The 68,866-nt window shown below is 38.9% G+C and overlaps 1 pseudogene across 1 annotated transcript; it reads right to left on the minus strand.

Annotated features, from left to right (window-relative positions):
- Window positions 1-12,082: 12,082 nt before the first annotated feature.
- LOC309819912 (centrosomal protein of 78 kDa-like) lies at window positions 12,083-37,551 on the minus strand (annotated as a pseudogene). The gene is made up of 10 exons: window positions 37,200-37,551; window positions 33,908-34,080; window positions 33,734-33,805; window positions 32,337-32,474; window positions 30,200-30,330; window positions 16,197-16,274; window positions 14,559-14,726; window positions 13,537-13,707; window positions 13,183-13,230; window positions 12,083-12,645 (listed from the first exon to the last, which is right to left on the minus strand). The product of its transcript is annotated as a centrosomal protein of 78 kDa-like (transcript).
- Between the last annotated feature and the right edge of the window lie 31,315 nt (window positions 37,552-68,866).

A 68,866-nucleotide genomic window follows, 5' to 3' on the forward strand; every position in this document is an offset into this window, starting at 1 on the left:
TTAGGTCTTTTCTCAAATATCACCATCTCCATTATGAGACCTTGCTTGGATTCCCTGTAATAACCTGCAGCCCCACTAATACACCCTACCTCCTTAGAAGCCTCCCTTCTGCTGTAGAATCTGTTGAATGAATGAATGGAGTGAGCTATGTCTAATTTCCAAAAAAATAAACATCAACTGTAAATAATTGTTGAGAGACAGGTTCAGGGTATAAAGAATAAAAGAAGTGTAAATTCAGGCCTTACCACTCACCATCCATTCCCTCAGGGTTCTGCTATGGTGTATCTTTGAATAAAAAGCACAATTTGATAAGACTAATTAATAGCTTAAATTCATTAGAATCCCAAACATTTTATAGTAGAAATGTGATAAAAAGTGTGTCAGAGATTCTCAACAAAATGTTAGCAAATTGAAGCCAAAAAAGTATAAAAACAATTATATACCATGACCAAACGGGATTTGTGTCAGGTATGTAAGGCTGGTTCAACATTTGAAAATTAATTAATATAATCCAACCAAGACAAAAAAAGGAAAAAAACGTATAAATACATGCAGAATAAGCATTTGACAAAATCCAGCATGCACTCATGAGAAAATCTCTCAGTAAACTAGGAATAGAGAGGGACTTTCTTAACTTGATAAATACAATCTACAAAAAAACCAATAGCTAACATCATACTTACTGGAGAGAAACTCAATGCTTTCCCACTAAGATTAAGCACAAGGCAAGAATGTCCTCTTTTATTATAACTTTTCAATATTGTGCTGCAAGTCCTTGCTAATGCAATAAGGCAAGGAAAGGTAATAAAAGGTGTACAGATTGAGAACGAAGACATAAACCTGTCTTTGTCCACAGGTGACATGATCATCTATGTAGAAAATCTTAAAGAGTTGACCCAAAACTCCTGTAACTAATAAGTGATTATAGCAAGGTTGCAGGATCCAAGGTTAATATACAAAAGGAAATTGCTTTCCTATATACCAAAAATGAACAAGTGGAATAGGTTTAAAAAAAAACCGACACTATTTACATTAGCATTGCCCAAAATGTAATACTTCTGTATAGCTCTAATAAAATGTGTACAACCTCTATAGGAGGAAAACTACAAAACCATGATGAATGGAGTCAAAGAATAACTAAATAAATGGAGGGATATCGCATGTTCATGAATAGGAAGACTCGGTATTATCAAAATGTCAGTTCTTTCCATCTTAATCTATAGAAATTCAGTGCAATCCCAATCAAAATCCCAGCAAGTTATTTTATGGATATTGGCAAACTGATTCTAAAGTCCATATGAAGAGGCAAGAGACCCAGAATAGCTATCACCTCATTGAAGGACAAAGTTGAAGGAATGACACTACCCAGCTTGAAGACTTATTATGAAGGTGCAGTAATCAAGACAGGGTGATACTGGTGAAAGAACAACTAGATCAATGGAACAGAATAAAGAGCCCCAAAATAGACCCACATAAGTACAATCAACTGATCTTTGGCAGAAGAACAAAGACAATACAATGGAGGAAAGATAGTCTTTTCATCAAATACTGCTGAAACAACTGGATGTCCCCAGTAAAAAAAAAAAAAAAATCGAGACACACACTTTATATCCTTCATAAAAATTAACTCAAAATGAACCACAAACCTAAATGTAAAACACAAAACTGTAAAACTCCCAGAAGATAACATAGGAGAAAACCTAGATGACCTTGGGTATGGCAATGACTTTTAAAATACAACACCAAGGGCACGCTCCATGAAAGAAAGAATTGATAAGCTAGACTTCATTAAAATAGAAAATGTCTGCTCTGTGAAAATCACTATCAATATAATGAAAAGACAAGCCACAGAGTGGGAGAAAACATTTGTAAAAGACGCATCTTGCTAGGGTAAAGTGGCAACTTGCAAGCTTCTTACATGTGCAACTGGTGTAATTTATTTTGGTATGTAGTGTGAGGTACAGACTTTAGTTTTAAATGGGTGTGTAGTTTTCTAGGCATCAATTTTAAAGATTATACCTTGACTTTGTCACAATCAAACTTCCCAGACATACTTAGAACTATTTGTGGATATTCTTTTCTGTTTAATTTGTATATGTGCTCATTCATGTAGTAATGCTACAATGTTTGAATTGTAGTGGCTTTACAGTTAAGTTATATAGCTGCCTGCTAATTAACAGATACTCAACTTCTAATAAAGTTTATTACTTGTACCTGAATGCCTCCAGATTATGTTCTTCATTCAGACTCTTTACTATTCACTCAATATAAATTCAGAGCTGATATACATTACAACCTGAACTGAAGTGGCTAACATTTTTTAGTTTTCATCTGTATTCCTAGATTCAAAATATGAGAAAGTAATACAATGCAACATTTTTTTTTTTTTTTTTTTTTTGCAGTATACGGGCCTCTCACTGTTGTGGCCTCTCCCGTTGCGGAACACAGGCTCCAGACGCGCAGGCTCAGCGGCCATGGCTCATGGGCCCAGCCACTACGCGGCACCTGGGATCTTCCCAGACCGGGGCACGAACCCGCGTCCCTTGCATCGGCAGGCGGACTCTCAACCACTGCGCCACCAGGGAAGCCCACAATACCACATTTTTTAAAACCTCTAATGACTCACATTTTCTATCTCTAATTAAAACAGAACACCCTGTGGAATATCTTTGCATCATTTACCCGGTTGCATTAATTCTGGTTGCTGCAGTTAATTTAAATTCACTCTGGTAAAATGAGAGCTCAGTATAAGCTTTTATCATACTCAGTGAGACTTACAAATAGTCATCTGCTAGGTGGTAAACAGTAAACAGTCTTGTTTATTGCAAATAATCTTAGGCAATAAATGTTATTTATGCTCCATTTAAGAATAAAGATGTTAATCTGAGATCACAGAACGATCTTTTTGTTAAAGCTAAAAGCAATGCTGCTTTGATTAGTTGCAAGTGCAAATATTACCCAACTTCTTTCTCCTTCTTTGATAGTTGTATAGAAATAAAACTAAATATAAGAATGTAAGCCAAACCCACTACAAATGAAACTGCACTACAGACCCACTATCTTCAGTGATTTCTACATGATTTCTATGCTCAAGCCTTCATTCTATCCTCTCTTCCTAAACAGAATTGTTTTGTTTTGTTTTTTTGGTTTTCAGTAACTTTTATTACACAAGAGATTCATATTCTTTATAGAGAAATCATGTAATCAAATAATCCAAAAATAGATAAAAAAGCAGCCATAATTCCACCTCTCAGATATATTATCACTGTATCTGTTTTATAATATAGCTTTCATATATATTGTTTTAACATCTTTATTGGAGTATAATTGCATTACAATGTTGTGTTAGTCTCTGCTGTATAACAGTGCATCAGCTATACGTATGTATATATCCCCATATCCCCTCCTTTTTGTGTCTCCTTCCCACCCTCCCTATCCCAGCCCTCTAGGTGGTCACAAAGCCCCGAGCTGATCTCCCTGTGCTATTTGACTGCTTCCCACTAGCTAGCTATTTTACATTTGGTAGTGTATATATGTCCATGCCACTCTCTCACTTCGTCCCAGCTTACCCTTCCCCCTCCCCATGTCCCTAAACAGAATTTTAAGTAGTTCGCCAAGATAAAATGAGAAACTGATTTAGACTTAGGTCCCAAATTTACAGGTTCAATGATTTAGGAAAATCCCTTGACAGCTATACTGAGCCTCAGTTTTCACATTTGTAAAAGGGTGAGGATTAAAAAAACTGACACTTCTGGAAATGCCTGTCATTCTGATTGGATATTTTTAAAATGTTAACTGAAATTTAAATGTATAAATTATAAAAAGAAGATGACAGAAAGGCCTATTATCATTTTATTACCCAGATAAACCCTGGTGGCCCACTGATAGGAGAAGGGTCTTCTCTAAGCAGTTTTCTTCATCCTGATTTCTGGACACTCCCTTCTTTAATCTGCTTCTGGAGGCAGCAGATGACATTTTGGCAAGTTGTATTCAATTTCTTTATGCCTTGATTTTAGGAAAGAAGGATAGTAGCTGTGCTGAGCTCTGCCAGGTCAGATAGAATTTTGGAGTATTCTCTTTCTCTCTCTTGTAGACAGCCACTGTCATTTGGTAAGCCATAAGCCTTCCTTTGCTTTGACTGTGGTGAGTGTGTTTGCTGGATTTCTAAAATATATTTTTAGTGTTTACCTATTTAAATTGAAAAGATTGGGCTATATTTTTAAAAGTTTATCCCTCCATTTTGGAAGGCCTTTTAAGTTGTGATATTACATGCAAGAGAGCTAACGGAATTCTGGACTCCATATTTTCGTTTTTACTTTTTTTTTTTTTTTTCTCAGACTTTGAACAAACAATGGCTAAGAATGAAAGGAACTCAGACCCGAATATTTTTTCCCTTGTCAAGCACAGAGAATATGGGAAAAAATGAAATTGGGAAATTGTTTTGCTCGTCTTCCTTTCCTCCTTTTTGGTCAGTTACCTTAGTCGTCCACCTCACTTTGTATTTCTAGCCTGGCTTCAGAAAGACCTGAATTTGATTAACTACACACTGTTGGAGTAGTAGATTGCTAGAAGGAACCAAGATCCAGATGACCTTAAATGGCAGCTTCATGGAATTATATTCAAGAAGGATGGTCCAGCCAATTTCCTCACTTCCATTGTGAAAGGAGTTCCCCATTCCTAAGAAAATGGACCTATGTCCGACTGACACAGAAGATGGAGATTTATCCCAGTGCATTTGTATATGTAGAGATATTAAAATTATGTACATCTATATGTTTATATATACATAATGCCTAATGGAAATATCTCAGATGTTCTATTTTGTGTTTTTTCTTTAATTTTACTTATAAAAATTGTGACCATTTTTTAACTCAAAAGAGGAGAACCTTAAAAATTAATTAAAAACACATTCTCAGTAGTCTAAGGTTCAGAGTGACTTGGCAGAGAAAATTGCTGAATGAAAAAAAAAATTGCTGAATGGTTAGATAACAGTGCTGGTAGGCTTGGCTATTGTAACACTTTACATTTTTACATTTGAGTTTCTCTTCCTTGAAATTACAAGAACTATATGACTCAAGAGAAAGATTGATAATTAGGAATATTCTGCTTGCTTTTTATATAGCCCATTGCAGAACATTTTGATTAATTATTTGGAGGTCATAGGAAGGAACCTTCATGATCTAACTTTTGAACAAGTAGTGTTGCAACACAAAGCTATGACTTAAAAAGGAAATTTGAAATGACCTATTTCTTTTGGCATCTCAAGCCAGATACCTGTCAGTAAAATGAGTCACTTTTCAGTCAAATGGGTGGTCAGCAATATAAATTTTATTGGGAAGCTGAAAGACACCATTGCCAAACAGAGCATCTGCAGTGTTCACATCTATATTTGAGCATCTTTCGTTTTCCCAAGTGGTGCAGATGAGAAGAAGGAAGGCAGAGAGAGACATGCACCATACAGCTTTTCAAGACGGATAGAACAGAGAGCATTCCCAGAGGCAGGTCAAGTTCAACCCAAGAACAACTCTCTCAGTGCTTTCACAACTAGTTAAAATACAAGACCAGTAGTAACTCAGCTCTCAAATCAGTGCTGAAATCAAGCAGAAGTTTGTTAATATCGATACGGTTAACATACATCAAATAGGATTACTGAATTTTCTGAATCTAAAAGTTCTCCACAGTGTTGACATTTCCTTACTGAACTCCCAGGATTGTTTGGTTTCAAAGGCTGTTGGGCTCAAGACGCATTTGGTTTTAAATAATCCTTCATAAAAAGTTCAGCTTTCAGTCTAATATGATTGAAACCCAGCTTGAGTGTGTTTTATAATGCACTGAACTGGAAAGACTATGGGCATTGAATTATTGAAAACATGGTAGGCGAAGGAGTGATATGTGGGGAGGAGTTGATCAAAGAAATCAGTGAGACTTGATATGTCTTGTTATCTCATTTTATTTACCTTTTAGAACTCTTCCAAATATTAGAGGAAAGAAATCAATATCAATTTTCACCTGTCACGTTCCACACTTCAATTATTAATGAATGTCAAATTTGACCACAGTTTTCTGTACTACCTGCTCTGCAATAATATTTCTGAGCCTTTATTAAAAATGTAAAATTGTCATTGAATTTCCAAATATGATTCTCCAGTGGCTAATTCAGCTTGTTTTATTAATAAGCAAGTTCTGATGAGTAATACTAATTTAATATGCCAGCATGTAAGGTTAAAGTGTAAATTATTCCTTCCGAAGGTGATGAGATATGACTGCGATGTGGTGGTAGGGCACTCACCTTCCTGAACGAACCCTGCGAGGACACAGTTCTTGTGAGAAAGCAGAACTTCATACAGTAGCAAATCTGATATTATTTTGCATGTCTCCTGTAGCAGTGGAATGCACACACACACACAAACATCATGGGTGAAAAAACACACATGCGCATCTTAGATGCTTACATTAATTTCTGAATATAGTTCTCCAGAAAGAAAAAGCTTTAGTATGATTTGTATTTCTATAGTTTATTATTTTATCCATACTAAAACACTTCATGAAATCACTTACTGTTTTGTTGTTCATGGAATCCTTTCAATTTTGAGATGCTAAATATAAATGGAAATAATGGTTATAGTCCTTGGCCATGAAAGACTAAGTTACAGAGAACCCGGTGACTGGAGGTCAGAGCTGCCACGGAATTATTCTCTGCTCCAGAGACCATTAGAATATCACTGTGTACCCACTTAAGGATAGAATGCTGCTATTGAGAAACTAGCTCTCTTTTATTTCTACTAAAAGGAGAGAACAGTAGGGGACCTTGGCTGCTTGAGTGTATGATTCTTTCTCTGTTTTGTACAATAAGCCAAAAACAATACATGAAATAGCCTCGGGTCTTTTGTACCCAGCTCCTTCCTGTATTGCTCCTGATCAATTACACTTAAATCAACAAGAGTTGCTTGAACATTTTGACAGTTATGTTCCCCATACCCTGAAGCATTTTTAAAGGGTTACTGAGATAAAGCTATTTCAAAAAATACTCCCTCCAAATTTGTTCAGGGAGGCATCAATGAAAGTAACTTAGAGGAAAAATACTCCACCTTGAGTTCGTGGCCTATCACTCTAAGGCCAGGCAAGCATAAACCTTCATAGCAAAACCTAAGTTTGCTCCCAGTTGAGAATTTGGTTTCCATGGTCTTATATAAAAAGTAAATGGAGAATTTAATTCCCTATAAGCCCTTTCCAAAGAGTGAATACAGTTCATCATTCATAAGAGATGATGAAAATTACAATTTTGTTGAATAGGTGGAATATATATTACATATAATATATATATTTATTTTTAATATATATATAAAATATATAAAGGTACTATTCAGAGTCCTAAAACATGGATTTTTCTTACTTACCAAGAATGAACAGTAACTTGATCTCTAAACAATAAAGCACCTGGTCATAACAGAATCATAAAAAATATTTGATATCAGAATGAATTCACTGTTCAGGTGTAAAGAGGGGGTAGCTTCAGTTTTCCTCTTTCTTGCACCCCATTATTGCATCCTGGACACAGGGGATTTTCTTGATTTTAATCTAAAGGAGAAATGTTCACTTTTGTTGAGGTGGAAATTGACAACCTCAGTAGGCAGAGGCACTGTTTTTATTTGGCTGAATTTATGTTTCTAGTGATAATTCAAGGTGTAATAGGGTTTTCTCTGCCACTCCAAAATCTGAAAATGATAAACATCTCACCAGAGTTTCAGGATGGCCCATTACCTATTCTGTGGAAAGGATATTCAAAATACCATGCTTCATCAATGTCTTCTTTGACTTATCAATGAATGGACAACTACTGAGTTAAGACAGTGTCTTATCCTTGCTTCAAAAAAATAAAAACAAAAAAACCCCACAAACACAAAAAAAACTGTTAACAATGAAAACTTATTATGCCAGGCCTTAGTATGGCCTGACTTGGAAATTTACTTTCAGAGGCTTCTGTGAATATACCAAGGAAAGAGGACCTAGGTGTATCTTATTCCCACAGGCCGCCAAAAAATATTTGCTTAACAGAGAAAAAATTAATATATAGTATAGGAGAGAACCTGGCAGATGCTTAACATTATTGAGTGATAGCAATGCCCAAACTCATCTGTGATCAAACACTATGAAAGTATCCTCCTAAGGATAAACTTATTACAAATAAGAAGTGAAATTTCAATTATGGAGATACTTTCCGTTTCAGCTCTGATATGCAAAAAGCTTGGAAGTTGTCACTGTATCTTGTCCTTACAAGATAATGGGGTACAAAATGAAAATCAATGACTTTTCTCAGACGTGATTAATAAAATATGTAACTATGAAAGAATTTTAAAACTGTAATTACGTATGTGTATATATGTGTCTCTGAAAATCTGTGTCAAAGAAAACTGAGGCTATCAGTGTAAACTCATTTAACTTCTATCTCTTCTTACCTTTATTTCCTCCCAAACTTACCAGTATCCATCCAACTCGAAGGATACAAGTGATTTTTATATACTGTGTAAGGTTTTTTCTTATTCATATGTCCATGTTTCCCCAATTCTCTAAATTATTATCTACATCTTCAGGATCTCCTTTATCGGTTCCTTCAATTCAACATATAAAATATAAGTCCTTCTCATTCTAAAAAATTCTTTTTTGCTAATTATTTTCTCTTTTCATCCAAACTCCTTCAGAGTAGCCTATTCCCACTGTCTTCACTAGCCCCGCCTGGCCCCCACAGGCAGCCCTACACCCTCAATTTATTGCCATCTGGCTTTTTGTCCACCACTTCACTGAACTGCTCTAAGGTCACTGGGGACCTAACTGCCCAAATCCAATGGACACTCACATTCTCTAAAGGATGACACTGTCATCTACTTCCTCCTTCTTGAAACTCTATCACCCCTCTCCTTCCCAGAATTCTTTCTCTCCTTATTACTTAAACGTTGTCAGTACTCACAATTCTCTGAAATCTCATCCATGTTCATGATTTTAATGACTGCTGATATGTGCTGATGACATTCAAATTTTTATCTTTCCATGTCTTCACGTGCACGTCCAGTTATCTACCAGTTTGTCTCCTGAATTCTACAGGTGCTTTAAAATTCTACATGTCCAGAACGAAAGTCTTTTCCCCAATTCAGTTCTTTATCCCCTATTTCCAAACTCAATGATAGCACCACCCAACCTTAGTCACACAGATGGGGGTCCAGCCTCCGCCTCCTACTTCTTCCTTACTTCCCAAGATCAAGGCTTGCTTGTAATTTCCCAAATACAATTAGAACTTATTTCCTCCTTTCATCTATACCTTATTTCAGACCCCTTTCTTCTTGCTATTACCTGGTCTAGAAGTTACCAAATTGCTGTTTGGTGGAACCAGTTGTTAGACACTTCTATTAAAGAGGACGCTAGAGTCAAATAGCTTTGAGGATGGCTGTGTACCATGCGCCTGCTGTGATGATCCAGAATGAACACTAGCCTACAGCAGCCCCGAGGAGCTGTACAGTAAAGAAACCTGATTAACTTTACTTAAGCCAGGTCTCCCTTCTGCCGGCCTATAAAGCTTTCAGTAGGGACAGGAGAGGAGGTGGCAGCGTGAAAGTCCCTCTTGAAAATAAAAAGCGCTGCTCCTCAGAAGAGTGGGGCATAATTGTCTCCAGGCTTCTTCAGATTCCTCATCCATGCTGACGTCAGTGGTCTAAAATGCCACCTGAACTTGTCCTTTCCATTCTTAGCTGTTTTCTGAGGAAACCAGCTCCACGCACATGGGTAGTTAAGACCCGCTCTCCTCCTCCTCGCGGCCTCCTTTAGGGGCACTTGCCACTGCCTGGGGACACTGCACTGATCCTCCAGAGCCTGTGCCTGTGGCTCCATAACACACCCCTCGCACACTCACGACTCTGGACTTCCGCTGTCCACTCTGCCTTGAGTATCCTTGCCTTTCACTGCTGACTCACCAGTTTCTCAGGAGTCCTTTAAGATTTAGCTTAGGGATTGCCTCTTTAGATGACTTTTCTATGCCTCACAGCTCCCCCTCTTCTTCCACAAACACTGACCAAACGCCCTGAATATGCCCGTCACAGCATGTCACGTGCAGGATGAGACATCTGCTGTGCGTCTTCCCTCTCACTCCACTTCTAAAGGGTCAACGCTACATCTTGCTCGTTGTTTCACTCCTCTAACACCCAATCCATGACTAATGAACTAACTAGTACTGTAGTAGCCCTAGTAGTAACAATCAGGCAGGACCTTTTAGAAGAAATCTGACACTCCAGCTTTTCTCTGATCTCATCTTTCAGTCTGATTGAACTAAAGACTTATCTGTGCATGTTTTACCAGGGAGACATAATTGAATCCAGAGATGTGTCAGCACATACTCTTACATACTCTGCCGTTTAAAAATTCTGCTCAGATGGGGGAAGGAGACAGGTGTGCTTTCTGACAGCCCCACTCCTTTGCATCTCTAGTGCTCACTGGCTTCTCTCTTAAACCCTTCCTTAAACCCTTCTTCTCTTAACAAGGAAACAGGATAACAAAGTAATTAAGAGCCTGGGTTCTGCCTGTCTGTGAACAGAAACATAACCAAGGACATAGAGAATAGACTGGTGGTTGCCAAGGGGGAGGGGGTGGGAGAGGGTTGGATTGGGAGTTTGGGATTAGCAGATGCAAACTGGTGTATATACAGGATGGATAAACAAAAAGGCCCTACATGGGACTTCCCTGGTGGCGCAGTGGTTAAGAATACACCTGCCAATGCAGGGGACACGGGTTCGAGCCCTGGTCCGGGAAGACCCCACATGCCAGAGAGCAACTAAGCCTGATGCCACAACTACTTAAGTCCATGCACCTAGAGCCCATGCTCTGCAACAAGAAAAGCCACCACAATGAGAAGCCCGCACACCGCAACTAGAGAAAGCCTGCGTGCAGCAACAAAGGCCCAACGCAGCCAAAAATAAAAAAATAAATAAATACATTTATTAAAAAAAAAGTGGATGTATTTAAAAAAACCAAAAAGGTCCTACTGTAGAGCACAGGGAACTATATATCCTGTGATAAACCGTAATGGAAAAGAATATGAAAAAGAATGTATATAAATGTGTAACTGAGTCACGTTCCTGTACAGCAGTAATTAACACAACACTGTAATTCAACTCTACGTCAATAAAAAAACAAAATTTAAAAAAATTGCCATAAAAATGGTCACATAAGGGGGACTTCCCTAGTGGTCCGGTGGTTAAGACTTCGCCTTCCAATGGAGGGGGTGAGGGTTCGATCCCTGGTGGGGGAGCTAAGATCCCACATGCCTTGTGGCCAAAAATCCAAAACATAAAACAGAAGCAATACTGTAACAAATGCAATAAACACTTTAAAAATGGTCGACGTCAGAAAAAATCTTTAAAGAAAAAATTCACATAAATGAAACATAATAAAGTCCATACATTAAAAAAAAAAATAGAGCATGGGTTCGGGTCACATCGCAGCTTCCCACTTACTTACAGCTGTGTAATTCTGGGCAACTCACATAATGTCTCCTCAGACTCCTCATCTGTAACCGGAGATGGTAACCGTTCCCTACCTCAGAGCGTTGCTGTAGTCCATAAACACGGTTAAGTGCCTTGGTAAATGTTTGAGGCTCTCTGGTTATTGTGAATTAAAACACCTCAATGGCTTCTGGCCATGTGATTTATAATAGTTTGATGTTTAACCAAATGGTAAAACTATTCCATTTATCATTCCCATCTCTTTTTAACCCTTACCCTGCTTTGTTGTTTATGTTTTCTCCCAACACAGAGTGCTAGTTCCAGGAGAGTAAAGGCTTTATTTTGTTCACTGCTGAAAGCAATAGCACCCAGAAAAGTACTGTACATATGAAGCCCTCAGTAAACACTAGCTGAATGAATGGTGCAAAGTGTCACAAGGAAAAGTACACCAAAACTTTCATTATAATAAAAAAGTATAGATAAATCTTTCTCTAATGGCTTCCAGTCAAGTAACTGAAACCACCATATGCTATAATAAAAACATAAGTAATTTATTAAAATTTGAAGGCAAAAACATAATTTTAAAAGATTTAGACCTATGTTAGGTGTGATAGAGTATGGATGCTTTCTTGAAATTCACAATCAGATCCAGGAGTATCACTTTCAGAATGTTCTAGTAGATTGAGTTTACTTTTTAGTTGTCTTTGATGAAAGTCACTATTCTACTCTCTTTCTTAACAGAAATGTGTTTTTTCGAAGACACACTTTTAATTGGTTTATTAACCAAAGAATTATTTTGCCCAATTCCTTTGCTTTTCTGCTTTACAGGTGAGTCAGAACAGGAATGCAGGTCCTTCCCAGGTTGTTTCTTAGCAGAGTAGTTTTTCGTATATTCACCTGCTTTGCTCATTTTCTCTGAAGAAGACCTGCTATTTCTAGATAATTCCTCTTCTTTTCTTTGACTTCTAGTTCCAGAAATGACATCTGCTGAAGGAGAACATGTTCTAGCAATGAAATCTTCAAAAGACTCCTGCCGCTGCTCTGTGACTGCGACCCCCAGGTTGTCTTTGGAAGTTTCTAAGGCCTTCTGAGTAGAGACTGGGACATGGAAGGAGTCGAGAGGCAAAGGAATCCCAGCATCACCTGTAATTTTCTGAAACTGGAGGGAAAGACAAAAGACAAGACAAAAATTCAGTGATGAACAAAGTCAACCATTAAAAAGTAGAGTTCAAAACTTCAATGTTACTCTGTGATCTTATTATTAACACAGTCAATATTCAGAAGATTTCAGAGCCAGTTTTTCTCTAATTATATCTTGCCAAGTGATTCTCAGCTTAACCTAGCTATATCCAAGGCTGTGTCCGCTACATTTTCAGACTTTGGTGACTGGGGTAGTTATTACCCATTTCCTTTCCCTCACTAAAAATAAAACCCTATTCTGTAAGAAAATTAATTTCTTTGCTATCCTCCAGGCACATGTAAACAGTATATAATATAGTTTGTGACCAGACTGTGTTCTCAAGCTGTCAGTTCCCAAGACCAGTCTGAGATTGGCTGATGGGGGCTCCAAGCAAGGCTAGAGGAAAAGCTGACAGGTTTTCCCCTCCCATTCCCATAACCAGGTGATTCACTGTCATATGTTACCTATTAGCTATGTCTGGATTACTTATTTTAAAAATTATATCAGTATGTGTACCTTCATTAGTGTTCCTTCATTGTAAGCTGACTGCATACAAATAGAAACCTAGATAAAATATGAATAGAATAGACATTTATACAATTTAAAATCTGGAATATTTTCTCTAATAAGGATAGTTTGCTTTAACTCATAAATTTTCTGAAGAACTTCCAGTCTCCTTATTTACAACAATACAGTGTCATGAAATGGGCACACATTTACTAATCTCAGATTTGGAAAGGACTCCAGAATCTTCTAGCTCCTGAGCATGTGAACTACTAGAGACTGATCATTATTGTTTTCTCCCTGACTTGGTCATTTCCTTTTTGCTAATCACTCTTAGAATTATTAAGTGCTGTTCTGTCCACTTACTTGGATATTTTGCATTTGTCCTGGGGCATCCTGTTTTGATTCTGATTTTTCTTCTTCAAGTGGCTTCTTTTCTTCTTTACGTGGACTACTAACAGTAGAATTCATCTGGGGACGACCTAGTAAATGAAAATCTGACTCATCTATGCTAGCCATTGTGGCCAGCTGCCCAAGCTTTGACCAGAGGAGGAAAGGAGAAAAGACAAAGGTTATTATAATCACATAAGAGCAGTTTAGATTTCCCCAGACCTACAGTCATGAAGTACTTCTAAAATCTTAAAAGCCAACATCCTACTCCAGACTACAAGCCTCTCTCTCCCCCAAATTCTCAGCCCTTTCCAGATTCATCCTCTAGGACACATCCCATCTCCTTACCTATTACCGCTCCATTTTGAACACTGTCTGACTAGCAGCTTCAACATCTACCACGCACCTCGTCCATTACCTCTCACACCTCTATTCCCACACTTCTTTACCACCTTTCCTCCAGTTTCCAAGAATGTGTTTGTTCCTTCCTTCCCAACACCAACACCAATTCATTCACTGACAAAACACTACTCCATCAACTATCAATCTCCACTTCTGTCTTCCAGCAAAATTGCTCCCCGTTGAGAACCACTGACCTGTATCTCCCCTGCAGATTAATAATAATTTTTATGTCTAAGGCAAAAATAACTTTAATTCAAACTTATCAAACAAGCAAAGTAAATGAAAGATAGGAAAATTCTTATCCATTCCCGAATATTTGCAGTGAAAACTGCCTTCAATTTAGTCTTTACAAAAAACTACACCTACTAATTACTCTATCTACAGGTTACTCTTTTATAATGAGCTCCCCACTCTACCAAAGCAGGCTTCCCTATTTGCATTTCTTAAAAAATTTAATTCCTCATTTTAAAAAGTCAACTATATTACCTATAATTACACTAAATATGGCCACGAAAGTGATGAAAATTGCTCCAGCTCCTCAGCAAACTACCATTATAGTCGCAAAGAGAAGAACGCCATGAAGAGAAATGAACTAACCCAGGATTTTTAAGGAGATCCAAGAAAGCATGGAAATTCTGAAAAGAATTCTCAATGCTGCCCAAAACACCTTCATCATCCAGGATCATGATTGTCAATGAGTGGGCATGAAGGGCTTCAGACAAAGAGAAATTCATATTTCTTAAGTGGGCATTTTCATGTTCCAGCTATAAAAGAAGACGGAAAATGTCTGACATGATTTTTTCTCATTGTCATCAAAAGTAGTCTTGCCTAGTTTCAAGGAACAAAACTAAAACACTCAAAATGTAATTAATCTGTAATTAACCTAACTCTCCACCAGTAAATACAGAGACCATATCACATAGTAACCAAAACCCACAGGCACCCAATAAAGTTTCCTATATAACGCTCAGGTGGTATATAAATAAACCAAAGTTACCGTTTTATTAATGATCTTTCACAAAAGATCACATTTCTAACTGGTTCAATTCATAACGGAGCCTCATTCCACATCGGAAAATTACCTGCTTTAAGTTTCTCTTAAATTGGAAAGTGAATTATAGAATCTGATCTGAACAAAACATATTACAACTCTGCTGAATGTTAAGAATTAACTTTAGTGAGCAAAATATCTAATGCTTACGTTTAAAAGTCCTAAATCATACCCAACCCAATTTATTAAATGTACGATCACCAATATTTTCTTTGGCTTCTTGAAAATATTCACCCCCGTGAACTCTTCCCCTTCCGCTCATCATCTATGCACTTAAAAGCCCCTGTAAGCTCAACTCTAGTATTTCTCAGAAAGGCCGTTAATGTTTATGATGCCCCTTTTGCCTTACATGAGCAGGTGCTCAACGTTTATTGAATGAGTGTCCGCCAATCCAATGGATGCACTTTCAAAAATTCCTCCCTACACTCACCCTGTGATAAATTATATTTAGATAGAACTTTTTAGATTATGCCCTGCTTTCATGCACATTACCTAATGTAATTCTCATGGTAAATATATATATATATATATATACACATATATATATATGGTTTGTTTTTCTTTTTTTTTTTTTTTTCTGTACGCGGGCCTCTCACTGCTGTGGCCTCTCCCGCTGCGGAACACAGGCTCCGGACGTGCGGGCCCAGCTGCTGCACGGCACGCGGGATCCTCCCAACCGGGGCACGAACCCGCGTCCCCTTCATCGGCAGGCGGACTCCCAACTACTGCGCCACCAGGGAAGCCCCCTCATGGTATATATTTTTATCTTTCATTGCATTCTTAGAAGTTTTCCAATATCTTAAATTTATTTAAATGATTCACTTTGCTAATTCACTGCCAGGACAGTCTCATCATGTCTTTTATGTTACTGTATATACAATATATGCACAAAAAGTGCCTTCTTGAATCAAAGAATCATGAACAGGAAATATGCTAATGTCATATAAAAGCGCACACACACACACACACACACACAAAACCAGATTTTCACATTTTTAAAAACATGCTTTCTGGAATATAGATCATATGATCACTAAATACCAGTAAATGCAAAAGTCCATATGATACAACCAATTTGCAACATATTACAGTTTTAAAGCTTACAAATTATGTGTATATGGCTTAAAATCAAATCAAAATAAAACCAAAACACTCTCAAAAGCAGAAGAAGAAACTTGTTTACCTCACTGACTCATTTATCAGCCTTCAGTCTTATTACTCTTTCCTCCTTTAACTGCTTTAGGCACTCCTCCAGGTTTTCCTAAACAAACAGAGTAAATGTTATAACTAATTCGTAGTATAATAGCCAAAAGTCTTTCCAGCTATAGGACTCATCAGGATTTAGGGGCAGAGCCAGAAGTGAACTCAGATTTTAGTCTGCTACTGGTAATATCATACCATGCTAGTGAAATGAATTATCAAAATCTATCAAATTAGCATAGTAAAAATTTATTTAAATTCCACTCTTTCCAACATAAGTTTGTGGCAGCCCACCATAAAAGGCATATGCGTATAACATAGTAAGTCAGAAATAAGAAGACCAAGAAAGAAAAATTCTATTTTTATTTGTGGGTCTCTTTATAGCAGGAAGTCCTATTAATGAACATGCTTAACATACCTGAATTGCATAATTGCAGATTCAAAAGCATGTTTTTAAAAAGTAATCACTTTTAAAGCAATTTACAGTCAAGCACTGTTCCTGGAGTTCCCTGGGTATCAAATAATCTAATCATCAAAACACTAAGAGGGGGCTTCCCTGCTGGCACAGTGGTTAAGAATCCGCCTGCCAGTGCTGGGGACACAGGTTCGAGCCCTAGGCCGGGAAGAACCCACATGCCGCGGAGCAACTAAGCCCGTGCGCCACGACTACTGAGCCTATGCTCTAGAACCCACGTGCCACAACTACTGAAGCCTGCGCGCTAGAGCCTGTGCTCCGCAATAAGGGAAGCCATCGCGCCGCAACGAAGAGTAGCCCCCGGCTCGACGCAACTGGAGAAAGCCCCCGAGCAGCAACGAAGACCCAACGCGGCCCAAAATAAATAAATAAAATAAATTTATAAAACAAAAAACCCTACGAGGAAAGAACGATCACTAACTCCATGTTATTTTACAGATGAGGGAAACAGAGGCAGAGAAGTAGAGTAAGTAGAGCAGCACAGCCAAGGTCACACCACTAAGTAGCAGAGCCACACTGTGGACTCAGGACGCTGGGTGCCATTCCTGCTCACGGAGGTGGTAGTCTTCCCATTCACCAAGGTCACGGAAATAAAATGAACACTGATAAACTCTCTTAGGAGTTTTAGGAACTAAGACACTTCGGTCCTTGAAGTGGGGACACTGCTTGCAATAGGCAGAATTCTAACAGAGCCCCTAAGACTCCTACTTACTGAAGTACACAAACCTTCCACTTATCCGATCAAACTCTAAATCTAGCTGTAGTGAAGGGATTTTGCAGACGGAATTAAGGTTCAAAATCAGTTGATTTTTTAAGATAGGGAGATTATTCTAGGTGGATATGGCCTACTCAGGCACCCCATGAAAAGGACCTGAACTCTTCCTGAATTGAAGTACAAAAGGGACAAGAAGGAGACTCTCCATTGCTGGCTCTGAAGAAGTCCAATGCTGTGGCAGGGAAGGCAAGCGAGAGGCCTCTAGGAGCTGAGACTGTCCCCCGACTGACAGGCAGCAAGGAAATGGGGACCTCTGTCCTGCAACTGCAGAATCTGAATTATGCCAACAAGCCGAAGAAGCCTGGAGGCATTCTTTCCCAGAGCCTCTGGATGCTAACACAGCCTGACTGACATCTTGATTTCAGCTCTGTGACCCACACAAACTATGGTGAACATCCAACGTTTGGGGCTCAATGTCTTACACTTACATTTCACATGCTTTAACACTCTCAGGAGGGAACTCACATGTTCCCGTGTGTCTGAGCAGGAAACCCAGTCACGCTGTGCCTGGACTTCTGACCTGCAGAACTGTGAGCTAGTCAAATAGATACTGTTTTCAGTCAGTAAGAGTGTAGTAAAAGAATTAATATTCTACTCAACCTCCAGGTTCGTGAACAAAGTAAGTGACTGTCATTGTTTTAGGCCACTGTTTTGGGGTGGTTTCTTAGGCAGCGATAAACAATCAGAATACCTATACTTATGAAAACAGTACGGTATATTTATACCTTTTAACTGCTCTGAACAATCACTTAAAGAATGAGGAACTCTATTATATGCCATCATTGGGAGAGGAACTGGTATCACTTTCAGGAGGGTAGCTCTTGGTACCTAACAACAATCCTACATCAGGAGTTTACCCTAAGGAAATCAAAGATGGGGGCAAAGATTTATCTACCAACATGATGTCATAAGATTGTTTATAACCAAACCCTAGAAGAAAGCTAAGAGCCTCCAAATTGGGGCTGGTTTAAACAAAAACAGCTCACTGTCTGAAGGAATGCGCTATGAAGCCACTAAGAAAAGAATGACAACAGGTGTCAACCAGAGTTAATGAATGGGCTTCAGGAGTTCTACATTCATAATTATCTGTGCGTTTTTCCTGGGAGACGGTGCATAAGCTTAATCAAATTCTCTGATGTAGAAGAGTATTTAGTGACATGGCAAAATATTTTTGATACTTCTTTAAGACAAAAGAGCAGATTAGGTGTGTGTACATGCAGAGGTGGCTTTTATTTCCTTCAATGAGTTGTTCATTGTTTTCAAAAATTTGCTCAATGAACATATACTTTTATATTCAGATCATGTTTAAAAAATTGACAGTCTAAGAACTTCAAATTCTTCAATGTTTCATTACTAAAGCCAGCCAAGTTTTCAATGGGGAAAAGGGGAAAAAATTGCAAAATTCCTCTACTTTCAATATAATGGTTCAATAAATCTTCTAAAACCGATTTTAAGGAAATTCTAAACAAATAATCAAACAAAAAAACCCTCACCACAGTCAGAGGAAAGTAGAGTAAAACATCCTGACTGGTTCTAAATAGCACATCAAAGTGCAGTTACATGGAATAGTTTCTCCCTCTAATGGAGGGAATTAGTACACAGTATTAAATTTTTGTGAAAAACTGTGTCCTCGAGGACTTCCGGGAAGATGGCGGAAGAGTAAGACGCGGAGATCACCTTCCTCCCCACAGATACATCAGCAATACATCTATGCGTGGAACAACTCCTACGGAGCACCTACTGAACGCCGGCAGAAGACCTCAGACCTCCCAAAAGGCAAGGAACCCCCCACGTACCTGGTTAGGGCAAAAGAAAAAACTAAACAGAGACAAAAGGATAGGGACGGGTCCTGCACCAGCGGGAGAGAGCTGTGAAGGAGGAAAAGTGTCCACACACTAGGAGCCCCTTCGCGGGCGGAGACTTCGGGTGGCGGAGTGGGGGAGCTTGGGAGCCGCGGAGGAGAGCACAGCAACAGGGGTGCGAAGGGCAAAGCGGCGAGATTCCCACACAGAGGATCGGGCCGACCGGCACTCACCAGCCGAGAGGCTTGTCTGCTCACCCGCCGGGGCGGGCGGGGCTGGGAGCTAAGGCTCCGGCTTCTGTCGGAGCGCCGGGAGAGGACTGAGGTTGGCGGCGTGAACACAGCCTGCAGGGCGTTAGTGCACCACGGCTAGCCGGAAAGGAGTCCGGGGAAAAGTCTGGACCTGCCGAATAGGCAAGAGACTTTTTCTTCCCTCTTTGTTTCCTGGTGCACGAGGAGAGGGGATTAGGAACGCTGCTTGGGAGAGCTCCGGAGACGGGCGCGAGCCGCGGCTGAAAGTGCGGAGCCCAGAGACAGACATGAGACGCTAGGGCCGCTGCTGCCGCCACCAAGAAGCCTGTGTGCGGGCACAGGTCACTATCCACACCCCCTTCCGGGGAGCCTGTGCAGCCCGCCACTGCCGGGGTCCCGGGATCCAGGGACAACTCCCCCGGGAGAACGCACGGCGCGCCTCAGGCTAGCAACGTCACGTTGGCCTCTGCCGCCACAGGCCCGCCCCACACTCCGTGACCCTCCCTACCCACCCCCCCCACCCCCCCCCACACACCCCCCACCCCCCGCCTGAGTGAGCCAGAGCCTCCGAATCAGCGGCTCCTTTAACCCCGTCCTGTCTGAGCAAAGAACAGACGCCCTCCGGCGACCTACACGCACAGGCGGGGCCAAATCCAAAGCTGAGCCCCTGGGAGTTGTGAGAACAAAGAAGAGAAAGGGAAATCTCTCCCAGCAGCCTCAGAAGCAGCGGATTAAAGCTCCACAATCAACTTGATGTACCCTGCATCTGTGGAATACCTGAATAGACAACGAATCATCCCAAATTAAGGAGCCCTGTGGATGAAAGGCTCTTGGTGCTGCAGCCAGGAGTCAGTGCTGTGCCTCTGAGGTGGGAGAGCCAACTTCAGGACACTGGTCCACAAGAGGCCTCCCAGCTGCACATAATATCAAACAGCGAAAATCTCCCAGAGATCTCCATCTCAACGCCAGCACCCAGCTTCACTCAACGACCAGCAAGCTACAGTGCTGGACATCCTATGCCAAACAACTAGCAAGACAGGAACACAACCCCACCCATTAGCAGAGAGGCTCCCCAAAATCATAATAAGTCTACAGACACCCCAAAACACACCACCAGACGTGGACCTGCCCACCAGAAAGACAAGATCCAGCCTCATCCACCAGAACACAGGAACTAGTACCCTCCACCAGGAAGCCTACACAACCCACTGAACCAACCTTAGCCACTGGGGACAGACACAAAAAACAACAGGAACTATGAACCTGCAGCCTGCAAAAAGGAGACCCCAAACACAGTAAGATAAGCAAAATGAAAAGACAGAAAAACACACAGCAGATGAAGGAGCAAGATAAAAACCCATGAGACCTAACAAATGAAGAGGAAATAGGCAGTCTACCTGAAAAAGAATTCAGAATAATGATAGTAAAGATGATCCAAAATCTTGGAAATAGAATAGACAAAATGCAAGAATCAGTTAACAAGGACCTAGAAGAACTAAAGATGAAACAAACAATGATGAACAACACAATAAATGAAATGAAAAATACTCTAGATGGGATCAATAGCAGAATAACTGAGGCAGAAGAACGGATAAGTGACCTGGAAGATAAAATAGTGGAAATAACTACTGCAGAGCAGAATAAAGAAAAAAGAATGAAAAGAACTGAGGACAGTCTCAGAGACCTCTGGGACAACATTAAACGCACCAACATTCGAATTATAGGGGTTCCAGAAGAAGAAGAGAAAAAGAAAGGGACTGAGAAAATATTTGAAGAGATTATAGTTGAAAACTTCCCTAATATGGGAAAGGAAATAGTTAATCAAGTCCAGGAAGCACAGAGAGTCCCATACAGGATAAATCCAAGGAGAAATATGCCAAGACACATATTAATCAAACTGTCAAAAATTAAATACAAAGAAAACATATTAAAAGCAGCAAGGGAAAAACAACAAATAACACACAAGGGAATCCCCATAAGGTTAACAGCTGATCTTTCAGCAGAAACTCTGCAAGCCAGAAGGGAGTGGCAGGACATATTGAAAGTGTTGAAGGAGAAAAACCTGCAACCAAGATTACTCTACCCAGCAAGGATCTCATTCAGATTTGATGGAGAAATTAAAACCTTTACAGACAAGCAAAAGCTGAGAGAGTTCAGCACCACCAAACCAGCTCTACAACAACTGCTACAGGAACTTCTCTAGGCAAGAAACACAAAAGAAGGAAAAGACCTACAATAACGAACCCAAAACAATTAAGAAAATGGGAATGGGAACACACATATCGATAATTACCTTAAATGTAAATGGACTAAATGCTCCCACCAAAAGACACAGATTGGCTGAATAGATACAAAAACAAGACGCATATATTTGCTGTCTACAAGAGACCCACTTCAGACCTAGAGACACATACAGACTGAAAGTAAGGGGATGGAAAAAGGTATTTCATGCAAATGGAAACCGAAAGAAAGCTGGAGTAGCAATTCTCACATCAGACAAAATAGACTTTAAAACAAAGACTATTAGAAGAGACAAAGAAGGACACTACATAATGATCAAGGGATCGATCCAAGAAGAAGATATAACAATTGTAAATATTTATGCACCCAACATAGGAGCACCACAATACATAAGGCAAATACTGACAGCCATAAAAGGGGAAATCGACAGTAACACATTCATAGTAGGGGACTTTAACACCCCACTTTCACCAATGGACAGATCATCCAAAATGAAAATAAATAAGGAAACACAAGCTTTAAATGATACATTAAACGAGATAGAGTTAATTGATATTTATAGGACATTCCATCCAAAAACAACAGAATACACATTTTTCTCAAGTGCTCATGGAACATTCTCCAGGATAGATCATATCTTGGGTCACAAATCAAGCCTTGGTAAATTTAAGAAAATTGAAATTGTATCAAGTATCTTTTCCGACCACAACGCTATGAGACTCGATATCAATCACAGGAGAAGATCTGTAAAAAATACAAACACATGGAGGCTAAACAATACACTACTTAATAACGAAGTGATCACTGAAGAAATCAAAGAGGAAATCAAAAAATACCTAGAAACAAATGACAATGGAGACACGACGACTCAAAATCTATGGGATGCAGCAAAAGCAGTTCTAAGAGGGAAGTTTATAGCAATACAATCCTACCTTAAGAAGCAGGAAACATCTCGAATAAACAACCTAACCTTGCACCTAAAGCAATTAGAGAAAGAAGAACAAAAAAACCCCAAAGTTAGCAGAAGGAAAGAAATCATAAAAATCAGATCAGAAATAAATGAAAAAGAAATGAAGGAAACGATAGCAAAGATCAATAAAACTAAAAGCTGGTTCTCTGAAAGGATAAACAAAATTGATAAACCATTAGCCAGACTCATCAAGAAAAAAAGGGAGAAGACTCAAATCAATAGAATTAGAAATGAAAAAGGAGAAGTAACAACTGACACTGCAGAAATACAAAGGATCATGAGAGATTACTACAAGCAACTCTATGCCAATAAAATGGACAACCTGGAAGAAATGGACAAATTCTTAGAAAGGCACAACCTGCCAAGACTGAATCAGGAAGAAATAGAAAATATGAACAGACCAATCACAAGCACTGAAATTGAAACTGTGATTAAAAATCTTCCAACAAGCAAAAGCCCAGGACCAGATGGCTTCACAGGCGAATTCTATCAAACATTTAGAGAAGAGCTATCACCTATCCTTCTCAGACTCTTCCAAAATATAGCAGAGGGAGGAACACTCCCCAACTCATTCTACGAGGCCACCATCACCCTGATACCAAAACCAGACAAGGCTGTCACAAAGAAAGAAAACTACAGGCCAATATCACTGATGAACATAGATGCAAAAATCCTCAACAAAATACTAGCAAACAGAATCCAACAGCACATTAAAAGGATCATACACCATGATCAAGTGGGGTTTATTCCAGGAATGCAAGGATTCTTCAATATACGCAAATCAATCAACGTGATACACCATATTAACAAATTGAAGGAGAAAAACCATATGATCATCTCAATTGATGCAGAGAAAGCTTTTGACAAAATTCAACACCCATTTATGATAAAAACCCTGCAGAAAGTAGGCATAGAGGGAACTTTCCTCAACATAATAAAGGCCATATATGACAAACCCACAGCCAACATCGTCCTCAATGGTGAAAAACTGAAAGCATTTCCACTAAGATCAGGAACAAGACAAGGTTGCCCACTCTCACCACTCTTATTCAACATAGTTTTGGAAGTTTTAGCCACAGCAATCAGAGAAGAAAAGGAAATAAAAGGAATCCAAATCGGAAAAGAAGAAGTAAAGCTGTCACTGTTTGCAGATGACATGATACTATACATAGAGAATCCTAAAGATGCTACCAGAAAACTACTAGAGCTGATCAATGAATTTGGTAAAGTAGCAGGATACAAAATTAATGCACAGAAATCTCTGGCATTCCTATACACTAAGGATGAAAAGTCTGAAAGTGAAATCAAGAAAACACTCCCATTTACCATTGCAACAAAAAGAATAAAATATCTAGGAATAAACCTACCTAAGGAGACAAAAGACCTGTATGCAGAAAATTATAAGACACTGATGAAAGAAATTAAAGATGATACAAATAGATGGAAAGATATACCATGTTCTTGGATTGGAAGAATCAACACTGTGAAAATGACTCTACTACCCAAAGCAATCTACAGATTCAATGCAATCCCTATCAAACTACCACTGGCATTTTTCACAGAACTAGAACAAAAAATTTCACAATTTGTATGGAAACACAAAAGACCCCGAATAGCCAAAGCAATCTTGAGAACGAAAAACGGAGCTGGAGGAATCAGGCTTCCTGACTTCAGACTATACTACAAAGCTACAGTAATCAAGACAGTATGGTACTGGCACAAAAACAGAAATATAGATCAATGGAACAGGATAGAAAGCCTAGAGATAAACCCACGCACATATGGTCACCTTATCTTTGACAAAGGAGGCAGGAATGTACAGTGGAGAAAGGACAGCCTATTCAATAACTGGTGCTGGGAAAACTGGACAGCTACATGTAAAAGTATGAGATTAGATCACTCCCTAACACCATACACAAAAATAAGCTCAAAATGGATTAAAGACCTAAATGTAAGGCCAGAAACTATCAAACTCTTAGAGGAAAACATAGGCAGGACACTCTATGACATAAATCACAGCAAGGTCCTTTTTGACCCACCTCCTAGAGAAATGGAAATAAAAACAAAAGTAAACAAATGGGACCTAATGAAACTTCAAAGCTTTTGTGCAGCAAAGGAAACCATAAAGAAGACCAAAAGACAACCCTCAGAATGGGAGAAAATATTTGCAAATGAAGCAACTGACAAAGGATTAATCTCCAAAATTTATAAGCAGCTCATGCAGCTCAATAACAAAAAAACAAACAACCCAATCCAAAAATGGGCAGAAGACCTAAATAGACATTTCTCCAAAGAAGATATACAGAGTGCCAACAAACACACGAAAGAATGCTCAACATCACTAATCATTAGAGAAATGCAAATCAAAACTACAATGAGATATCATCTCACACCAGTCAGAATGGCCATCATCAAAAAATCTAGAAACAATAAATGCTGGAGAGGGTGTGGAGAAAAGGGAACCCTCTTACCCTGTTGGTGGGAATGTAAATTGATACAGCCACTGTGGAGAACAGTATGGATGTTCCTTAAAAAACTACAAATAGAACTACCATATGACCCAGCAATCCCACTACTGGGCATATACCCTGAGAAAACCATAATTCAAAAAGAGCCATGTACCAAAATGTTCATTGCAGCTCTATTTACAATAGCCCAGAGATGGAAACAACCTAAGTGTCCATCATCAGATGAATGGATAAAGAAGATGTGGCACATATATACAATGGAATATTACTCAGCCATAAAAAGAAACGAAATTGAGCTATTTGTAATGAGGTGGATAGACCTAGAGTCTGTCATACAGAGTGAAGTAAGTCAGAAAGAGAGAGACAAATACCGTATGCTAACACATATATATGGAAATTAAGAAAAAAAAATGTCATGAAAAACCTAGAGGTGAAACAGGAATAAAGACACAGACTTACTAGAGGATGGACTTGAGGCTATGGGGAGGGGGAAGGGTAAACGGTGACAAAGCGAGAAAGAGGCATGGACATATATACACTACCAAACGTAAGGTAGATAGCTAGTGGGAAGCAGCCGCATAGCACAGGGAGATCAGCTCGGTGCTTTGTGACCGCCTGGAGGGGTGGGAGGGAGGGAGACGCAAGCGGGAAGAGAGATGGGAACATATGTATATATATAACTGATTCATTTTGTTGTGAAGCTGAAACTAACATACCATTGTATAGCAATTATACTCCAATAAAGATGTTAAAATGAAAAAAAAAAAGAAAGAAAAACTGTGTCCTCTTACTATAAAGTATTCATAATTCATGTCCCTTACATGGAAATATGGAACCAAAAAAGTTAGAAAGTAAAATTGCTTGATATTCTATTACTTAAGTAAGACTAATGATAAGGCTTTGGAATAATTTTCCTTCCTGTCATCTGCTCTCCTTCCTCCCTTCTGTACACCGGCTAGGGTGATTTTTCTGGGACAAAGCTCCCATCGTATTGGATATCAAATTTTATGTTCACCTTTTCTCCATTTAACATTGAAATCAATCATTTCTCATATAATCAGGGGATTCATAACCTTGATTTTTTTGTGTGGGCTACAAAATATTCCACTGAGTGGTTTTACTGGTTAACCATTTTACACATTTAAATTCTTTCCAACTTTTCAATATTATCAGACAAAATAACCGTTTTTATGCATGAAGGCTTTTTTCCATATTGAGAATAACGTTCTTGCAATAAATCCATAAAAATGAGTTTCACGTCAAAGCAAATGAACATTTTTAAGGCTCTGAGATACCTATCTCCAAACTTCTTTCCAAAAGATGTCTGAGATTTTATACTGCCATCCATCAGCGATGTATCACTTGGTATATAACCTCTACTATAACTGTTGGCTTATTTCCTCACTTAGAGTGCAAGTTATCTGAAGATAGGGGGTGTATTTTATTAAGTGTTTATTCCCAGCACCTGTGCCTAGCACAACGTAGACGGTCAATAAATAATTGCTTAATAAGGAAAATCCCTGCCAATACAAGATGTACGTGTGTGAAAGACAGACTGTGTGCTTTTCTCTAACTGGATAGATGAAAACTTGTCATCTTCTTTAATGTGCAATTTTTTTGCTTATAATTAGTAATTAAATTTCTCTTTTAGATTGTATTGTAAAAATTCAGACTCTGAGGCAAATGGGCCTGGCACTACCCATTAGCTATATAACCTTGGACAAGTTCTATAACTCTAGGCCTCAACTTCCTCATCTATAAAATGGAGATAAGCTCCCACATCACAGAGCTCTTGTGAGGATTACATGCGTTAAAACACATATAAAATTAGAAGAGTGCTTGGTACACAGCATATGTTCAGTTAAGGCTGAATGAATGAACATGTGAACGCAAGCAGCAGTGAAGGGCTTAAAATGAAATAGTCTCATCCCACTCCCACATCCAGCAGTCAAGAAGCGACCGATTCTTTACTCAGGCTTTTAATTGTAAAATATGATATGTGTACTGAGAAGTGCTCAGGACAAAATTGTCAATGTGACAAATAAAAAAAGAATACTTACATAACCACTACTCGAATCTGAAAGTATTGATACTTGTCAGCATCTCAAAACCGCCCCCCCATATCCTTTTCTCATCACAATCTCCTTTCCTCTTCCAGGTTAAACACCATCCTCATTTCTTGACAATCCTTTCCTTTAACCTGCATGCATCCCTAACAAAAGAGTTTAGTTTTGTCAACATCTACCTTTATGTAGAGGATCATAGTATATGAAGTCTTTTCTATCTTATTTCTTTCTCTCAACATTGGTTTAAAAAATTCATCCACATTGCAGCCTGTAGCTCTAGTTCATTCAATTTTATTGCTGGATAGTTTTCCCACTGTACGAATACACAAAATTTATTTAATTTTTGACTCTTAATAGACATTTGGTTTGTTTTCAGTTTGTGCTAATGCAAATCATGGACAGGAATCCTGCTGTACCGGTTATTCCGGTGCATTTACACAGGGCGGGGGTGAGGGCTGCTGGCTCACAGGCTATTTATATACCTTCAGTTGATGGAGAGTGCTAAATGCTTTCCAAAGTAGTTGTGTCGATTTATACTCCAGTATAAGCAGGGCAGAAGATTCCCATAGTACTCCAGGTCTACAATACCTGATACTACCACACTTTATTTATGTATTTGTCAAACTGATTGGCATGTAGTTTCATTGGTTTTGACTCACTTTTCTCATATTACTTAATGAAGTCGTACACTTTTCTCTGTTTACTGGCTGTTTGGATTTCCTTTTGTATGACGTTTACGTCAACTATTGTTATTTTTTATTATTTTTAAATTATTACTTATTTATTTTTGGCTGTGTTGGGTCTTTGTTGCTGCGTGCAGGTTTTCTCTAGTTGCGGCGAGCAGAGGCTACTCTTCATTGCAGTGGCTTCTCTTGTTAATAGTAACATGTGGGATCTCCCAGATGCAACCTCTCTAACATATTGCTATCACATTTTCCACTGTGTCTTTCTTTTTCATATACTGAGAAATTTTTAAAATTCCTCCTGAATTTATTTCAGCAACCTTATTTTCATTTTCAAGAGACCTCTCTTGCTTTCTGACCATTCTCTTTTTAATTAACACCCTAGTCTTATTTTATAGTTGCTAGCTCGTTTTAAACCTCTCTCAGGATACTAATTAGGGATTTTCTTAAATTATTTTGTTCCCTAAATTGTCCCTGGTCCTACCAGGATATGTTTTCACTCTTTTTTCCCCCTCTCTCATGTTGTAAGCTTTACTCAACTATCAGGCAAATGACAGTTATTTTCTATTTAAGAATGAGTGCAGAAAGCTCCCTGAAGTCAATGACTGATTGGTTTCTTATGCAGGAAAAAGCGGGGAGTAACTGCAATAGGATCTCCCCCAAACACAATTTTCTAGGGTGTAAAAACTCACACTAGCTGCCCTAGTTCTCGCCAGTTTCACTGTTTTCAAAATGAAATCATCTCATTTCAGGAGTGTGAGGGTGGGGCTGGGAGTCCACTCCTCCAAACACAACCCTTCAATGAGCTCCCCTATTTCAGTCACACTTTTAACTAACTCCACCCTCTCTCCTACATGCCCATCTGAGCATGGGGCTACTTCTGCAGGTGGGGTCAGAATCCTCCTCAGTTGCAGGTGGTCGCTGTGCATATTCTAGGTGATGCTTTTCCTCTGTTCTACTGCTTCAGTTTCACACTCTTCCACTTGTCTTCCGTCTTTCAAAACTATGTTGAAATCTCTTGATTGTTGTGGGCTCATATACTTAAACACTTTGATACCATCATTGTAGTGTCTCGTCAAAGGGAGAAGAGCTAAAAGGGTTCTCAGTGCCTTCTGAATCTGCTATTCTGTGGTCCCAGTGTTTAAACTTCTTGGTCTTCCCCAGTGTCTATCATTGCTTTTAGAAATACAATCTCCTGGTCTACTCGTGGAGGAAATGAATACAACACATCTAAAATGACAAGCAATGCGGGTAGATGCTCTAGGGTCTTCTCATACTCTGCCATTTACTAATAAACCACTACATGCTACAAATTGTAGGTGCTCATTTATAAAACGAAAGGGGGTAACTCTACATGAACTATAGATTTCTCCTACTCTAACATTTCATAATTTTCTAAGTTCTTTTCTTAAAATTTCTCTATATTATCATTAATTTTAATTAAAAAAATAAAAATCTAACTTTCTCTTTTGAAAATCAAAGAGTTAATTCCCATAGTCCTACAATAATGGGATAATTAGTTCTGAAACCGGTCAAGTTTCATACGAAAAGAAAATCATATTAAATAATTTTTAAAAATTAAACATGGACTTTGTAGCACAAAGACAAGGTCCCCCCCAAATGGTGTTCCTTTATTTACTAGAAATGTTCAGCTCTGCATTAAAGTTGAAATAAAATAAATATATTATTTTTGAGGTGCAAAAATTTCTTATGAAAATCAATTTTTCTTTTCTGTCCATACAAACAAAAGTATGGAATGACATTAGAGGTCAGGTTTGTTTGGTAATGTAATGTAGCTTCTTGATATTTTTTATTTTAGGAAAGGAGAATATCAAAATCAAAACTTTTTTCAACTTTACTTTTATTTAAAATGAGGCCATATTTTCCTCTTATTAAAACAGAGTTCAACTAGAACTGTCAATTTTCTCATCTGTAAAACAAGAACCCTGAATCAGCTGACTAGATTCATTCAGAACTCAATTTCTTTATCTTATGATCACTGCGGTTCTCCCTAAATCTAATATACTAAGGTTCTAAGGAAAGGAAAATATATTACTAACGATGTGTTTTGATTTTTATTTCTTAGAGTTCAAATGTCCACCATTCACCTTGGTCTAAGCTTAAGGAACCATTCAAGGGGATACAATGAAGATGGGAGGAGAAAACAGAACCCTCACATAAGCTGTGGCGTGTTGCAATCAGGCTGCTGTTTGAAAAATAATCTGCTCTATAGCTTTAAAGTGATAACTTTGTACCTGCAATGCTTCTTGTTTCAAACTGATTTTCTCTGGCTCTTCCTGAACACTTTCTGAGGAATCATCAACCTCTTCGATTTCTGAGGAGGAAGGACTCTCTACTGTCACAGTCACAGGAAATTCTGATGGACCTGAGTGTCACAAGAAGAAGACAGGAAACCACAGAGTTGTTAAACTAAAGTGCAAAGAAAGAAGACAAGATTGTATAAAAGACAACACAAGCCAGATACCAAATATCCAAATATTAGAGGACATTTAACAAAAGTGATCTGAGGTATCATTATTTATAAACGTCTCTCACTGCTCCATGGTCTAAAAGAGGCAATGACTAAGTAAAATTACAGGAACTTATCTTTGCTATGTTACTGTACAGACCTCTGTTGTACATGGTTAGGATTAGTAATGGGAATTGCCCATATTATTTTATTAAGTTTCTTTCACAGAAGCCAAGTGAAGATCCAAGGTAGACATTTTTTCTCAGATCAACTTTATACTGCAAATGAAAAATTTATTCTTCACCATCAGACACAAACAGTCTGGAAGAAAATGTAGTTTTACAGAGGAAAATACATCAGTAAAGGGACTGATAAAGAATCAGAAGAATAATCAGAAAGTCAACATATCTAAGCTGGGAATAATAGATGTTAGAATTTATAAAAGTAAATCACATACACATACATAACTAAAACTAACCCATCAGAAATTTCATCTTCTCATCACCCTTAAGCCAAAACTAGCGTAACAGTAATACAATTCTCCCATCAAGATTCACTGCCACTGCAATGCTGTTCAACTGGACATTTCCAATCATTTAAAACCTGACCTGGCCACAACCCCACAAAAGTCTACAGATCATAAAGAAGTGTGCTGGGATTATATAACCACGCAGAAGACAAGTCACTAGGACATCATTTTGACAACAAGCAGCAAACCCTGCAGCATAGGAAAACCCTAACAGGAGAACGCGGTACACACCCCTCTCTCTGGGCATGCAAGGGCAGGACTGACACCCAAGATGCTCTTCTCTCAACCTCAGCAGTGGTGCCTTTCACAGACCAACTATGCAGTCTCCCAGAACCACTGGGAAGGAGAATCTGATACTCACAGTATTAGCTTGCCATGAGGCCATAATCTAGGGAATGTGTGTGGCCTTGGTGAGAGAGCAGAGGTTTGGGAGATGTTGCTTTATATTGGCTTTCAGATCAGGAGTTTGTACACATAGCCTGCAAACAACGTTTCTTGCAAACATATGAACGTTCTTGAGTATGAGAGCTCCATGTGAGGGGTCAGAAATGGCAGTCAAGTTCGTTTCACGGGTAACAGCTGATTTGCCTACTGGACAACAGGCTTCCTTGTTTACAGACAACCACAAGGCTGCCAGTTGTGTGCCAAATCCACACAACTACACCGTTGCATTGGGAGAGCGACCAAACATGTCTTACATGATTTATTTCAGAGAGGGAAATGCTTCTTGTAAGACTCTGTCCGTTTAAAAAGCAAGAATGACCATCTACCTTTCCCAGTTCAAGCCCTATATATCATAATATGATCGCTAAACACCAGCAACTGATTACATACATCACGAGCTTTGATGAATGGAAAGCCCCTAAAAAGATATCAACAAAACAAAGTTAGATCTTGATGTAAATACATCACCAGTTAAACCCAGTTAATACAACTATTTAGTATTATGTACAGTATCCATATAGAATTGTGTATGAAAATAAATAAGCTCAAAACAAGGACCTGGAGGGCTCTGCTATGGAGAAAACTGAACAGAATTCAGCCGACTGGCTTGGTAATAACTCTCTGAACTGCTGAGAGGCCCCTTCAGTTCCTATGTTCAGGATGCTTGAGATTTCAGTCTCACTTCTTTAAATGGTGATATTAATCGTTCTCTAATTTACCACCCTGTATGAGGAGGATGGACCTCAGATTAAGTGTCTCAGGAAGAAGATAGGAAACCACAGAGTTGTTAAAGTGCAAAGACTGGGGATTCAACACTATAGTTTATGCAACAGCAATTCACATCCCCATTTGGTCATATTCTTTCTACAAAACAAAAGATGCACTCACATGTATTAAAAGACAAAAATTAACTGCCATCTGTATCAATATGTTAATGTGCTTCAATCACATATGTTTTCATGAAAGTTTAAACATAAAATCACCTTTAAGATCTTGGCCATGTAATCTGCTCCCTGCCATGTCAAATTATACCCCGTGAAGTTTACTGTCTTAAGAGTGATAGAGTTCTTTATACCTTGACAAGTAACTAAAAGGAAAAAAAAAAACCACACACACAATAAGATGAAGAGCCTATACATTTGTCAATCTTGCCTTATTTGCTTTTCTTGAGTCAATTGGAGGTTTACAGCCACATTCTTAAAATCATTAAATACAATCTTCCCAAACAGGTAACTGATGAACTGATGCATTCTAAAACTTGTCAGTAACAAAGTGTTATTCCAGTTTACAGCAACAGTTTAATTCTATTCAGTACTAAAACTGAATACACTGGATACTGCAAACTTTCTTCCCAACCACTCAGTAAAGTACTACATCTTTTGAGACAAAGGAAAAAAAAGAAAAACCTAAAGAGCGTAAGACTTCCGATTTTCATTTCCAATAATACATGCCAATCTTGATGATCAATCAGCGATGTAAATGTCAACTATAAACCCAGTATTTTATTAGCTGCTATGCAGTATACTAGAGCAATAGAAGAGGGAGGACCTCAAACCCTCTGTTCCCTCAAATTGAAAGGCAGGCTTCCTTACCCCTTCAGACCACTACTGGACACAGGGAAGGCACACTAATGTTTCAGGACCCTAATCAAGAGTCACCTGCTTTGTGATTACTTCCATGACACACCCTCACCGACACCACTAAATTTGCTGCTCCTATGGGACGTTACATGTATTTCCTATTTAAACACATACCACAGTGCATTATAATTATGATTGCAGATAGATGACTTTTTTGCTTTTTTTTTTTTTTTTTTTTGCAGTACGCGGGCCTCTCACCGTTGTGTCCCCTCCCGTTGCGGAGCACAGGCTCCGGACGCACAGGCCCAGCAGCCACGGCTCACGGGCCCAGCCACCCTGCGGCATGCGGGATCCTCCCGGACCAGGGCACGAACCCACGTCCCCTGCATCGGAAGGCAGACTCCCAACCACTGCGCCACCAGGGAAGCTCAACTTTTTTGCTCTTTACATCTTGCTATTTCCCTTCCCATAATATTTCTTGAAGAGAAACCATAAAAATATAAACAAACACAAAAAACAGAAAATATATAAAACATGTGGTTTGTGGCTTAACACAAACTTAAATAAGGTTAATTCTGACAGTATCCAGCATGACAAACTTCCATGGTACAAATGAGAATGGACCAAGGTTTGAGCAGGTACAGGAGACAATCCAGGCATTAACAACACCAAGAAAAGGTAGACGGAAAAAGGTAGACAGACATGGTGTGTAGGAAATCACGAGACCAGTCTGATGGGAAGAGACTTAAACAAGACTGAAACTCACTTTCTAAACCTCCATCTCCAACTGGAGAATTCACAGGACACAGGTGCACCAAAGAAGCCAATTATTCAATCCCTTTAATGGGGAGGAACAGTTTAAACTTTTTTTGGTTTCGTTTGCCCCAAAAGCACCCTAAAAGCAACTATCAAATGTTGGGAGGACACAATGAAGGCTTACCTTTGTTAACATAGTTAAGTCTCTCTCTCTCACAACTAGCCCACTTAGCTCCACATTCCTTAGCACACCCGACGCACTTACACAGCATTTATGAGCTTTACACAACTGGAAGGTCACATCTTTATTCCATATCGCAGGAACACGACTTCTGTAAACTTTATTTCTGTCACAACCTAAAGCAAAATTATTGTAAAATGAGTGATTTAAACCATACATTTTATCATCATTAAAAAGCATCTAAATAAAAACAAAAGCATCTGCTCTGTGCTAAGGATTAGAAACGACTCCTGCCCTTAAAGCCTTCATTAAAGAGGGACATGTATAAAAACTCAAAATTTCAATCACGTGAGATAAATAAACGTAACCTTTATACGCAGAGGTTCCTATGGAGGCAAAAAGTTATGTCTAAGTGATGGCTTCATGGTAACCCTGAAGTACAATCTAGAAAGATGAGGCTATGCAGAGTTGGAGTAGGAGGTGCATTAACTGCAGAGGGAACATCTGTGAAAACATACTCAAGCCTGACTCCTGCTGGGCACTGTAAATGCTGCAGGTGGGGATGACTACGGGCCAGGGGTCCAAGTACAAGTAGAGACAGAAATGAAAATAGAGATGTTGGCCAAAGCAAGCCTGGGAGAGAGCATGGCTTGTACCCCACAGGTGATGAGGCCTGGGGCTACCACTGGCTGAGTAAGGGTGCCTCCGCTGATTAGAAAAAGGCACCCCGCTGCTGAAGGACCAATTAGATTAAGGGAGTGATCACAAAAAGCTCCCCTTCTTCAGGGCAAAGAGCCCTATGAGGCTTGGCCAAACACAGTTCAGACTACACGCCTCTGTGCAGAGCACACGCTGGGCGGCTAGTATGCACTAACTCTGTGTGGGCAAGCCAGTAGCAGCATTATTTTAAGCACATCTTTTTATGGTAGAAGATCACTCAACACGAGTAGGCAGATGAACTTAGAGGAACTGAACCAGGGGCCGCAAAACCACCCAGGAGTTTCTGCCACAGTCTGGGCAAAATGTAATATGGATGAAGAAGCAAATTTAGGAGAAGGCCAAAATCTACAAGCTGGGCCCATTGGATGGAAGACATAAAGAAAGTTCAGTGAAGGAACTCTGAAGAGAATGGGCTCTACAATAAATTTTTCTTACATTCAATGTAAAATATTAGGCAAAATTAAGTACCGTGGCCTTTCAGGTCCCTTCCAGCTCTAATTTCTTTTGATTTCTAACTTACTACTCTGGTTAAGTAAAGTCCCTTCAGAGGTACAGAACACTTCTTATACCTGAATGGGATGCAAAGAATAATCTGACTTCTCTTCACCAGGGGATGAGCTGAACTGTCGTTGCAGAAGAGATAACAGATGGTGTGAACCCCAGGTCCTAGAAAAGGGCCAGGCACATGATAAGTATTCAGCTTTTCGAAAACAAATGAACAATCATTTCCTCTCCTAGATCTTCACACCCTTCCTCTGCTGGCTACTTTCTCTCAGCTTATAAACATCCTCAAATATACCCACTTAAAAAACTCTCAGACCTATGATTCTTTGGATATTCTTGTGGATAACCTAAGTCTCTACCATGCCTTCAAACACCTGTCCTCCCAAAAGCCCACATCTGTACCTTGGGCCCAGACGTGTCTACCAGGCCCCTCTAAAGCACTGAAGATGAAGTAAGATCCTCTCGCCACCCCCAATGCCTTTCTACTGTGCTCTGTATCTCTCAAAAAGATGCAGCTGTAAACTGTCACCCACGCTTGCTGCCCTCCCTTTTCTAACTGGTCACCAGGCCTCACCCATTCTCTCTCAGATCTGCAAAACCCGGTCCCACCTTTTATAACTTAAGTGGGACCCTTAGATTACAATTCACCCTGCACCCAATCAACTGCCTTCCACATGGAGGTCCAAGTGAGTCTCTAAACCAGAAATCCATTTCACTGTTCTTTGGTGTTTCCCGCAGCCTTCAGGATAAACATCCAAACTTCTGACAGGACAAACAAGGCGCCTTTCTGTTGGGCCCCACTAAGTTTTCAGTATCAACTCTCATATCTCTCCCAAACCCTGAGTTCCAGTCCTGTACATTAGTTTTGCCATATTTTCTTGCATTTCTTAAACTTCAACACACACTGCTTTCTCCTGCCACTCCAGGAGCTTCTACATATCCTTAGAGAGGATGGCACTTCCTCCAAGAATCCTACCCTGAACTTTCCCTTCCAAGTTTCTGTGCTCTGCAAAGGGGAAAGATGGCGGGGAGGGATACATTAGGAGTTTGGCATTAACATATACACACGACTATATATAAAATCATCAACAAGGACCTACTGCATAGCACAGGGACCTCTACTCCATATCCTGTAACAAACTGTACGGGGAAAGAATCTGAAAAGGAATGGATATATGTATATCTGAATCACTTTACTGTACACCTGAAACTAACACAATATTGTAAATCAACTATCCTCCAATATAGAATAAAAATTAAATTAAAGAAAAAGAGAGATTCTGTGCTCTGTAGCAGCAGAACTCACTTCTTCCAGAGCACTGACTCCTGTGCTTGTGTTTACTTGCTGCCCAGTAGAAGGGAAGATTACCTAGGGCAGAAGCATGGTCTCCAGCAGCCCTTGGTTCTGACAACTCATTCAAGTGCCAGGATACTTTACACACATAACCTGCTTAATTAATTCTAAGAACCCACAGAAAGAGTGATTTTTAATGTCATTTTACAAGTGTGGGGATTGTAGTGCAAAAGAAACCTGTCCAGGCCACAGAGAGCATCAGCCCTGGAATTCAAACCCTAAGCTGCCTTGACACCGGTGCTCTTTCCACTATATATGATACACCTATTGAAAAAAATTTTTTTTTTCCTGAGCCCTGTTTGAATGGAAAGGAAATGAAGCTGGGATATATCCATTTCCTAATCGCTTTGGTGCGTACCAGGCAAAGTCATTCAACAGACCAGGTAACATCTGTGCAACAATTAACGATGCTCCAAACTGTGCTAAGTGTTCTACTTTGTAGAGTCTAGAAGCATTAACACAGTGCATCCTTGTAACCGCCACAGAGGCTGGGTCCTGTTAAGCCCATGCTACAGATGAGAACACTGAGACCTTGAAGCCTTAAGGCACTCGGCCGGGGTCACCGAGCTGGCAGGAGTCCTAGGCCGCACGCCCCGTCCAGTGCACGCACACCCGGGCACTGGGCACCGGTTCTAGTGCCCACCCTCCACCGTTAACCATTTAAAACCCCGCTTCTCAGCGCCCACACGAGGGCCCCTGGAAGCGGGAAGTACAAACCTGTCTCGACAAGCTGTGGCTGGAAGAAGCTCTGGATACAGATCAGGGGCAGAGGGTGCTCAGGAGCGGCGCCCAGTCTACCCGCGGCGGCAGTCGGCGTTAAGTCCAGCAGGCCCTCCCTCAGGGAAGCCCGCACGGAGGGCAGAGGCACCGAGTCCTGCAGCGCGCACAGGTCCTCAGAGCGCGAGAAGGAGTCGGCCGCGCTGTCCGGGCGCAGCTTCACCGAGTGTTCACGGCCTGAGCGCGGCCTCGGGGACGCTGGCTGCAGACAGGATGCCCACACCCTCCTGTGGGTCCCGGCTCGCCTCCCGGCCCCTCGGGCGCCCACCGCCCGGCGGCTGCGGCCCCGCATCGTGCGCAGGACCGGCGTCGCAGCCAGAAGACATAGGGCCACGGGCTCCAGCTAGGCCGAGCCCTCCTTGCCGTGCTCCGGAGCCCACGCGCGGCCTGGTGTTGCGCGGGCATCAACGCCCTCCCGAGCCGCGGGGTTGCGGTTTAAGCCTCCGGGCGGGCCCGTGGGGGCGGGGCTCGAGGACTTCCGCGCGCTCGCCGTGCGTCCGCACGCAGACCCGCCTCCCTTGACGACGCGGCTTGAGGAGCAGCACGCAGACCCGCCTCCCATGACGACGCGGCCTGAGGAGCGGTGTCGGCAGCTTCGAGACTACGGCAGCGCGAAAGGTAGGCGGTGTGGAGGGTTTGGGGTACGTTTGCTGACTGATCCAAACAAAAGTGAGACATGGTTGTATCAGCGCATTTTAAAAGTAGTTAAACTCCCGCAAAGTGTCTGTGCTCGCCCCAACCAGGAGAGAGCGTGAACTCCGTGAGGGACACAGGAAAGGCTGAGTGAACGTCTGCCTGTGGTCCCTTACCTGGTGCACAGGTGTGTGAATTTCTGCGGAGAGCTCTTAATTTCTGTCGTTTCTGCTGACTTGACACGGTGGTTGGCAAACGGTGACGTGTTCCGTGCATTCAGGACATGATCGTGGTTCCTAATAATCACTTTGTTTTGTCCTGACACCTCCACAGAGAATTTACTACTGAATATCCACTTTACAGAAGAGAAACTGAGGCGTAGGAAGTGAAGTGACTGAGTAAGAGGAAGGACTCAGACAATTGGTGTTAGTAAATTAACCCTGCAAGGAGGCCGTTAGCCTGCGGTGTCTCTAGCGATGCGGCCGCCTACTTAAACCAACCAAAATCTAAGCCTGTCGGCGCCTCAGGGTGACGAACACCGCTGAGGACACCCAGTCACAAACCACCAACTAGGCGTTAAAGCCATAGCAAATGACTCGTTTCCTTGCTTTGCTTCTGCCCTTTTAAAATAAACATCTCTGCAGCTCCTGTGACTGGAGTGCTCCTCACCTCTTCCGCTTTGTGGTGCGTGAATTGAATCTATTTTTGCGCACATAAAGTGTTAAAATTTTAAATATGCCTCAGTTTGTCTTCTAAGGTTGGCCGTAGAAGTTGGATTTGTGTCCAGTTTCTAGAGCAGTGGTCGTCCTCTGGTCAGGCCTTAGGCATTACGTGTACAACGTTCCTCTTCTACCACCACCTTCTGGATGCCTCCACCCACTACCAGCTCCCGCACATCAGATCCCCTAGATGTGGTCAGCAATGGCTTTTATATGCAGCGTGCTCACATTATAACATCGCAGACACTCCTCCGTCCTCCAGCCAGCGTGTGAAGTGAAACATTACCATTCCTGTTGAAGAGTCTCTGGTGTGACCACTTTCCCAAACACAGCCACTCCCCAGCTGACCCTGGGTAACCACTCTTCTGAACTTGGTCTCCATCACTGGCATGGATGTCTTTCTATGTAGGCTACATTTTTAAGTATTTTTAAGCTGCATATCATATTCTATTTTGTTTTCTCTTGTTACTTGCTTTATTTAGTGTTATCTTTGCTAGGTTCATCCATGCTGACACGTAAAGTTCTGTCTAGTTCATGTACTTTCCTCGCTACGTAGGATTCCCATATAGGGAAATACAATAATTTATATGTGCATTTTCCTGTGGATGGACATTTAAATTGTTTCGAATTTTAAGTATGATTTCTTTTTAAAAAAAGTTTTATATACTTTTTAAAGGTTACTCTACATTTACAGTTATTACAAAATATTGGCTATATTCCCTGTGTTGTACAATACATCCTTGAGCCTGTCGTACACCCAGTAGTTTACATCTCTCACTTCCCCACCCCTGTATTGCCCCCTCCTCCCCCTCCGCACTGGTAACCATTAGTATGTTCTCTATATCGGCGACTCTCCTTCTTTTTTGTTATATTCGGTCGAATGTTGTATGTTTTAGATTCCATATATAGGTGATATTCTGCAGTGTTTCAGAGTTCAAAAGACTCTCACAACAGAAGCCAAAAGGTAAGAGCCATTTTACATTGATAAAAAGCATTTTAACTATGTAGAAGCAGAAAATGAAAAGAATGAACTTTGCATTAAATTTAATTAAAGCTGAGGGAGATCTTTGTGATATATTAGTGAAATTATTTGTGGAAATTTAGCCATGTACATTGTGTTGGAGAGGCACCAAGAGTTCAAGAATTCTCACAATTTGAGTACACAATTGCCTTACTTGTAGGCATGGTGGCAGCCATTTACATAACAATGATTTGGAGGATGTTGTGTTAGTCAGCTCTTGCTGTGATAATGCTTTGGAACAAATCGACCCAAAACTCAGTTCCATAAACAAGAATTTATTTTTCTTGGACCTATTGGCTAGCTGCAGTGGCTCTCTTTTAGACCTCTAGATGGCTGGTTTTGCTCCGTGTTTTGGGTCAGTTTGAGGTCTGTAACACACATCTTCCTCTGGAGCCCAACTGTGAGGCCGCAGCTCCCAGGCCCTGTCTTCTCACAAAGTTCACTGAAACATAAGAGGTGAGCCCAAGTGCACAAGCCCATTTAAGGCCTCTGCTGCTCATTGAAGGCCATCATGTCTGCTCACACTTCATTGGCCAAAACATGTCACAGATCTAAGCTGTATTTAGAATATGTGTATTTGTTTAAAGTTGGGTGCCCTCACAGAAGAATATTGCATTTTGGACAGTGTTAACTTAGCATTTTCATTGGTATTTGCAAACGTGATAAACGCCGTGTGCACTTTTTCACCTTTGAGAACTTTCTGAAATTGTGGGACCATTTCTATTGGAAAAGAGGAAGGTACACTTTAGAACTCAACTCTAGTTATGGCATTGTTGGGAGAAGAATTAATGAGATAAGGTCAATACAAGTGAAAGATTTGGGATCACATATTCATCATTAACATTAGCATTCTACAGAACATTCCTGGAGAATTGTGATGCTTGCTTTATGTGATTTCTATCATAAATCATTACAATTTGACCAAGACACTTCAGTGAAGCATACATCATACAGCACATCACATTTTAGTTTTTCCTACCACTCCACAACTTATCATCAATACTTCACCATAACTCAGAAACAGAAACAGAAACTGAGTGAGTTCATTGTTAGCAGACGGGCTTCAGAAGTAATACTAGTGGAAGTTCTTCAAATGATAGCAGACAGTAACTCAAGCCATAAAAACAAAACAAAGAATGCTGACTAGAGCAGTTGTGTAGGGAATTATAAAAGATACTGTAATTTCAAATTTCTTCTCCTTTTTTCTCTTAACTAATTTAAAAAGTAAGTGCCTAAACAATATGACTATATTTGGATTGTTCTCTATATAACATAAAGAAATATCATATATTTGATGATATGGCACAACGAAGGCAGTGAGAACAAAGCTGTGTTAGGATAAAAATGACAGTAGATCATAAGCTGATTCCGCAGGAAGAAAGGAAGAGAACCAGAAATGGTAAATAGATTAACCCGACAAACTCAAAAATATTTATTTGCTCAACTTTCTTCTCTAAGCTCCTTGAAAAAATAAGCTTGTGAGAAGTAATAATTATAATAATATGTTGTTAAGTATGTAACATATATAAATGTAATAAAAACAAAAAAGAGGGGAAGGCATACAGCTCTATAAAAGTACAGTTTCTGTTTCTATCTGGAATGAACCTAGTAAAAATTTGAAGAGATTCTGAGATGTATTACATAAGCACTAGTGCAGCCATTACTCAAACAATGTGGTTAAAAATCATTAAAGGAATTGCATGTTACAGTAGAAAATATCTACTTACTATAAAAGGAAACTGGAGGAACAACAACAATAACAAAAAAACAAAATCATGAGACATGTAGAAAACCAAAGGTAAAATGATAGACATAAATAAATCCTACCATATCAATAATAAAAACTAAATGTAAATGAATTAAACAATACAATCAAAAGGCAGATATTGTCGAACTGGGTATTAAAAAATGTTTTCTATAGGAGACACTCCTTGGATTCAAAAGTCTAATGTGTACAAAGTAAAAGGATGAAAAGCTATACATCATGCAAATAGCGACCGTAAGCATTGCTGAAGTGGCTATACTAATACCAGAAATAATAGACTTTAAAACAAACAAAAAAGTTACTAGATATGAAAAGGGACATTTTATGATAAAGAGAGGGAAGATACAAAAATTTTTAACATATTTGCCCTGAATAAGGTAAAACCAAAATACATGAAGAAGAAAATACCAAAATCCATGAAGAACTGAAGGAAGAAATAGGTAATTACACAACATTAGGTAGAGGCTTCAGTACTCCACAGTCAATAATGGATAGAACAGTTAGGCAGAAGATCAACAACGATATAGAAGACTTGGACAAGACTATGAATTAACAAGACCTAATAAATGTTTACAGAACACTCAACCAAACAGTAAAATACTCATCCTGCTCAACTACATGTGAAACGTTTTCCAGCATAGATGACATGCTAGGCTGTAAGAGAAGAGATTGAAACCCATATACATTGCTGGTGGGAATGTAAAATGGTGCGGCCATTTTACAAAACAGCTTGAGAGTTCCTGCAAGTGTTAAACATAGAGTTACCCTATGACCCAGCAGTTCCACTACTAAATATATACCTAAGAGAAATAAAAACTTATGTCTGCACAAAAGCTTGTACGTGAATGTTCATAGAAGCATATTTCTAAAAACAAAAGGTGGAAATAATTCAAATGACAACCGGATAAATGAATAACCAAAATGTGGAATATCCATACAATAGAATAGCATTCAGCTATAGAAAGGAATGATCTACTGATCCATGTTACAACATGGATGAACCATGAAAGCATTATGTAAAGTAAAAGCAGCCACTCACAAAAGATCACATATTGTACGGTCCCATTTATATGAAATGCCCAGAATAGCAAATCTGTAGAGACAGGAAGTAGATGAGTGGTTGCCTAGGGCTGAGAGGGCTGAGGAGATTGAAAAAAGCTTGTTAATGTGTAATGGGTTTTTTGTGGGGGGACAGAAATCTACAATTGGATTGTTGTGATGCTTACCCAAGTCTTTTAGTGGTTACACTGAGAACCACTGAATTGTATACATTAAAGTGTTGAAATTATGGTATGTAAATTCCATCCCAATAAAGCTGTTAAACTTATGATAATTTTATATTTATAAATTTGAAAATTCATTGAAAATGACAAATTCTTTAAAAATGCAAGCTAACAAGACTAACCCAAGAAAGAAAAAATATCTCAAAAACCTATATCTACTGCAAAAGTTGTTTGTATAATTAAGTACCTTTACAGAAAATGATTTCCAGGGATAAATGGCTTTCCAAGTAAATTCTTCCAAATATTTAGGGAAGAAATATTGGTAATCTTACATAAAAATCTTCCAGGAGACAGAAAAGTATATATTGCTCAAAATATTTATAAGGCCAACATAAGCTTCAGATCAAAACTAAAAAGAATATTACAAGAATAGAATCACAGGCCAGTTTCTCTTTTGAACATGCATGCAAAATGTGTAAACGGAAGCACAAACCGTATCTATGGTATGTAAAACAATCATATATCACAATCAAAGTAGCTTTATTCTAGTAATGCAAGGTTGGTTTAATGTTCAAACATGAAACTGATCCCAGGAATGAATTAGAGTGGGCAAAAAGTCATTTAAAACAGAAGTCTTGGGACTTCCCTGGTGGTCCAGTGGTTAGAACTTGGCGCTTTCACTGCTGGGGCCCTGGGGTCCAATTCCCGGTCAGGGAACTAAGATCCTGCAAGCCATGAGGCAGGGCCCCCCCCTCAAAAAAAAGGAAAAAAAGAAGACAACCAGGAGAAGCACAAGATCGAATAAAGATAACAGATAACACCTTATGAAAAGTAGGTGAAGATTATGGAATATTCTAAAATTTTAAAACAAAAAGAAACATTTAAAGGTTCAAGAGGATGTGGCAAATATTGTACATAGGCAAAAAATAAAATAAAATAAAATACATGGATGATGGGAGCCCAAAAATCCAGATGCCCATGTCCTGTCTCTGAAGATTCTCATTCAATGGGTTATGGATTTCCTCTATGTTTAAAAAGCTACAGGTGTTATAAAGCAGAAACTAACACACCATTGTAAAGCAATTATACTCCAATAAAGATGTTAAAACACAACCAAACAAACCTACAGGTGATTCTGATATGATGCACAGACAATGTAAAGCTTCTGCTTTACAGGAAATAATACCAGATTATTTTGTTATTTTATAGTTATAGTAACAGGTTGTACTATTGACCGGTAAGTCTGATGTCAAAATGCACTCCCCGCTAGGGATATAAAAGGAACTAATAGTCTGTACGGCTGCTTGGTGGCAGCATGCATATATTGCAAGGGCAATTATTGTAGGAATCCAAATGAGTGGAACATTTTAGAATTGGAAGACTACATACAGATCATCTAGTCAAGCTTCCAACTGTTATAGTTGTGAAAACTAAGGCCCATATAAAAGGAATGATTTATCTCCAAAGAGCGTTAGTGAAAGAGTATGAAATTAAAAATATCTCTGAACTTTTAATTTAGTGCTGTTTTTATTAATCTCAAGTATTAGCTTAAACTTCAGTGTGACAGATTTGGGATTGAATTCTTGCTCAGCTTTACTAATTATGTGCCTTTTAGTAAGTTACTAAAACCCTTTTTTTTTTTAAAGTAGATTTATTTATTTATTTTTGGCTGCATTGGCTCTTCCTTGCTATGCGCAGCCTTTCTCTAGTTGTAGTGAGCGGGGGCTACTCTTTGTTACGGTGCGTGGGCTTCTCATTGTGGTGGCTTCTCTTTGTTGCTGAGTGCGGGGTCTAGGTGTGTGGTCTTCAGTAGTTGTGGTTCACGGGCTCTAGAGTGCAGGCTCAGTAGTTGTGGCGCATGCTCTTAGTTGCTCCGTGGCATGTGGGAGCTTCCCGGACCAGGGCTCAAACCCGCGTCCCCTGCACTGGCAGGCAGATTCTTAACCCCTGCGCCACCAGGGAAGCCCTACTAAAACACTTTTAACTTCGCTTTTCACATATGTAAAATGGAGAGCCTTGACTGATGTAGAATATGAGATAACCTAGCACTGTTCTTAACACATACACGTAGTTAACATTTTTTGGCTCTCATCCCTCTTAAACAACCTCTATCCTCTTGACAATGAAAATGTGTTTCAGCTAGCAAAGCACCCTAGAGCTGAACACATTCTGGCAAGAGATATAGGATTCTTTTTCTTACTGGTGGTTCTTTATACCTGATATTTGAACTGCACTGAAACATGAACATCTCTTGTTTATACTATATTAATGGATTTGATAGATGAATTTTAAAAAGTAATATGCAGGAAAAAAAGTAATATGCAGGAATTGAGCTGCCTTACTCTCAAGAAATATAATTCGATAGTGGTGGCTAAAACGATAAACGGTGTTTGCACAGGGAGTCCATATTGGATGTGAACTACCTGTACTCCCATTCGTCTGTTAAGAATAAATAGAATCCTTTCAAAATCTGTTTTAAAGCGCAGTTATTTCCTTCTGACTCATTTAAGTTACCTGCAAGAAAAAGACAATCTCCTGAATCCTTGCTTAAAAGGCTTTTAATATAAAGCAGATAATTTTTTGCAACATTTCCCAAACTTTTCATTATCAAATTGGCTGAGGCTTCTCAACGATTATCACTTCACAACAATATCTCCATTTTCACCTTTTTTAAAAGAATTGGCCTCGTAGATGTGCCCTTAAAACAGAGCTTCACTCTCAACTTATTTTAAGTTTTGTATTCAAACAGTATGAAGAAAACAGGATCAGGGAATTCAGCCATAAAAGTGAATGGATTACTGATACATGCTACATCATGGATGCAACTAAGTGAAAGAAGTCAGGCACGAAAGGCTCTATATTGTATGGTTCCATTTATATGAAATGTCCAGCAGTGGCAAATCCATACACACGGAAACTATTATACATTACTGGTTTCCAGGGGTTTGGAAGAGAGGGAAATAGGGAATGACTCCTCAAAATGGGTGTATGTTTCCTCTTGGGGTGATGAAAATGTTTTGTAGTTGGACAGTGGTGATAGTTGCACAACATTGTGACAGTAGTAAATTCCACTGAATGGTACAGTGAATTGTAAAATGATCAAAATGGTGGATTTTGTGTTATGTTCATTTTACTACAATAAAAAGGAGAAAGCATTAGGGAAAGACTTAGAGTATGGGAAACTAAGGTGAACTGGTCAAGAAAAAGACAGCTCTACTGTTCAGTGTTCTCTCAGCTCTCCCAGTGCATTGATCCTCAGCAAAAAGTAGCCTGAACTTGTCGATGATAGTCATTCAGCACAGTTCAGGGAAAAGTAAATAAAATAAAACCCAACTCTTCTTCTTTAGCACATCTATGAAAGGTTAACTTGCTGCTCAGCCACGTGGACATTCATGAAGACGTTTTACTTTAGGTGTCCTCTACTTCAGTACTTTACTCACAGCTCATTCACAAATGTAGGCAACAGCATTCCTTAATTCGATGGAATCTGCAGTGCTGGTTGTGATCAGTCTCATGAAAAGAAAAGGAAGGAGGAAAAAGCCTCCACATTGACTTGGTGGCCTTGACGAAATGGATGCAGAAGACAGCTTGAGTGTCAAACTGGAAACTCTTATTTTCCTTTTCCTTTTCTTTTTATCTTTCCTATCAGGTCTCCTGCCCACTTCCCACCCCCTTCTTTCAAACAGGAAAGACACTAATTAGCTGCTTTTTTGTGTTTTTGGTAAAACAACTATTGTTTTGCGTTTCTTGTTGTTCGGTGAACATTATTGTTTTTACTGCCAAATGAGCTTCAGTGGTTGATGTAGGGGGTCTCTTGGGAACTTAACTTTTTCCAGTTTAAGTGGAAAAGCTTTTTTGTTTGAATTGGCTTTTACTGGGTGCTTCAAGGTTTGCTCTTGGCTCTTTGAAGGGGGACTGAATAGCACTGTGTTTTCTTTGAGGTTCCGTTCCAATGAAGAAAGGATCCTATGTCCTGGGCACTTTTTGTTGATTTTGCTGTGTGTCCTCTCTAATAGCCAGAGGCAGATTCCAGGAAAATGACATATAAATGAATATAAGTAATCTAATATTTTTACAATTTGCTTTGGCCATACTCCTGGTCTTATCCTACTTGTAGCAGATGGCTTTAAAGAGCATTAGCTATGTATATATTAAAAATAATATAAATATACCAATATTAAATATTATATTGACGTATAAATGTAATATACTATTATTTATATTAATGTATAACAATTATGTATTATATTAATATATATTTTTGCCTAGCATATATTATATACAACATACATGAGTAATGAAATGTATTTATATGGTTAATATGTTCGTAATATTAATATGATATATCCTGTAATATTGATTATAAAACAGCTATATCATAATATATAAATATATAATTATTATTATCTGATATAATACACTATAGTTAATATATTCTATAGAACACAATGTATAATGTATTAGTATAAGATAATTGTATTATATAATATAAATATAATACATATATAAAACTATATATCTTTTAGTTATACATTACAGATACGAGTATGTATAGCTATTTATAATTTTATTTACATAGGAATCTGGTCATCATAACAATTGATGTAAAAATATGCAATATTTTCAATCCAATGGGCCTTAACCTCACTACCTACACACGACTACTTTTAAAATCTTGAACCCTGTCTAACTCATGCTTCCATATCTCTCAACCTGCTTTTCTACACATGCACATAGACACACATTTATACACGATATATATGTATACTACCACTTTTCAGTTCAATGTATATAAAATATATAATGATATTCCTGTATATGTATACAAATTTAAATCAAAGATATGTGTATAGGTATGTATTTCATATGTTTATATAAATATATCATACAAATAATGTATGTGTATATAAATACATGACTGTATACATACATACACAGAAATATACTTATTTAAACAAAAGGGACCTAAATAAACATAGTTCTCTAAGAATAAAAATGTGTGTCTCACTGTTTCAGTAACAGTTTATAGTTTTCTACTATATGTGCTTCTACAATTGTTATGAACAATTCCCATTTTTGTTGAATGTTTTAATTTTTTGCCTTTTTTTCTTTTATGGTATGCGGGCCTCTCACTGTTGTGGCCTCTTCCATTGCGGAGCGCAGGCTCAGCGGCCATGGCTCACGGGCCCAGCCGCTCCGCAGCATGTGGGATCTTCCCGGACCGGGGCACAAACCCGTGTCCCCTGCATCGGCAGGTGGACTCTCAACCACTGCACCACCAGGTAAGCCCAATTTTTTGCCATTATTAATGAAGTTCTGAAGAATACGGTGGGCAAGATTACTTGAAAAACTCTCCTAAAAGCAAAGGGTTAGGTATGCTAGGTTAAATGTACACAACTTATTTTTAAGTGAGTGGTTGATTTTGGAAGTGTGCAGTCGAAATTTCCAGGACCCATGAAGGAAGGGTGGTCCATGTGTGAGAGTTATAGCTCTATTAAGAGTGGATTGAAGATCTTGATAGCTTAGAACAGAAGCTGGAAATCCTGTTTTTATGGAGCCAAATGGCAAATATTTTAGGCTTTGTAGACCAAAGAGGCAAAATTGAGGATATTATTTAGGTACTTAGGTAACCATTAAAATGCTACCAGTTAAAATGTGAAAATTATTCATAGCTCATAGGCCATAAAAAATAGGCAGCTGTCTGGATTTGGAATACAGGCCGTAGTTGAATGACACACCTGGTATAGAGACTTGTTTTTAAATGGCCATGACCACATGGGAGGCAGGAGGTAAGACTCCATCCCTACTAGATGGGAAGTTAGAACTAAAGCTATCTATCCCTGGCTTCACCTTTAATGAAAGGGTGTGCCAGGAGAAAAACATATCTGCTGGCAAAGGGAGACTAAGAGCAAATTCTCTTGGCCTCTGCTCTGGGTAGGAAACAGGTAGGAAATCTTGAGAATTCTGAACCGCAGATCTGTGTTCACAGTGTTTGGGTTGCAAATTTATTTGCGGTCTTGCAAAGAGAAGCTAAGAAATGAACTTAAAATGCTCCCCAATCGGTGGTATTCCAAACACCAAACTAAACCCTTTCTGGAGAGGTAGACCTTCAACACAGGCCTACAGCGTTCCCACAGATAAAGTTTAGCTAAAGGTGAGCTCATGATCTAAATTTACACAATCATGAAGAAATCAGCTACAAGTGGAGAGAATCAGCAAAAACAATCAATAGCAGAATTAGATTCCCAAGGCCATCCATCAGATGTTGGAATAATCAGGTGCCAGGCAGAAAATATACATAAAACTAGAACTGAAACAAGGAGCAAGGATGTTTTAAAAGACTGGGTAGGATCTTTCAAACATTTTTAAAGTACATGTCATTGATAAAGCTAAAAACTCGAAGGTCGTGTAATACAGCAGATTAATCGTGGAGAAGAGTGAAATTATGCTGTTTTTTAAAATATGGCAGATCAGATTTCCTGCCTAATTACATAAGCTGATTTATCTTAAAAAATACACAGTATTTTAAAGACTTATTGGCTGTAAAATAAGTTAAGGGTATTTCAGAGGGCTTCTCTGCAAAGAAAAGTGAGAAGTAGCAAAACACAGAAAGTCGAGGGGAAAAAATGTCAATATATACATTGCTATAGGGTGAACTAAACCTTAGGCCAGCAACTATGAGGAGGAGCTGACCCTTAGATAAGTACAACTAAGCTGGAATCTTCAAAAAGTTCAACTATTTATAAGTAAAAAGATTTATTAAAATTAATAACCAAGTGTTTTAATTGACATCAGAAGAGTAAAACAATAAACCCTGAGAACATAGAAAAAATAGACAATAAAGATATGAGCAGAACTTAATAAAACAGAAAAAAGTATAAAATTGAGGTGATTTAGTAAGTCAAAAGAATATTCTTTGAAAAGATTTAGAAAAACACAATTTGATTAAGCAAAACAAAAACGTAAGTAAATACTATACAGAAAGAATCAGGACAATGTTATAGCATAGAGTACAAACAGAGAATATATGAAATGCCAGTAAATTTGAACATTTCTGTAAAGTGGACAATTTCCTAGCTCCTAAAGTTTACCAAAACTGACACAAGAGGAAATTTGTAGCTGGAGTTCTTGCACCAGTAAAGGAATTAAGTCAATAGTTTACAATCGTTCACCAAGAAAATACCAGACCCGGCCAGATCATTTGGGAGGTGAATTCTATCCAACTTCTATTAAACAGATAACGTCAGTATTAACAAAGAAAAACTTCTAGAGAGTAGCAAAGGAAGAATGCTCCTTTATTCATCGTACGAAGTCTATATAATCCTAATACTGAAAATAGATGAGGACTGTAAGGAAAAAGAAAATTACAGGTCAAATTTACTTGTAAATATAAAAGGAAAAATTTTAAACTATGCTATTAGCTACCCAAGTTCACTAGAGTAAGAAAAAGCATGAGCAAGTTAGGTCATCCAATGAATGAAAAGGTAGTTTAATGTCAAGAATATATATCAATAGATTGAAATCACCACATTTTATTTCTTTCATGTGTCTCTTTAAAAAATTGGTAAGTGCTTATATTGATCTCTCTTGTACTAGGCACTGTGCTAAGTCACTTACATATTTACTCCTTTAAACCTTCTATCATCCCTGGGGGAAAGTTCTATTTTGCTTCCATTTCTTAGCTAAGACTCTAACCCCCAGGAAAGTAAAGCAACATTTGTAAGTTTTTGTGGATGGTCAGTGACGGGACCAGTACAGGAACATCCAAAGTCTGTGCTTGGAAGCAGTGCCCCATGTTGACACTCACATTACAGATGAAAGGAAAGGAACCATGCACTTACCATATAGATTAAATCTCACATTACAGGTTAAAGGAAAGGAACCATGCACTTACATTATAGATTAATACCCACATAACAGGTTAAAGGAAAAAGAAACATGTGCTTCTCTCAAAAGTTGTAAAGAAGCATATCCATTTCTAAATATATTTCCCAATTTCTTTTGCTTGTTTTCTGACCTTTGTAGTGCATTTTGCCATGAGGAAACTTTTAATTCTTATATAATTAAATGTATCCTTTTTTTTTGTATCTTAGAAAGGTATTCCTCATGAATAATTTATTTCAAGTCTCCCGGGTTTCTGATACTTTTACATTTTCATTATTTTTTAACTCTTAACTAGTTGCTCTATCTAGAATTTAGTAATGATAGCCATATTTTCCCACTTTTGTTGAATAATTTTTGCTACTGATCCAAAACATGAATTTTATTTTAATCTCAATTCCCTTATGCTCTCGCATCTAATTTTAAGACGCTTCCTATTCCGTTGTTTTGTCTATCTAAAATGAAACGCTACCTTAAAAATAATGTAATTATAATATAATAAATATAATTAGTAAACATAATACAATATATAATAAATAACATAATATAAAATAACAAAATATAATTTACCATATAACAAGGTCAAAGGAGAGCAAAAGTATACAATCACTTGAAATATCCTCCAAAAGATATTTTATAAAATTCAATATTCATTTGTAATTTAAAAGAAAGGGTAAAATAGGGATTGATGAATGCTTCCAAAATAAGAAGAAATTATATATCTAAAAGAGAAAGAGGTAAGTGATAGACTTTAGTAACACTGGCAATAAATGCAGGACCAGATGAGGATGCCTGATGTAATGTTAAAGAAAAAGTATTATGTAACATTGTTTTTGCAGCACTGATGAATTCAGTGAAAAGAGAATCTCATAGAAAAGAGTATCTCGTTCTTCTTAATGTATGTACACTCGTCCATTGCATGAACATAACAGCTTATTTAACCAATATGTTACTGATCTGCATCTGGATTTCTAGGTTTTCATGGAATTTTATTATGCACAGTTGTTTCAAACACTAGGACTTGCTCTTATGTTTATATCTTTTGAAAGAAACAATATCTCCACTGATGATTTATCTGTGCTGGCTGCTAGCTGACTTTGGGTACTTCTCAGTTCTTCCCTTTACCTTCCTAGTCAATATGAATAGGGAAGGCAAGAAGGTCTCCCGTTTAGAGACTGTAAAGATAGATCTTGGTGATAAAGTCTTGGTGGTAAAGGCTAAAAGTGTTAACCCAGAACAAATGTTTTTCCAGCTGTAACTGTGTGTGATTCCCTTGGTTTGATTCCGTAGAGGATGTAAGACAAGACTGTAGAATCTCAAAGTGCTTCCAGTAGGATGAGCTAAGTCAAGTATGGTGGCATATCCAATTGAAGACAAAATATCACATCTCCTTTTCTGTCCTGGCAAAACTTGGTGGAGTGAATGTAGAAGTCACTGTATGCTTTAAATTAAAGGAACACAATAAATCTTGTATTGGAAGGTGATTATTCTGGTCTCTTTGTGGAGATGAATTGGAAATTGTCTAGAAGAAGGAAAATTAGGTTAACCAAAGTTAAACTCATAAATAATTGAGCATTAATTAAATATCTGTGGTCTGTGTTTCTCTTTGATCATAATTTCTCCCAATTTATAGACCTCTTTGATACCTGATTAATCCTTGTCAAAGATGCAGTTAACAATGACTATTACTGTGTATTAGGTTTTGCCTGGGCCCTGAAGAAACTATCCTAAGTTACCTGCTATGATTGTCACTTGATTTCCTCACAGAGAACAATCAGAACTCCTTAAGTGACTTGGAATGTGAAACTAGTTAGTCTCTTAGATACTGTTAGAGGACCCTACAGAGCCCATTGGTGAAAGTTTGGAAAACATTGGGCTTCTTAAAATTGATTCTTGTAGTGCTTCTGGAAAGATCACTGAACCAAAAGGATAACAGTGTTTCTGGTTCTGTTGTTAGTGTTCTCCATGGAAACATTGCTGAAGCTTCTGCACTCAATTTCCTTCCCCATGTGTGAATGTCACTGAAAATATCCAACTCCATTCTATCCCCATATAACTTCAGAAACTAAGCAAAATGAAGACTCAAAATTCATTTCAAATAATGAAATGAATATATAACGTAGAATGGAACTGGGAAAATACCTGGTTTAAATTCTGGAAAGTACCAACTATACAATTCTGGATAAGTTGCTTCATCTTGCTTAGTCTAATTTAATGCCCATCTCACAGGATGTTATGGTGATTAATTTAATATCTTTGTATAACGTACAGTGTTATGTAATTTCTTCTTGTTTTTCTTGAGTAAATTCATATCCTTAAGCAACTCACTGTAAACAATAGTTACTTGCTTAAATTACTCTTATCTTCTATTATCAGCTGAATTGTGTCCTGCTCACGTTAATATGTAGAAGTCTTAACCCCCAATACCTCGTAATATGACTGTATTTGGAGATAAGGCCCTAAATAGGTAATTGAGGTCAAATGGGTGGGCTCTAATCCAATATGACTGGCGTGCTTATAAAAAGAAAATATTAGGACACAGACATGCACAGAGGAAGACCATGTGAAGACAAAAGGAAAACATGGCATCTACAAACCAAGAAGAGATACTTGAGAAGAAATCAATCCTGCTGACACCTTATGTCAGATTTCTAGCCTCTAGACCTGTGAGTGAGTAAATTTCTGTTGTTTAACCTCCTCAGTCTCTGGTACTTTGTCATGGCAGCTCTAGGAAACTAATACAACTTTTTATGGCCTCCTTGTCTCAAGTTGAAAGTTCAATATTTGGCATCATAGCTAGGAAACAAAAATATCATCTACATTCCTTGTTGTAGTCTTTCTTCCCCATTCTCATTGCTAGTAATTTCCATATTTGGGTCTGTTTTCTGTGCCTTGTAAACAGAGCGTTACGCTCATTTCTGGTCTTACTACTAATATACAATAAATGTGCAGATACCGAATAGATTTTGGAGAAGTGCAACATATAGTTGGCACATGTGTGTATGTGTGTGTATTCATATAATTTATACTTTTTCTCTATTCTCTTCCTTTGTTGTGAGCTAAGATTCTCTGCTTTTGTGACTAGTACTCCTGAATACTAATCCCTGAATTTAATTCACCAAAAATTGCCAAAAATAATAATAATATGGGGAAAGAGAGAGTGATAGAGGGAGAAGAACAAACAATCAGGCAAGGGCAGTACTGTGAATTATTAGGGTCTTATTAATAAGCTTATGTTAGTCTAGAGGAAATGACCGTAAATATCATCAGTGAGCCCAGTTGGTCTTTACTGACTGCTAGACACATCCCTGAGTTCTGTTCTTAGTCCCCAACTGTGTGATTACTACTGTCTGGAAGTATTATTTGAACAACTAAAGTCACTTAATGGAAAAGGAATATGTCTTTAGAGAATCAACAGTAATTTTTCTATCTGATTACAAAGGAATGTTGACTGTCTGGAAACCTCAGTCATATTTGTAAGCAGGAAAGCATTGGCTATTAAAAGTGGATGATGTAAAGAGATGAGCAGAAACTTTGGCGATAGGTATACCTGGATTTAATTCTCACTCCTACCGCTTGGCAGCTGGATAGCCTTAGGCAAGTTTCATACCTCCCTGAAATTCACTTAATTCAGTGTGTAAAATGGCATAATAACTTATTATAGCATCCTTTTAGGAATTTTAAATCAGTTATTGAAATAAAAGTACACAATACATAGACAAGTATGGATTCCTCAATAGGTGTTTGACCTTTCATTTCTCCAGTATCCCACCCGCATCAAATAAAGAAAAATACTTTTTTTTTTTCTTTTTTTTGTGGTACGTGGGCCTCCCACTGCTGTGGCCTCTCCCGTTGCGGAGCACAGGCTCCGGACGTGCAGGCTCAGCGGCCATGGCTCACGGGCCCAGCCGCTCCGCGGCACGTGGGATCCTCCTGGACCAGGGCACGAACACGTGCCCCCTGCATCGGCAGGCGGCCTCTCAACCACCGCGCCACCAGGGAAGCCCCAGAAAAATACTTTTTAAAATTTACGAATATTTCATTGTTCTAAAGTTAAAGCCATAAAAATAGAAATAATTAAATGGCCTACTGTCATACCATTAAAAGAAAAAAAAATAGGTGTTCATAAGGAGTTCCATATTAGAATACACGTTTTCCTTAGGCACCTGTTTATGTATGCTATTCTGCTCTTTACAATAAATAATAAAATTCAAAAGACTTAATTCCTCACTTTTAAGACTTTATTAGTTTAGAAATTACATATTGACCTATGCTAAATTTTATACCAACCCATGCTAATGAATTCAGTACAGAAAACAAAAAACACTGCACTCAAGCAAACTACATATATATATCTATATATCTATATCTACCTATCTATCTATCTATCTATCTATCTATCTATATATATATATATATATTACTTAAATGCATTTATATCCTACCATGTCTCATAAAGCATTGTGGTAACTCAGCAAAATACAGACAATCGAATATAATGGCAAAAGCACTTAATATAAACAGGGCCAAGGAAACATAGACAGAAGATGAAGAAAAGATGAGGGAAATTTGAACAGGAGGAAGTGTAGTTAATCGAGTTGTATGTTTTGACCTTAAGGGTCTCTGTGTGGGGACTTCCCTGGTGGCACAGTTGTTGGGAATCCGCCTGCCAGTGCAGGGGACATGGGTTCGAGCCCTGGTCTGGGAAGATCCCACATGCCGCGGAGCAACTAAGCCGGTGCGCCACAACTACCGAGCCTGTGCTCTAGGGCCAATGAGCCACAACTACTGAAGCCCACGTGCCACAACTACTGAAACCCCAGCGCCTAGAGCCCGTGCTCTGCAACGAGAGAAGCCACAGCAATGAGGAGCCCACACACCACAATGTAGAGTAGCCCCTGCTTGCGCCAACTAGAGAAAGCCCATGTGCAGCAACAAAGACCCAACACAGCCAAAAATAAATAGTAAATAAATTTATTTTTTAAAAAAAGATTCTCTGTGGATAAAACAACATGTAAATAATTGGTTACAAAGCCACATTATTTGAAGGTGCCAGACTGCACATTAACAGTCTGACACAAAGGGACAGCACAGGAAAATTATTCAGAGAGAAAGATTTTTAAATCTTTGCAGTTTGAAACCTTTTAGAGCAAGTATAATGAGCTCGACACACATTTCAACACTCAACATGTTAATCTCATGTTCAAAGTATGTCTCAAAGTCATTGGAAATAGTTGCTGTCTCTGTCTCTGATATGTAAAACAGATCTGTGATGTGTAAAACTCAGGAGGTATTGATACCCACTTTTTGGCATCTGAACAGGAAACAAAGTTGTTTTGCAGTGATAATAAAGAATGAAGTAAATGCACCAGTCAAATAAAAGACAAAGTACTGAGGGAATGTATTAACAAAACGAATCCAACTAAATTCTGGTGACCTGGGGCCTACGACTGTACACACTCCATGGAAATACCCCAGCCTAAATACTGGCATAGGAGGAAGGGTACTGCTAAGCCCATCACAGTATAATCCTTTTAAATATCCCTTTCAAGGTTGTCTCCACTCAACACTGAGTATAGGAAATCTTCCCATCCAGCAGAAACACTGGCTGCGCAATGATTGACCAAGAAATTAACACACTAATGAATAAATGATGCTAATTTATTTCTATCCCTGACAATGGGAAACAGCACACACTCTGTGTCAATGGTATGTCCTCTTTCCCACTTTTCTAAATGGTCAAGTATGTTTTCCCTTCATTGCTTTGTATCATGTGTGGCAGGCATGATGGGAAGTGGCTACCAATGGTTCTGTTATTGATTTCTACCTTCATTTCACTGTGGCTAAAGAAGATACTTTGTATGATTTCAGTTTCTTAAAAATGTATTGGTACTTGTATTGTGGCGTAGCATATGGTCTTTCCTGGAGAATGTTCCATGTGTACTTGAGAAAAATGTGTATTCTGCTGTTGTTGAGTGGAGTGATCTATATATGGCTGTTAGGTTTAGTTGGTTAAATGTGTTATTCAGTCCCCCTACCTCTGTACTGATCCTCTGTCTAGATGTGTTATCCATTATTGAAAGCAAGGTATTGATCTCCAACCATTATCTTAGAACTATTTCTTCCTTCAATTCTGTCAATGACTACTTCACATATTTGGGGGTTGTTTGGTACATATATGTTTATAGTTGTTATATCTTCTTGATAGATTGAACTTGTTATCAACATATAGTGGCCTCCTTTTCCTCTTGTGATAGTTTTTGATTTAAAGTTTATTTTGTGTGATATTAACGTAGCCATCCCAGATCTATCTTCCTTCCTTGCTTCCTTCCTTGCTTCCTTCCTTCCTTTCTTTTTTTCTCTCTCTCTTTCTTTCTTTTTGTTACTATTTGCATGGGATATTTTATTCTGTGCTTTAACTTTCAACCAACTTGTGTCTCTTGAAATCAAGTGAGTTTTGTGCGGACAGCATAAACTTGGATTATGGTTGTTTTTAAAGTCCATTCCGCCAATATTTATCTGTTTATTGGAGAGCTTAATCCACTTACTTTTTCAAAAATTACTTATGAGGAAGAACTTAATTCTGTCTGTTTCCTGCTTGTTTTCTATATGTCTTATGCATTTTTTGCCCCTCATTTACTCCATTACTGACTTCTTCTGTGCTTAGCCGATTTTCTTGTAGTGAACTCTTGATTCCTTTTTCATTTCTTTTTGCGTATAGTCTATTGATATTTTCTTTGTGGTTATCAAGAAGATTACATTTACCCTTCTAAGGTTCAGCCAATATCATTTGAATTGAAACCAACTTCAATAGCACACAGAAACTCTGTTCCTCTACAGTTCCATTCCTCCTCTTTACATTATTGTTGTCAAAAATTACACCTTTATACTTTGTGAGCTCAATAACATGAATTTATGATTATTTTATGCATTTGTTTTTTCAATCATGTAAGAAATACAAAGTAGAGTTACAAGCCAGTAGCACAATACTGGCTTTAGTATCTACCCATGTATTTCTCTTTACTGGAGATTTCTATTTCTTTATACAGCTTCGAGTTGCTGTCTAGTGTCCTTCATTTCAACCTGAAGGTTCAATTTAGCATTTGTCATAGGGCAGTGTTAGGAAGTTGTAAAACAAATGCCCTCAGCCTTTGTTCATCTGGGAATGTGTTAATTTCTCCCTAAGTTTTGAAACCAGTTTGGCCAAATATAGAATTCTTGGTGGACAATTTTTTTCTTTCAGCACTTTAAATATGTCTGGCCTCTTGCCTCCATGGTTTCAGGTAGGAAATTAGCTATGAATCTTTTTGAGGATCCCTGCTTTGTAACAAATTTGTTTTTTCTTTCTCCTTTGGGAGAAAAGATTCTTTCTCTGTCTTTTGGCGTCTGAGAGTTTGATTATACTGTTTCTTGTTGTGGGGTTCCTTGAGTTTCTCTTAGTCCTGAAATCAGGCAAAGATTTACAGCAACCAAACACATACTGAACCAGGGAAGAGGCAATTGGAAAATGGCAGGAAAGTTTTGAGGCATTTTTACTTGCCCTTGCCCCATCCACTGTTAGTGTAGTGATGGTCTTAAAGTGGTGGAGTCTTGATGCAGTGATAGTCTTAAAGTAGCAGCAGATCATTCCTAGTATGGGACCCTCAATCCTGCTTCAGGAGGGAGCAGAAGAGACCGTACTCTCAGATTATTATGTGTATCTGTTCTAACCTGTCTGGGAGCTACCTGAAGCACTGACACAAGATGCTTAACTGTGTCTTAGCTAACTTGCAACACAGTCTGGAAAAGCAGCGGTCATTGCTCAAGAAAAGTGCAAGGTGAACTAACAAAGCACAGATGGCTAGGGCAGAAGACTCTGCATTGAAATACAATAGACCACATAAGATGCAGGAGCAAACGTTGGGGGAGATTCTTTGGGAACTTAGAACATACAAAAAGTACACATGTGTCCAGAGAAATTAAGAAAGCCACATGCATACTCAAGATCAGATGCATGTTCTGAAAACGCCAGGGGAGTCTCTAAGCTTTTACCATGGGCTGAGCCCTGACCTCAGTGCAGGTCAGCTAAATGTTGAAGGAGTGATCCAGCAATCTGCACAATGGGGAGAGGTGTGTGGTTTTGAGTGTGCATGTGGATGTGCTTGTGTATATTTGTTTTTGTTTGTCTTAGGTGCAGGAATTCAAGGACATCTCTGTCAAAACATTAGCTAAACATGAACTAAAGGAACAAGACTTCAATGCCTACATACAATAAGGAGTACGGTTATTGCTAAAATAGTTTGGAAAGGTCCCTAAACAAACAGACTACTACAGCCTTCAACAATCAAAAGCCCAGAAAACCCTGGGAAAGTGAGAGAATCTGATTTCCATAGACACCACATTATAATATGTGAAAGCCAAATGTTCAACCAAAAAAATCACAAGGTATACGAAGACATGGAAAAGTATGGTCCATTTAGGAAAACAAATTGATGAAACCATCCCTAAGGAAGCCCAGACTTTTCTCCATTGCATATTCTTGCCTCCTTTGTCATAGATTGATTGACCATAAGTGCATGGGTTTCTTTCTGGGCTCTCTATTCTGTTCCAGTGATTGATGTTTTTGTGCCGGTACCATACTGTTTTGATTTCTGTAGGTTTGTAGCACAGTCTGAAGCCAGGGAGCATGATTCCTCCAGTTGTGTTCTTCTTTCTCAAGACTATTTTAGCTATTCAGAATCTTTTGTGTTTCCATACAAACTTTAAAATTATTTGTTCTAGGTCTGTGGAAAATGCCCTTGATATGTTAATACAGACTGCACTGAATCCGTAGATTTCCTTGGGTATGATGGTCATTTTAACAATATTAATTCTTCCAATCCGTGACCATGGTATACCTTTCCAGCTGTTTGTGTCATCTTTCATTTCTTTTATGAGTGTCATATAGTTTCCTGGGTACAGGTCTTTTACCTCCTTAGGCAGGTTTATTCTTATGTATTTTATTCTTTTTTATGCGATTGTAAATGGGATTGTTTCCTTAATTTCTCTTTCTGATAGTTCACTGTGAGTGTATAGAAATACAAAATTTATATATAGAAATCTATTGTATCCTGCAAATTTACCAAGTTCATGTTTGAGCTCGAATAGGTTTTTGATGGTGTCTTTCCTATTTTCTATGTATCATGCCATCTGCAAACAGTGACAGTTTTACTTTTTCCTTTCCATTTTGGAGTCCTTTTATTTATTTATTTTTTCTTGTCTGATTGCTGTGGCTAGGACTTCCAAAACTCTGTTCAATAAAAGTGGTGAGAGTGGGCATCCTTGTCTTGTTCCTGCTCTTAGGGGAAAGGCTTTCAGCTTTTCACCATTGAGTATGTTAGCTATGGGCTTGTCATATATGGCCTTTATTATGTTGAGGTATGTTCCCTGTATGCCCACTTTCTGGAGAGTTTTTACCATGAATGGATATTGCATTTTTTCAAAAGCTTTTTCTGCATCTATTGAGATGATCGTATGGTTTTTAGTCTTCAATTTGTTACTGTGATGATAAGAGACCTAAGACAGCTACAGAGGCTAAGTGACCTTTCCTTCCCTGAATGGGTAGGTATCCTTGTTCTGCCTTCTAATTGAGTTAGTATCTGAGTAAAGAACTGCCAGGTGTCATTTAGTTCACAATACACTGCTGTGGCAGTACAGAAATGAATTTGCCTAAGTCATTTGGCTTTTCTCAATTATAGTAAATGAATATACTGAATGAATACTTCAACTTAAGGAAATGTTCTTAAAAATATATTAATGTAGGCAACTTCAGTGGAGAACTGGAAACAAAACAAAACATTCAGGTAAAGGGCTGAAATAAAAGTACACTCAGTTGTATCCAGTTTCCTCTTGTAAATCTCTCTTTTTAATTTGAGTGGACAGTCACTTGAGAATATCTGACTTGGGGCTAAGGAAATCTAAGCCTTCTTGGCCACACTGTATTCTCTTATGTCATTTACTAAAGACACCAGGTGGGCTGCTGAAAAAAGAGTGGGAAAAATCAATCCCTCACATCCAAAGGGCGGCTCTTGAAAATATGTGTGTTCTTGTAGTTATTTTGCTCTTCTGGCCTCAGAAGTTCTAATCTTAACCTTAGCCCCTCATGGAGAGAGACTTTGTAAACCAATTCCCACATTACTCATTATGTGACCGTTGAAAAAGAGCAACCCAGCTCTTTTCCTGTGCTTTCAACCAGTTATCTTCTTCAAAAATCTGTTTGGATTGTGATACCTTAATCTTGCCTGGCAAGGGACTTATGGGAAGGTTCTTATTGTTTGAAAGTTTGGTGCCAGTATCTGCAAAGAAAGAAGAAAGATGTGTTTATCAAACATCCCAATAGTGAAGGTGTGTGAAAGCAACTTTTGAAAAAGTTAATCTGTCAGAGTTTAGCCATATTATTACGTTTTATTTTATTCATTGAAAATAAATAATTATCAATGAATCCTTTCTAGATTTTCTAGTTTCCCAAAGTTCCCTGTATTCACATTCTAAGAGGAAAAATGGTATTTTAAGTCACTGCTCTCCACCTTATATTATTTATAATCACTCCTCGTGACCTCTTCCTTCCAAGAAACGTGATCCTGAGAAGTGTCCTTTGTTTGTCTTTGTGCAATAAGTGATGAGGATGCGTCCTGGAGACCTGTGAGATGTTTAACTTGTGGCATAATGAAACTAGGATGGAGAGTTCTGGAAAGATCTGAAAAGGTGGCTTGTAGAGTGTGGCCAGATGTGGGAGAAGAGAGACGTACAGAGAGAGGGAGAGTAAATGTTCAGAGGGAGAAAATGAAACATAATTAAATAAGTTTTGTTGTGTAGTGTGGGATGCAAGCCTTTCTCTCCCCCTTTCCTTCACAATCTCTTTGTTAAAGACTGTGTTTTTCATTAGTTTTACTAAGATAGGATTTGCCATTTTGTTTGGATACTGAGAATGGACCCATGGGAACAGTTACATTTGGGTTATCTCTGACTATCTTTAAGGAAGAACATAAATATTGGCCACACTATCTATGCACATGCTATCACCATGCCTTTTTTGTTCTCTGTTCATATATCTAAGTCCTCTTCTTTCTTTAAGGTCAATCTCAAATCTCATCTGAAATGTACATTTATTGATAGATTCAACCCATAATGAACTGTCCCTTCTTTGTCCTCCTTAGGCTCTGATTATTTATAAAAACTCATTTTTGAACTTAGAGACTGTCCAATATGATATATTAGTTATTTCACCAGCATATGTTATATCCTCAACACAATTATACGCTTTTGTGGGGCTGGGATCATACATTCTGTAATTTTTCTCAGTACTTACACTTACTTTGATAAAAAGCGCATTCATTCATCTAAACATCATTTATTGGGTGTTAATTAAATATCTCAACTCAGTAAATATTGTTTGAATGAATGCATGCATGAATGAGGGAGTATGCAATAGGTAGCCTAATGTACCGCCCAATGTGAGAAAACCAAAAACATAAACACAAAAGCAAGCCAAAAAGTGGACCAGGACTTTCTGTAAAATATCCTGCTTTTTGTTGGATGATGCCATGAAAATCAAGATGCTCCTGAACGGTCTTAATAGCTGACCAAGAATAGTAAACAATTGAAATTCTCTCAGGCTTCTTCAACCCTATCACTGGACACATTTATACCTCTCCGGAATGGTATTAAAAGAAGAGATTAATAAAGCTTTTATAGATGAGTTGATAAATCTCTAAATATTTAAGTCTTCATTGCCTCCTAGGTTTTCTCTATTTTGGGTTTCCAAAAGATTTCAATAAACCACAGGATAATTAAAAATTAGACATTATCTTTCTTACCTTGACGTTTTTTGATGGTAAACACCTTTTTATTGTCTCCATAGTGCTGCTCAGTTTCCACCAGTACAGTACTTAAGTGAATTTTGCTCTGGATGGTGGGATATGTAAGATGTAAACGAATTGTTTGTATATGTTTTAGAATTCTTCAAAAGGGCCTGGCCATGGAAATGCATTGAATATTACTTAAATAACTAAGATAACTTCCTCAGAATTATTATTCTGTTCTGGTTAGGATACTATCTGCTCTGGTTTGTTAAAATTTCCCTTTAGAGTGGTTTTAATTTTGTTTCTGATAGGGTCCTAGGATTTATTGCCACACCCATCCTGCTTCTGTTTTTCTTTGAATTACTCTCCTTGCAGTTTCTGATTCATACAGGGCCTTATAGGTTAGTGACAACCTGGCCATCACAACGCTGGGAAGGACAGGCCTACTTTTCAGAGGTGTTGATGTTTTCTGTACCTGAAGGTTTTCAAGAGATATCAATCTTCCTCACCACCTCCCTTGGCCCTCTTAATGGACTAAGCAGTTCCTCGTGAAATTTCTGTAGGATATCTGTACCAACTTCTCAGTATTGTTCCATCCTGAGTCTAAATTCCTGGTCTCAAGGTAATGTTAGATTTCTAGCTCCAGCCCCTATTTACATAAGGCCTATACTAAGGAACGGAACCCACAGACATCAGTCCAATCTTCTTTCTCTGGATTTAATTTCTCTGTTACTTTCTGAAACATGCAGGTGTTTCTTTCTTTTAATCTCTGCTATGTGCTTTTAACTTTTTCAAAATTGACCCAGAATTTACGTGTGTCTCCAGTAAGAGTACATTAAATTGAGCTTAGTCTGCTATTCTACTGGCATATTTGAGATCCAGATAATTTGCTACTTAACTGGATTCAATGACCTGTATATTTCAAGCATCTAAAACTCACCATGTTCCAAATTTCCCTCCTTATAGTTAGTAATTTTCTTGGGAATCTGGATGACATTAAATGGAATAAAGTTAGCGAGTGGCCTAGGAATGCCTGAAAGTTTGTTTGTCAGAGTGGCCAGGGAAAGTTAAGCAAGGAAGAAAAGCAAATGAAAAACAGAATCCCATTATTATGGCTGAGTTTACTCCCAGGATTCCATGCAGAGCCCTCTGTAGAGCTGGGTTGGGTTATAACTTATGCCAGAGCTCTACGTGGGGCTGACACCATTTCATGCCAAGCTCTCAGTTCTGGGCTCACATCATCTCTGGTCCACTCTGTGGAGTGGAAACTTTGGAGGAATGGCCAATGTGTTCCGCAGCGTAGGAAGAGGGAACTTGTGAATGTGACTTTCTAAATTGTGGAGGAACTAACCACTGTAAATGTGCCTTGAACTATGTTGTTTAATTTGACCAGTCAGATCAATGACTTTCCCCTTGAATGAAATGCTGCTACGTATATGAGCAGAAAAACAAAACTGGTATAAGGAATAGATAGCTAGTGGGAAGCAGCCGCATAGCACAGGGAGATGCGCTCGGTGCTTTGTGACCACCTAGAGGGGTGGGATAGGGAGGGTGGGAGGGAGGGAGATGCAAGAGGGAGGAGATATGGGGACATATGTATAACTGACTTACTTTGTTATAAAGCAGAAACTAACACACCATTGTAAAGCAAATATACTCCAATAAAGATGTTAAAAAAAAAACTGGTATAAGGAGATGGAGAGACTGGGAGTCTTATTTTCCCACCAATTAACTTTGCCTCTGACCATGACCTTCCCTTTGAGTCTCCTAGGCCTTGGGGATGATCGCAGCCCCTTGGGTTGGGTGACGGCAACCCCATCTTCACTAGAACCTCTATAGTTAACTTTGATTTTTCCCACTCCGTCTATCCATCCCATGTGTGCAGTCAGACATTTGATCTTGGACTTTTACTGACAAAATGTGCTTGAATATAACCATTTCTTTTCACTCCCACTGCTACTGCTCTTGTCACTGCCTTAACTAGGGCTTTATCGTTAAGTTCTTTATATAAATATATAAATATCTATATATAAATATAATATACAAATAAATAAAATATATTAATTCTGAAGATTTTAAAGTCTTTTCTTGTTAAAGACTTTTCCTGATAAAGATACACAATATCTTATATAAATATTTTTGTATTATTTGTTCTTTTCTTAGAATTTTAGTCATATGATTCTATCTCTTGGTTTGTCTAGAACTTTTTGATTGAATGCTGGCTATTTTATTTGGCTTTTTTTGTTTTTCTCAGCGGAAACGTTGTTTTGCTTCAAAATATTTTATTCTACCTGGAAGTAGCAAATCTTCAAATTACAATTTTTTAAATGCTTTCAAATATCAATACTATAGGTGTCACAAAATCCACGAAAATGACATTTAAAAATTAACTACTGCCAGATGTGTCTCTATAAAACTTTTCCCCCACTTTTTTAGCTATATATTCTTTAACTGCCTCCTCATACGACAGTTTATATATTTTCGAAATCAAATTTTAAGAAATAAACTTTGTAGTTTTTAGACATAGATTTCTTGTAACATGGTTGATTACAATTTGCTTCTAGTTATTAATAGTTTAGAAAAGCTTATTTCAGCTTCACAATTTATTATTGATAATGTCACATTAATTTTCATTGTTAACTTTGAGAAAACCTCTTTGAGAAAATCTATGGATTACTTCCTCATAAGTATTTACTATTATAAATGCATTACTGATTTCAGTACTGCTATAGGCTTGTGCATTACAGGAATTCTGATAAAATACTCATTCACACCATTCCATTACACACATTGTTAATGGAGTATATTCTTTTATTTATTTATTTATTTATTTATTTATTTTTGGCTGTGTTGGGTTGCTGTGCGCAGGCTTTCTCTACTTGCACGGAGTGGGGGCTACTCTTTGTTGCGGTGCACAGGCTTCTCATTGCGGTGGCTTCTCTTGTTGCAGAGCACAGGCGCTAGACACGCAGGATTCAGTAGTTGTGGCTCGCAGGCTCAGTAGTTGCGGCTCACGGGCTCTAGAGCGCAGGCAGTGTAGTTGTGGCACCACGGCTTAGTTGCTCCGTGGCATGTGGGATCTTCCCAGACCAGGGCTCGAACCCTTGTCCCCTGCATTGGCTTAACCACTGCACCATCAGGGAAGCCTCTGGAGTATATTCTTGACAGAAGAAAATTTCCGTTTTGACTAAGCATTGATGAAAACTGAATCTTTGACTTATCTTTCACATGCCTGATGATTGAAGTAATTTTCCACAGAATAGCTTCTGGTTTTGTACTTTTCAGTTGTTTTTTTTTTTTCTTCAAACGCACATGCTTTGAGAGCTGTGAAGTGCAAGACATGGCTATATTGTAAGGTGGTTTTTGTCCTTATGCTTCTGTGTCTCGTGCTAGTTAAGTCAGTAGAGTAGTCAGTATGAGTACTGGAAGTTATTCCTGTAATGGGATAGTATATAGTCAATTACATATGATGGTGTCTGAAAATCACATAATAGTCTCACTTAAAACATCTCCTTAGGGCTTCCCTGGTGGCGCAGTGGTTGAGAGTCCACCTGCCGATGCAGGGGACACGGGTTTGTTTCCCGGTCCGGGAAGATCCCACATGCCGCGGAGCGGCTAGGCCCGTGAGCCATGGCCGCTGAGCCTGTGCGTCCAGAGCCTGTGCTCCACAACGGGAGAGGCCACAACAGTGAGAGGTCCGCGTACCACAGAACAAAAGAAAATCTCCTTAGCCAGATTTCAAAAAAGCCTGTGGCCATTCCAATATGATCCAACATAGCGGAATATGATAGAAGGAAAATTGGCAAAGAAAGAGACGCTGGTCTTACCTGATGGAAGTGAAAATATCTCACTTTTGACAATTTTGCAAAAACCTATAATTACGTGAATTAATTTCTAGGGTTCTTCATAGGACCTAAAAAGGAACCCATAGAGTTGTGGAACAACAATAGAAGCTGCTGTGATGAGAAGCCGGGGCACCGCAACAAAAAGTAGCCCCTGCTCGCCGCAACTGGAGAAAGTCTGAACGCAGCATTGGAGACCCAAAGCAGCCAAAATAAAAATAAATAAATAAAAATAAATAAATTTATTTTTAAAAAAGTAATACTCAGGTTTGAGGCATGAGAAGTATGATGAGGAAAAATTAGCTAATCCTTTCAGAACTTTTAAAATATCAAACTCAGTCTCTAAGATTTTAGCATTATATACAACATCGGTTACTTATTAGTGGTTTGGGAAGGCCAATTTAAAATTTTCTGATCTTACTGTATTGAAATTCACGGCCCTAATGTTTTCCACATTGACTATATGAATGATGAAGTAAAGTCAATCATGTATTTCCTTTCCAACTGGGCAGAAAACAAAATTTTGAAAAGTGTTTGGACTACTGACTTTTGATTTCTTCTAAGGCAAGTGTATAGGTAATTTTTATTCCCTGATTAGGAGAAAAATGGTGGAAGAGGGCAGGGTTAAGAATTAAGATTTCAAGAGCGTGACAGTTAGACGACCAACCAGAGTTCCTAAGGTTCGGTGCCTGTAACTGTCGCCGCCACTTAAGCCTGCCAAAGCAGTGGTACGGCTGCTGCCCTCATATTTGCTACCTCTAGAAACATTCTTGCCAGTAGTGGCGGCAGCGGGACTCAATTACCCCCTTTTCTCACTCTCTCCAGAAGCTCCAGATGGCGTCTTCTGTGGGCAACGTGGCCAACAGCACAGAACCAACGAAACGTATGCTTTCCTTCCAAGGGTTAGCTGAGTTGGCACATCGAGAATATCAGGCAGGAGATTTTGAGGCAGCTGAGAAACACTGCATGCAGCTGTGGAGACAAGAGCCAGACAATACTGGAGTACTTTTATTACTTTCATCTCTACACTTCCAGTGTCGAAGGCTGGACAGATCTGCCCACTTTAGTACTCTGGCAATTAAACAGAACCCTCTTCTGGCAGAAGCCTATTCGAATTTGGGGAATGTGTACAAGGAAAGAGGGCAGTTGCAGGAAGCAATTGAGCATTACCGGCATGCATTGCATCTCAAACCAGATTTCATCGATGGTTATATTAACCTGGCAGCCGCTTTGGTAGCAGCAGGCGACATGGAAGGGGCAGTACAAGCTTACGTCTCTGCTCTTCAGTGCAATCCTGATTTGTACTGTGTTCGCAGTGACCTGGGGAACCTGCTCAAGGCCCTGGGTCGCTTGGAAGGAGCCAAGGCATGTTATTTGAAAGCAATGGAGACGCAACCGAACTTTGCAGTAGCTTGGAGTAATCGTGGCTGTGTTTTCAATGCACAAGGGGAGATTTGGCTTGCAATTCATCACTTTGAAAAGGCTGTCACCCTTGACCCCAATTTTCTGGATGCTTGTATCAATTTAGGAAATGTCTTGAAAGAGGCACGGATTTTTGACAGAGCTGTGGCAGCTTACCTTTGTGCCCTAAGCTTGAGCCCAAATCATGCAGTGGTACATGCCAACCTGGCTTGTGTATACTATGAGCAAGGCCTGATAGATCTGGCAATAGACACCTACAGGCGAGCTATTGAATTGCAACCACATTTCCCTGATGCTTACTGCAACCTAGCCAACGCTCTGGAAGAGAAGGGCAGTGTTGCCGAAGCAGAAGATTGTTATAATACAGCTCTGCGGCTGTGTCCCACCCATGCAGACTCTCTGAATAACCTAGCCAATATCAAAGGAGACCAGGGAAACATTGAAGAGGCAGTTCGCTTGTATTGTAAAGCATTAGAAGTCTTCCCAGAGTTTGCTGTTGCCCATTCAAATTTAGCAAGTGTATTGCAGCAGCAGGGAAAACTGCAGGAAGCTCTGATGCATTATAAGGAGGCTGTTCGAATCAGTCCTACCTTTGCTGATGCCTACTGTAACATGGGAAACACTCTAAAGGAGATGCAGGATGTTCAGGGAGCCTTGCAGTGTTATACTCGTGCCATTCAGATTAACCCTGCACTTGCGGATGCCCACAGCAATCTGGCTTCCATTCACAAGCATTCAGGGAATATTCCAGAAGCAATTGCTTCTTATCGCACTGCTCTGAAGCTTGAACCTGATTTTCCTGACGCTTATTGTGATTTGGCTCATTGCCTGCAGATTGTCTGTGATTGGACAGACTATGATGAGCGAATGAAGAAGTTGGTCAGCATTGTGGCTGACCAGCTGGAGAAGAATAGGTTGCCTTCTGTGCAGCCTCATCATAGTATGCTCTATCCTCTTTCTCATGGCTTCAGGAAGGCTATTGCTGAGAGCCACGGGAACCTCTGCTTGGATGAGATCAGTGTCCTTCACAAACCACCATACGAACATCCAAAAGACTTGAAGCTCAGTGATGGTCGACTGCGTGTAGGATACGTGAGTTCTGACTTTGGGAATCATCCTACTTCTCATCTTATGCAGTCTATTCCAGGCATGCACAATCCTGATAAATTTGAGGTATTCTGTTATGCCCTGAGCCCAGATGATGGCACAAACTTCCGAGCGAAGGTGATGGCAGAAGCCCATCATTTCATTGATCTTTCTCAGATTCCATGCAATGGGAAAG

This window comes from Grampus griseus (genome assembly GCF_964374135.1).
Source record: "Grampus griseus genome assembly, chromosome: 3".
Taxonomy (NCBI): domain Eukaryota; kingdom Metazoa; phylum Chordata; class Mammalia; order Artiodactyla; family Delphinidae; genus Grampus; species Grampus griseus.